At 36.8% G+C, this 72,089-nt stretch overlaps 1 protein-coding gene and 1 long non-coding RNA gene across 5 annotated transcripts; both read right to left on the reverse strand.

Annotated features, from left to right (window-relative positions):
- Positions 1-3,165: 3,165 nt before the first annotated feature.
- On the reverse strand, positions 3,166-7,793 carry LOC148871581 (uncharacterized). Its single transcript, XR_016106907.1, has 4 exons — positions 7,716-7,793; positions 5,760-5,827; positions 5,394-5,461; positions 3,166-4,077 (listed from the first exon to the last, which is right to left on the reverse strand). It is a non-coding gene; the product is annotated as an uncharacterized LOC148871581 (long non-coding RNA).
- An 18,526-nt stretch (positions 7,794-26,319) lies between these two features.
- On the reverse strand, positions 26,320-52,355 carry ZIGA4 (ARF GAP-like zinc finger-containing protein ZIGA4). 4 transcript variants are annotated; one of them, XR_016107366.1, is made up of 15 exons: positions 51,813-52,355; positions 51,461-51,522; positions 36,678-36,765; positions 36,349-36,410; positions 36,163-36,259; positions 35,610-36,041; positions 35,233-35,359; positions 34,637-35,145; positions 34,386-34,526; positions 34,185-34,304; positions 33,975-34,061; positions 27,830-27,959; positions 27,686-27,734; positions 27,282-27,372; positions 26,320-26,652 (listed from the first exon to the last, which is right to left on the reverse strand). XR_016107366.1 is itself a non-coding variant. In XM_088970496.1 (15 exons), the coding sequence occupies exons 1-14, from the start codon at positions 51,918-51,920 to the stop codon at positions 27,333-27,335; spliced, it is 2,052 nt and encodes a 683-aa protein (XP_088826622.1). In that variant the 5' UTR covers positions 51,921-52,355; the 3' UTR covers positions 26,320-26,652; positions 27,285-27,332. The 4 variants fall into 4 exon arrangements, 3 of the variants coding, with proteins under 3 accessions (XP_088826622.1, XP_088826621.1, XP_088826623.1); XM_088970496.1 differs by having other exon boundaries at positions 27,285-27,372; XM_088970495.1 differs by lacking the exon at positions 27,282-27,372.
- Between the last annotated feature and the right edge of the window lie 19,734 nt (positions 52,356-72,089).

A 72,089-nucleotide genomic window follows, 5' to 3' on the forward strand; every position in this document is an offset into this window, starting at 1 on the left:
TGGGGAGTATAGATGGGAACAGTGCGTGAATGTGTCTGACTGAAGATGTTAAACTTTGCGCTGGTTGGGAGGCAACCCATCATAAATTTTTTAGTTAATTTTAGGATTAGAGTTTTTTTTTCTTGATTCAATACCAGGTGGCATATCTTGAACCCCTCAAGAAAACCCTACTCATTGTTCCCTTTGGCCCAAATCTTCTTTGCATCATTCTAGTCATGCCATTAGGAACAATGGCATTTAAGTTGGGGGTGAGGAAAGAGAGAGAAATTTTGAAAAAAATTGTGAAGCTAAGCCTTTAAAGATGGAGAATTAAAAATTCACTGAAATTTTTAAAATTTTCCATTAAAAGAGATTCCCAAACAAAAAAAGTTAAGAAAAACTGATAAAAGAATATTGAATTCTGTAGAAATTTGTAGCAAGTGGTAGGAGTTAAAAATTGGTCTTGTTTGAATATTGTTGAAACCGTTTAGAAATTAGAAAATACTCCCAAGTTTGCCCCTGTCAAGATAGGAAGAGTAAAGACTGAGAAATTAGAAAACATTCTTTAAATTGTTAAGAGACAGTGGACTACCTTGAACAGTGTTGCAAAAAAAAGAGAGAATAAAAGGTCAATGGACACCCTAGACTTAGTAACCGGGTCTCTTCACCTAAGTCAAGTGTCGAGATTCGCGTCAAACGGAAAAGGGAATGCCGAAGACACTCACCTAACACTTAGTAACCGGGTCACTTCACCTAAGTCAAGTGTCGAGATTTGCATAAAACGATGAAAGGTAACAATAAAAATAAGTTTAAGGGTAGAAATCCGCTGTCAGAAAAAATAAGAATACATGTTTGATTTTAAAATCAAACTGTCTCATGTTACGAAGACAGTTTGCAAATGGAAGGGTAAATAAGATTTGTAAGCCATGTTTTCAGTAATATTCAAAATAAGACAGTTTTACCCCTAAAACCCAATACTGATCTATACAGAGTTTGAGAATGCTGGAATCAGGATGCTTGATTAATTCTGTTAGGGATGACCTTGTAATGGGAAAGATCTATATACTCAAAGTAATTTTAAGGCTGCATTGCTAAGGGACTAGCAATTTTTAAGTTGGGAGGTGTGATAACCTTGCATTTTGATGCCTTAAGGGCATCAATTTAGGGGTATTTTCGGCCTTAGAATAGTCAATATGAACATTTTTCCCAGTTAAAATCAATTATGTGACATCTAAGGGTCTCTATGCAAATTATGTAGAAAACTATGAAGTTTTTTAGGCTGAAGTGCAGTTTTTGAGAAGCTGGTGTGAAGACCAGTTGAGAGAGGGGGTGTTTCTGTAAAGAACTGAGAACAGGAGGGCGCCTCCTATGTGCTAAACCCAATTGGCGCCCATCCTATTGTATTACCATGCTCCCCTCTCCTTAGAAAACCCTTGGGAGCCTTTCTAACCTAATCTTTTCACTCTTAGCAAACCTTTGCCGCCCCTAGGTGTTTAATCTCCACCCTCCACCTCTTTTAATCTCAACCACTCATTTTAGGGCTCTCCTTTATAGCTTTTAAACCCTAGGGCACCACCTATTCTACTAATCCTCACCATTCAGTTCCTCACCTCCAAATCTCAACCACTCCCTCCATCTTATATCCCAACCATTCAATATAGGGTACCACCTATTCTTTTAATCTTAACCCTTCAACCCTATATGTTCTAGTCTACACCATCCATTTCTGGGCGCCCAAATCTCAGCCCTACATAATATTGGGGGACCTCTCCTTTTATTTCAGCCATAGGATCATTCCAAAACCATCTTAGCCATCCATTAGAAACACTAGGTGTCCCTAACTTTGCTAAATCCTAGCAGCTGGCCCCCATCTTTCTCCCTATTTTTGGTTGTCTCGATCCTTCTCTATAAAAAGGGTCCCAATGGCCCTGTAGATGGGGTTGGTCAATTCTCCCAGTTAACAAGGCTAAGGTTTCTTGAGGAGTTCAAGGGTTGTAGATGGGGAGAACAACCAGATCTTGTCAGGAGGGGTTCCTGCAAGATGTTCAACCATTCTACAACTACTGCCACTAGATCTGATCAACCATTCTTTTCTTTTCTTTATTTTCTTTTTTGTTATTTTTATTTCAGCAATCTTTTAGATTTAATTCTTGTTCTTTTCTCTATTTTGCAGATCTGAATTCATTCGGTTCAAGGCTAAGGTGTCTCGAGGGGTTCGAGGGTTGTAGAAAGGACAGATGCCCGATTCTTGTCAGGAGGGGTTTTTACAAGCTGTCTGGTTGATTTGTAGCTACTGCCATCGGATCTGGATTTTGGATCAATTTTTTTATTTATTTCTTTTATTTCCTTTGTTGATTCCCATACTTTATTAAATTCTGATTTTTATTTATTATCTTGTTTAAATTTGAAACATTTAATTTCAGCAATAATATATTTTATTTTTGTATTTTTTGACATTCCCAATTGCACTCTCTTGTCCGGATTTAAGTATATATTAATTTTTCATTTGCTTCCCTGTGGATACGACCCGTTCTCACCCATTTACTAGGTTAGTAGTTGTTTGAGAAATGGTAAAATTCATAAATGTTTAAACTGGTGTTCCGGAGTGTTTAACGACGTACTTCCGAACACACCAGGGAGCATGCTAATACAGTAGGAGAGGCACCAAACTGGGTTTAGCAGTTAGAAGGCGCCCTCCTGCTTTTAGTTTTTTCACAAAAACACCCCCTCTCTTAGCTAGACTTCACACCAGCTTCCCAAAATCTGCATTTCAGCCAAGAAAACTTCCCAATTTTCACCAGAATTTGCACAGAGACCCTTAGAGGCCACAACATTGCATTTAACTGGGAAAATAGCACATCTTGACTATTCTAAGGCCGAAAATACCCTTAAATTGATGCCCTTAAGGCATCGAAATGCAAAGTTATCAATAAACAAAAGTGTACTGCACATTGCATTTCTAAACATCTTTAGTATGGTGTTTTTTCTCCTTCATCTTATTCCTTTCTTTCCCCTTTTTCTTCTAACCCTATACCCAAGTCTATATCATAAGCTCTCTCTATTTTAGAATGGAGGAATGATGCTATGAGAACCGAGATAGAGGCTCTACACAAGATTGACACATGGGAAGTGGTTGATTTTCATGAAGAGAAGGAGTTAGTGGGCTGTAAATGGGTGTACACCATCAAATATCATGTTGATGGCTCTATTGAGAGATACAAAGCTCGATTGATTGCAAAGGGCTACACACAGACTTATGGGATTGACTACCTAGAGACTTTTGCTCCTATTGCAAAGACGACCTCTGTGAGGGTCCTACTATCTTTGGCAGCTCATTCAAACTGGCCCCTCTATCAGCTAGATGTGAAAAATGCCTTTTTGAATGGAGAATTACAGAGAATGTTTATATGTCTCTCCCACTAGGGATGTATGGCACAGAAAGAGTGGCTTCTAGAGAAATTTGTTTACATTTCATTGCATTTTAGGAACAGTTAGCTTACATTCTTACCAAAGGAGTCTCCAAGGCCAAGCTATGACATGATACAAGCAAGATAGGCATGATTGACACCTATGCTCAGTTTGAGGGAGAGTGTGTAGAAGATGGTTCTAATGGCCCATAACCCACAGTTTTTATTTCTTCTTTATTCTTTTGTTTTGTTTTGTTAATGGGCCTTCTCCTATGGGCCTGTTAACATTAGTTTTATTTTGTTTAATTAGTTGGCCGCCCAATTAAGGGCTTACTTGTAATTTCAAAAAATTAGTGATTAATTTTTGAGTGAAATGATTAGGGAAAGGAGGGATTGTTCGAACAACTCTTCTTCTCTCCTCTTCTTCTTATTCTTGCTGTTGTCATCTCCTTTCTTTTCCCCTTTCCTTTAATCAGTTTTCTTATTCTTTTGGGACTATTTTTATTCTTGATCCATTGAAACCACTCCTATAAAAAGTAGCCTACCATACAAAGCAATGAGTTATTTAGTTGAGCTACCTCTAGATAAGCTATTTATCTCACTCCCATTGAGAAACTAAGTGCAGAAAGTATATAATTGGAATTAGGTAATGAGCTGGAGCCTTATTTTTTTTGCTATTCACCATTATAACCTGCAAAAACATGTACATGTGTCAATTCAATAGCAATTTGTCATAATGGCAACAATGGGCCATTGATGAATGATGTTCCTCATAAGAACATCCTAAGAAGATCGAATAGAAATAAAATTAAGCATGAAAAAAAATATAATTGTAAAGTTTATGTTAGAGAAATGGAGACATTTTAAACGAAAATTTCTTGCATCCTTAACGAAAATGAAGAAATAAATAAATGAATGGGTCAGAAACCTATATATCATCATTGTTAGCAGAAGTTCAAGTACAACTTAAAAATAAGGAAATGAATTTAAACATTTGATCATATTGCTAATAACTTGAGAGAATTTAAACATTTGAATGTTATAATTAAGAAAATCAATCAAGTCACAATGACCAAAAAATGAGGTATATGAAAAGTAGCAATGATCAAAGCACAACCATTTGTGGGAAAGTTCAAAGGCAAACTACTTGAGGAAAAAATATTTAGTAGGTAAACATTCAATTCCATATTAAATGCTAAAATATAAAAATAAAAAGTAAAAGGTGTGTGAATACAGATAGATATTCCAAAAGGTGAAACACCTTGCAAACAACCTAATTTTGAAACTACAAATTACATCATTAAATCATTTGAATGACAACTTAAAGTTGATTTAAAAAATAAAAAATTCCTTCCCCACATCAAAGAGTACCATAGTCCACAGAGGGGGTTGAAGGGTTTAGAAAATGAAAAAAAAATAAATAAAGCATTTGACGGTCATTTATGCTAAAATATAAAAGAAGTATTAACCAAGGTTTAAAGTATCCATACGTATTGGCTGATATGTATCATGCCAGTGGCTTCCCGATACACCCCTACAAGGGTTGTATCGGGTCAGATTATGGTTCGGAGGGTAGCTGGGACTTAAACCAACCCCTCTGAACCGATTTTGAAAAATAAAAATAAAAAAAGCATAAAAAAAGCACCATACCGGCCAAGTTGATACCTTGAACCTTGGTATTAACAATAAAAAATCTTTGATTTTTGTTGGGTGTAAGCCAAAATAAGTAAAATATGGAATGTTTTCTCATGCATTTTAGCAGGAAAAAGAAGAGAACCCAAGTCCCCATTGAAGTGAGGATGACCCAAACCAAAACCTATGCAAAATAATAAACCAAAACAAAAAATATTTCTCAGCCCAGAACAAATGAAAGGAACAAAAAATCCAACTAAAGAGAAGAAGAACGCCACGCAAATATTAAGAGCTCTAGAAAATCACAAAGGGAAAAAGAAAATAAGAAAAGCCCCATTCAAAAGTGGATAGAGGAGAGGAGGGAGAAATACATACCTTCAATTTCCTACTCCCCACCGTAAAACCCCAAATGACTTCCACTATTCAACCATCAATGATTGCTCCTGAAAAAAGATAAAGAAACAGATGAGAGGATGACCCACACCTAAACTTTTATGGAACAGTAGCAAAAAAAAAAAAAAAAAAGTTTCTCTGCCCAAAACAAATGAAAATAATGAAAACCCAACCGGAGAGTAGAAAAATGCCAAGTGAATTAGAAGAGTTCTAGTTGAAAAGTGAAAAAAAAAAAAAATAAACCTGCAAACAATAAATGAACACCAAAATAGGAATTCATAAAAGGAAAAAGAAAATAAGAAAACCCCACTGAAAAGAGGACGAAGGAGAAGGGGGAGAAATGCATACCTTCGATTTCTTATTCCCCACTTCAAAACCCAAAATGCCTTCCACTGTTCGACCATCAATGGTTGCTACTGAAAAAAGAAAGAGAAACATGAGTTACATGTTTCAATGAGAGAGAGGGAGAGAGAGAAATGAAAGAGTGGAAGGGTTTGAATTAGAGAAAGTTAGAGAGAAACATTTGGTGGTGTTTTGCAGGTTTGGTTGTAGGAAGAGAGAGAGATCATTCTAGAGTATAGGCTTCTTGGAAAATGAAAGAGAAGGAGACATTTTTGGAAGTCCTGCCTTTCATTGTTTTTTTTTTTTTTTTTTTTGCAAATTACGTGAAATAAAAAAAAATAGAAAATTAGGAAGGGGCTTTATAGGGAGTCTAGATCTTCTCCTCACAGAGCACACCTCACACTGACTTCACAGCATGTTCTAGCCGCACCTTAAGAACACTTCCCGCACTTGTATTTATTATTCAAAGGAGATGTTCCCAATATAGGGTCGGATGTGGCTGTGAGGTCGGTATGAGGTGGGCTTTGTGAGGAACACAGAGAGAGATCATTCTAGACTATAGGCTTCTTGGAAAATGAAAGAGAAGGAGACATTTTTGGAAGTCCTGCCTTTCATTGTTTTTTTTTTTTTTTTTGCAAATTACGTGAAATAAAAAAAATAGAAAATTAGGAAGGGGCTTTATAGGGAGTCTAGATCTTCTCCTCATAGAGCACACTTCACACCGACTTCACAGCATGTTCTATCTGCACCTTAAGAACACTTCCCGTACTTGTATTTATTATTCAAAGAAGATGTTCCCAATATAGGGTGGGATGTGGCTGTGAGGTCGGTATGAGGTGGGCTTTGTGAGGAATAGATCCCAATTCATTAGGAGAAAAGACGTACTAACATGGCACATCCTATTTTATTATATATAATATAGAGATTTATTTTGTCATGTCCTTTTTAAGGTTCTAAATATCGATACGCCCGATAAGCCGAAAGGGGCTCTTACTTTCTACACTCCATATTCCACCGACTTCTCAAGGATAGAAGGCTGACGTGTGGCTCATTGTGACACTAGCAAGTGCACTAGCCGTTCAAGTAGTAAAGTAGTGAATAGAGTATCGTTCCCACGAGGATTTAGGTAACAAGTATCATATTGAATTGAGTACTTCTTATCTGATTAACAAATAAATCAAAACTTTAATGAAAGCTAAAAATCCTAAACTAAAATCTGTCTAAATCATTGGCTCAATTGCCTTCAAATCAGGTTAGAAGAGTAAGCAGTAAATGACAATTTTAGAATTCAGCAATCTATCAATTTGGATCATTCGAATAAATCATGATTGAACCTTGGTTTGGTGAAACCCCAAGGTCATGAACAGCCTCTCTCAAGCGCATGTTCATCCTATGCATGAGTGACGATTCTTCTATCTCTAGCAAGAATTTAATCCCCATGCATGCATTTCTTCAAACACTTCTAAGGCATCAATTTAAATCTGAATTGATCACCAACTGAATTGTCCAAGTTATCTCTAACCTTGCACTCAATTCAGTTCTTGAATAGTAGATCTGAATTTCTAGAGTCTCTCTCAAGCACTCTAGGAATTCCAAGCTTTAAATCCATTCGGCCAATCTGAAATTTGCAAATCTGAATTCTCTTTCAAGTAATTCAGATCTTGCAATCTTAGATCTGAGATTCAGATCTGAGTTTTGAAGGTTAATTGGCCAAACTAATATACAATTTAACCCCCATTCAAGAAACTTCAAGTACAATTCATAACCATTCGAATAAATCAAAAAGAATTTGATTGTTGAACTAAAATTTTACAAGCTGAAATACATCAAGAAAGAATGGAATAAGGAGAAAGATGAAAGAAAATATAACAAAGAAACTGAATTCAAATTAAAGGAGAATGAAACTACAATTGAGTTATTACAAAAGATCTCCAAATCATAAATCCCTAATTTCGAACTCACCTTCTTCTTCTTGTTTGCTTGACTTTAACTTCCTTCAGCCCTTCTTCCTCTTCTTCCTTGCGCCTAGCCTTCTTTTCTTCTCTTTTTTCAAGGTGGTCGAACCTCTAAGAGTGGGAGAGCCTTCCTCTCAAGCAATTGAACACCTCTCCCCCCTCCTAGAGGCCTCCTTATATAGATTTTCAAGGGGGCTCTTGCCCCTTCTTGAAGCCTCTAGAATGGGGTGTATTACACCCCTTTCTTGAACTTTCTAGAGCTCTCTTGAAAGCCTCTTAAGGGCTACTATTTGGGCTGCACTTAGGCTCTCTCTTAGCACATGATAACTATACTTTGAGTTGCTCTTTTGGGCTGAGAATGGGCCTTCTTTGTTGGGTCGAATTCTACTCTTAACTAGGCTTTCTTTTCTTGGGTTTTCTCAAGGAATCCACTTACTCTTTTTGGGCCGAAGTACTCTTTCTTGCTTCCACAACCGGGCTAGGCTGAATTTGGTCTTTTTGAATCTTCTTTTCTTGCCTTTTTCCTTCCTTTTCTTGGATTAATTATCCCTGAAACTTATTCTTAGCATTAAGCTAAATTAAGGGAAATTTTAATAAAACTGACATAAAAATCCATGCTAAAATCCTCAAAAATTATAGATAAGTTGTAGGTTCATCAAAGGCAAAAGATTGGAACTGCCATCTACACGAACAAAATAGCCAGACAAACTACGAGAATAAGCTAGATAACCCTTGAGAGACCTAGGTTCAAAACCCCCATAGCTTGGAACCAGATGCCCTAGACCAACATACCCTTTGTCTAACATTTTAAAACAATAGGCTCCCGGATACCCTGAAGATCCTTACCCAAACCCTTCCCGCATTGGCACCAAAGAGACCTCAGGGATATTTGGAAGCGTGGTCGTTTTTCTGAAAAATGGTGCCACGTTGGATCCGCGTAGGCGATTCCACAAACGCCCACATACATGATTGTTTGGTTCAAGCATTTTTTGAAAAAATGTTGAAAAATGGGCATGCCTCATAAATCGGGACCCAACCATTGCATGAAACATCAAATTTCATGCTTCTATGAAGCCCCCAACAGTTGACTGATTGGCGATTACGTGCATCCTATGTGGTGCTTACCTATCAGCACATACATGAAAAGCGTATGGTAATGAAAATCACCTTACCAAACAGCATAGTGTTGCTCATTACCTACATGGCAGAAACACTCACAAACATATCAAGGCAGTTTTTTTTGTGGAAAATGGGTCTAGCAAGCATGGGTGTTATTTTTTTTTTCTTTTTCAAAATCAGTCCCAAAAAATGCCCACACTTCCAAACACCATCCTCATAAGCCAAACCAGCCTAGTCGGAAACAAACTTACTTCCTTGGCTACTAGCCTATAATGGCCTCTTCCCTTAACTCTTCAGTAATGAACATTTCAAGCAAGAGAGAATATGGAAAACAGAAATACGGTGTGCGTGCACACTTACCAGACCTCTGTGAAACACAAAGAATGATGCTTAGAGAAAGAATGATTGACAGAAAAGAAAAGACTGGGTTGAGTGCACTAGTGTGTATTTCTGGGTCGACCAACACTCCTTTTATAGAGTGTTCTCAGTCACCCGAATGGACACATAAGTGTCCTTATAGAGAGAAGTCTCTTCAGAACAGTGCACCTGTTTGAAGAGACACAAAGAAGAAGAGATACAAAACAGAAAAAAAAACATTTAAAAAATAAATTTGAAACTCGAAAGTCAAACTGTTTAATCCAGTCAAAACCAAAATGATTCGGTGTAGCATGCATATACACATACATGTACATGCGCCCTCACCTTCGCCCTCACCCTCACCCTAGCCCTGTCCCGACCCGGCTTGGCTCGGCTCGATGCGCACATGTGAAAAGTACCCCTAACCCCTTCTCACATGCATGTGAATATCTATAGTGCTTTCCTCTTATGGCTCCCTACCCATAGAAAGAGCAAATCTATAGATATACTCCAACTCAACTCATTTCCCAAGCAATGTAGGACAAGGAGTCTTCCCATGTTTTCAAAGAAGGGAAGAGGAAAAGACAAAACTCAAAGAGTACAAGGGAGGGAGGAGAGATTCTTGAAATTTTGAATCTCCCTCCAACAATCCCCTACAAGATTCAAAATTACAAGAAGATCGAACAATCTGAGCATCGTAATGAGAAAAAATAGTCATAGTGATGTATTTTGAACTTCAATCAACACTTAGGTATGACATGCTATGTTATATAGTACGAGTGGAGTTAGACTCCTTCAACCTTTCTTCTTTGTCATAACTAGCTAACCTGCCAACCAACTCAACTCACCAACTCTTTAGTGGTTCTTTTGTTTTGGAACATTTTGGCCTTGTTCCCCTCTTAGAATCATGAGTGTTTTAGAGAGTCAGCCCTATATCTCTTTTAGAAGCGGCCATACTTCATAATCACTTAGGTCAATTATTTAGCGTGCACTACACACGCTATTCTTAACTGATTAAGAGCCTTATGCTCAACCTCCTCAAACTGTAGTGAGCACTATCTTACTTCGGCATCTGAAATGGGACAAGAAATGATAGTGTTTTCCCAAGTCATCTAGCGACTCATTTTTATTCATTCAACCTAATTCCAGAAATCTCCTTTCACATAGGTTGGATGTCCATCTCTAATGACTTATGTAACAAGCTCCAGCCCCATTCCTACTAATGCCTCATAAACCACTTTAGAAGTTTGTGGTTTGGTTAAAGAATCTGCAAGGTTCTTCTCAAACCTCACAAAATATAGAGCGGTTGTACTTTCGCTGAGGTATTGTCTTACTAGGTTATGCCTTAAGTGGATATGCTTTCTTTTACCATTGTAAGTTTTGTTCTTGGCTCTAGCTATAGCTACTTGGCTATTACAATTGAGAGATATAGACAGAACCGGTCATGGCCAAAGTGGTATATCTGTCAATAAGTTCCTTAGCCACTCTGCCTCGGACCCTGCCAATACTAATGCAATGAATTCAGCCTCTATTGTTGAATTGGTATTACATGATTGCTTTACCGATTTCCATGATACGACTCCTCCACCTAGGGTAAAAACATATCCACTAGTGGAAGTACTACCTTTTGAATTTGAAATCTAATTTGCATTAGTAAACCCTTTTAAAACAGGAGGAAAACTAGAGTAGTGTAAACCAAAATTCATAGTTCCTTTTAAATATTTTAATAACCTTACTAGAACTTCCCAATGTTCATTTTCTGGGATTATGAGTAGGTTGACTGTAGGTACATGAAGGTCACTCAGACCATCAGGACAGAGAAGGTGCCAAACCAATAGTACGTGAATGCCCGTGATGAGTCCATAACTCATCGCACACCTGAGATAAGTCCATAACACATCGCACACCTGCGATGAACTTAAAGACATCACACAACCATAGAAATAAATGAAAGAAGCATGCATGTCATTAATAACGTGCATGATGGGACACCGTGTGGGCCTAACAAGGACGTGTGAGCTAAGTAGTAATGTCGCCCATGCCACGTCGGTTTAAAAGGGTCATGAAAGGAAGTAGCACGCGTGTATTATGAGAATCCTCAGATGAAAGGCGCTCATCGCAAGATAGAAATAAATGAAAGAAGCATGTGCGTCATTAATAACGCGTGTGACAAGATGTCCTGTGGGCCTAACGAGGATGTGCGAACTAAGTAGTAATGTTATCCATGCCACATTGGTTTAAAAGGGTCATAAAAGGAAGTAACACATGTGTATTATGAGAATCCATAGGCTAAAGGAAAGTTCATCCTTGAGATATCTCATCAGACACCTGGCGAAACCCTAGCAGTGTTCCTTGAAAACAGACACAGAATCTAAGATTCCCTTTCCTAATGAGAATCAAATACTTTTGGCTCCTTCTTTTCGGGACCTCGGGATATCTCTCTATAAATGGGGGTCTGACTCATAATGAGAGAATCATTCTATCACCCCATTTTCCATAGCCTTTAGCCTACCTCTTAGTCTCGGCTTTCCTTTGTCCTTCAAGGAGACGCCCGTATGTAGCCTAACCACCCTACCCACATCAGAATCTCTGGTTCTTCCTTGATCACAGAGGATGGCCACTCGCTGGATTAACCTTTCTACCATTCCTAAAGAATCCATCAACGACCCGGAGAACGTCAACCTAGAGATTGGAGATCAGGTTGGCATGGAGTTAGCCGAATAGGGAGACATTGAGATATTGTCAAATAAGGTCTATGAGTTTGAGTCCCATTTTGACCGAATAGAACAGATGCATAACGAGATGCAGGCCACCCAGCAACTCCTTCTCCAGTGGTCAACTGGGATTGAGCGATCACCCTTCACCCCATCCACTCCCTCAGCATCCATCCCATCCAGCCACCAATCTACCAAGTAAAACTCCATTACTCATGAACAACCTACCAGAGTTAGCCCTACACCTATGCAAATTAACCAATACACCGTTAAGTAACCTCGAACAACCCCTCAGGCCAACCCAGTGATGAAAGCACCATTCAACCGCGACAAGTTGTATGAATGTGTTCAGGGGCTTATGGTGGAAAACCAAAACCGAGCCCAAGCCTTTCTTGTCCTGCAGAAACCCTACTCTAACCAAATCCTCTACAAACCTTACCCCACCAGTTACGTCCCTCCCCAATAGTGGCCATAGTACGACGTGCAAAAAGGAAGCCCACAGGAGAATGTGAATAAGTTCGATGATGTTTTGGGATCTTTTTCCCTTGATAGAGATTTAAAAGTCAGAGAGTTTTCTAAATCTTTGACCGGACCAGCTTATACCTAGTTCATCAACCTAACTACGGGCAGCATAGACTCGTGGGTAGAATTAGCAAAGATATTTCTGTCCAAATGGTTTAGCCTGGGGCAGAGATTGACAATGGCAGACCTGTGCATCACAGAGCAGCGCACAAGCAAAGACCTCTTAGCCTATTTGATGAGGTTTCAAAAACTAACCCACTCGGTCTTCAACGAACATGTCACAAAGAAAAGCTTCATCGAACAATGTGTACTAGTTGAGAAGAACTACTCCCACATGGAGCAGCAGTGTTTGGCATTAGTATTCACGACACAGAAGTTCAAACATTACATCCTAGGCCAAAAGGTGAAGCTAATCGCAAGGAGCGATCCCATTAAGAACTTCGTAGATAGATCTTTACTATTTGGAAGATTAGCCACCTTTCCCACCAATGACAGTTTCTCCATCTTTGAAGAAGTAACTGGAGAATTGCCCATCATCTCAGTAGTGGAAGATGGGCAGTTGACCTTGACCTTTGAAGGGAGCAGTACCAGAACCTCAGCTGGAGCCGTAGTCATACTGATTTCGCCTGCCAGAGACACCTCAACCTATTCCTTCAAATTATAGTTCCCATATTCACATAACATAGATAAATACGAGGCATTAGTATTGGGACTGACGGTAGTCAGGGACCTTGGAGCCAAGAAGGTTAAAGTAATAGGGGATTCCAAATTGGTGATTGGGCAGATGGATGGTAGGACTACAGTTAAGGAACTTACAATCTTTCCGTATAGGACACTGATCTAGAGGTTATCCAAGGACCTGGAGGTAACCCACAAGCACCAGAACAAAGTCAAAAATAGATACACTGATGCACTAGCCACATTGGGATAAAAAATACAACCGAGTGAAAACCCAATCAACATCACCATTCAAATGCACTGTGAACCATCAACAGAAAGATTAGGACACTAAGTAGAAAAGAGGGATGACACAACAATAGACGATTAGAGATACGACTTCATACAGAATTTGAACAACCCAACAAAGGTGATGTAAGATGGAAAGACACTATTAAGGTTCCAACTGGTGAACGGGGTACTAATACCATAGATTGGAATATGGAGTTAGGACAAGATTCTTAGGGCTCAAAGAGGTAGAAATGGTCTCGAATGAAACCCACATAGCCTACTATGAAGATATAACTAGCACGGTACAGCCAAGATCCAGAATGACTGTGAGAAGTAAATCCCAAAAGAAGATAAAAATAAATGCCTCACAGTGGGAGGAGCAGATTGGAGAACCATTTACATAGAATATATTGAGAACAACACCACACCTGCCAACCCAATTATAAAGAGGAAACTCTTAGACAAAGCCAAAAGATTCTACCTTCACGACGGAGTGCTATATAAAAAATCTTACACTGGAAAACCTCTATGATGCCAAGCCGGAGAGGAAATAGAAGAAGTCTTAGATGCAGCCCACAGCTCTGAACCAGCCCCACACTAGGGACAACTAACCTTACATAACCACATCTTAAACTTAGGCTTCTACTGACCTACAATGCTAGAAGACACCCAAAAGCATGTACGAAGGTGCCATAAATGCCAAGTATATGCCGAAAGGATAAACCGACCAGCCAATGACCTCCACCCCATCATTACACCATGGCCTTTCCACACCTGGGGGTAGATCTAATAGGAAAAATACACCCACCTTCCCGGAGATACTGTTGTATCATAGTAGCCACAGACTACACTAGATGGGTAGAGGTCATACCCCTAAGAAGAATTTGTGCAGAAAACATCGCAAACTTCCTTAGGCAGCACATAGTCCACTGATTCGGGGTCTTCATAAAGATTTTGACAGATAATGGGTTATCCATAAAGAATCGGGAAGTTCGAGACCTATTGGAACAATATAGGGCAAGACTAGGCACATCTACAACCTATTACCCACAAGGGAATGGGCAAGCAAAGGCAACCAATAAGACCTTGTTGAAGATGTTGAGTAAGATGGTAGTAGAAAATAAAAAAGACTGATAAAAAAAGTTGTCTAAAACACTTTGGACTTATCACACAACAATTAGAAAAAGCACATAGGCAACACCCTACTAATTGGTATACGGCCAGGAAGTTGTTCTACCAATAGAGATATAAACAGTGTCCGCCTGAGTAGCCTACGTAATGGGAAAGTAGTTTCGAATAGAGGAGATGAACCATTTGCTTAGTGACAAGTTAGAATGCATAGAAGAGGGAAGAGAGAAGTCATTGTAGAAACAAATAAACTACAAAAAAATCATGGCTTCTAACTTCAACAAGCTAGTGAAGCCCAAAAAATCCAAAGAAGGCAACAAGGTAGTTAAAACAACACTCCACGTCAGGTAGGGTAAATCCGTCGGAAATTTGCACCTAACTGGTTTGGACCATACATAATCCAAGAAGCTCACCCAATTGGATACTATGTACTGAAAACTATAGACACAAATGAACAAGATGAGACTGTGAATGGCCATTGGTTGAAACCAATATAATGATTAGTGGTGTAAATTGTAACCTGAAAACTTGAAGAAAAGCATGTCATATGTCTTTTGTACTTATCATTAGAAAAGTATGTTGTACTCAAAACAAAGCATGTTATGAATTCTTTGTACACATTCTTAATCTTGAATTAAAGCAAGTTACATTCTATACACATTATTGCTCTCAGATGGCATGAAACTCTTTTCTAACTGTGTCTACTATACATATATATTACATACCCTAGCAACCCCAAGAAGGCCCTAACAACCCCAGGTGCGAGCTCACATACCCTGGCAACCCTAGGTGTGATCTTACATACCTCGGCAAACCTAGGAAGGCACTGGCAACTCCAAGTGTGATATTGCATGCCCTGGCAACCCCACGAAGGCCCTAGCAACCCCAGGCACGATCTTACATACCCTGACAACCCCAGGAAGGTCCTGGCAACCCTAGGTGAAGGCCTTAGCAATCCCAGGCATGAGCTCACATACCCTAGCAACCCCAGGCACGATCTTACATACCTTGGCAACCCTAGGAGCAATGGAAAAACAAAGCAGGTAGCATTCTAAAATGCGATAAGTTACCCTGGCAGCCCTAGGGGAGCATGGAAAATATAAGGTACGATGACAAACCGTCATTAAATTAGCTCTCTGAATATGTATAATCACCCTAGCAACCCTAGGAAGGCTTTGACATCATTGGGCACGATGAAACATCTTGGCACTTAGACCTTTGTAGGACAGAAATAAATGAAAGAAGCATGTGCATCATTAATAACACATGTGATGGGATGTCGTGTGGGCCTAACAAGGATGCGCGAGCTAAGTAGTAACGTCACTCGTGCCACGTCAGTTTAAAAGGGTCACAAAAGGAAGTAGCACACATGTATTATGAAAATCCTCAAACAAAAGGAAAGTTCATCCTTGAGATATCTCATAAGACATGTGGTGAAACCCTAACAGTGTTCCCTGACAACTGACACCGAATCCAATATTCCCTTTCCTAATGGGAATCAAACACTTTTGGCTCCATCCTTTCAGGACCTCAGGATCTCTCCCTATAAATGGGGGTTTAACTCATAACAATAGAAACATTCTATCACCCCATGTGCCCTATCCTTTAGCCTACCTCCTGCTCTCGGCTTTCCTTTGTCCTCAAGGAGTCCCCCGTATGCAGTCTAACTACCTTACTCACATTAGAATCTTTGGTTCTTCCTTGATTACAAAGGATGGCCACTCGTTGGGTTAACCTTTCTCCCATTCTTGAAGAATCCATCAATGACCAGGAGAACGTCAACCTGGAGACTGGAGATCAGGTTGGCATGGAGTCAACCAAAATGGTTAACATTGAGATATTGTCAAATAAATTCTATGAATTTGAGTCTTGTTTTGACCGAATAGAATAGATGCAGAATGAGATGCAGGCCACCCTACAACTCCTTCTCTAGCGGTCAATCAGGACCAAGCAATCACCCTTCACCCTAGTCTTTCCCTTAGCATCCATCTCTGCCAGCCACCAGTCTGCCAACTAGAACTTTGCTACTCCCAAACAGCCTACTGGAGTTAGCCCTACACCCTTGCAAACTAACCAATCCACCATTGAACAGCCTCAAACAACCCCTCAGACCAACCCAGTAACAAAAGCACCACTTAGCCATGACGAGTTAATGGAATATGTTCAAGGTTGGTGGTGGAAAACCAAAATCGAGCCCAAGCCTCTCTTGTCCAAAAGAAACCCTACTCTAACTGAATCCTCTACAAACCTTATACTACCGGTTACATCCCTCCCCAATAGTGGTCGCATTATGATGGGCAAAAAGGAAGCCCATAGGAGCATGTGAATAAGTTTGAGGACATTCTGGGATCTTTTGCCCTCAATGGAGATGTGAAAGTCAGAGATTTTTCTAAATCTTTGACCGGACCAACTTACACCTGGTTTGTCAACCTGACTGTGGACAGCATAGACTCGTGGGTAGAATTAGCGAAGATATTTCTATCCAAATGGTTCACCCTAGAGTAGAGATTGACAATGGCAGACATGTGGAACACAGAGCAGCATGCAAGTGAGGACCTCTTAGCCTACGTGAAACTGACCCACTCGGTCTTTGATGAACATGTCACAAGAAATGCATCATCCAACAATGTGTACAAGGTATGCAACCCAACTATAGGATAGGCATAGAAAATGTGGAAGTTGAAACTTTTAGTCAATTGTGGAACTACGCAAAAAGGACAGTGCACACTATCAAGAGCATCGCATCCTAGTCTACGTTGACTTCAGGACAGTATGGAAAAAATGAGGCTTATACTATCGATAGGAAGCCTCACAACACCAGAGGGCCTAGGTAGAGGCCCTACTATCACCGCGGCAACCAAGGCAGAAGAAACGGTGTGCAACCACCAATTCCACCTCCTTTCGCTTGCACCAAAGAGGAGGTGACTATGATAATGAACAAACTTGTGGAAGACCATGTCATCAACCTGCCGCCTCCACCGGCAGTAATTGACCTAGAAAAAGAAAGGCGCAAAGGGAGGTGGTGTAATTATCACCAATCGCTGCACGATGACCTAATGGACTGTTTCTCACTCTGACAATTGTTCATAAAGAAAGTAAAGCTCGACGATTTCATCAAAAAGAAGTTGGCTCAGGTAGACACAAATCCCCTCCCCACCCAAACCCAAGGAGGAAGTATCGATGTAGTCAGAGTGACGGGTTAGGATCACCCAGATATGTTGATACAGAGGTTCGAGTGGAGTCCGGAGAGCCCCACCATCAAGGCGTCGGCGGAAACATTCAAAAGGCCATTAGAGCCCCACCGATCTGATAGGTTGCTCAAAGAGTTCACCCAGAACGACATGCTGGCCACCAACCCCCACCGCAACAGGCCTTTTTACATCACGGCAAAGATAGGGGATACAAGATGAGGCGATCGGTGGTCGACCCAGGCAGTTCTGTGAACCTGATATCGGTCCACACCTTGAAGCTGATGAACATCCAGAAAGACACAGTCAAGGGGTTACCCATGGAAGTAACAAACTTTAACGGTAACGCATCCATCACGGAAGGATCCATTGAGTTACCGATTGTGATAGGGACGTTCACTATCACTCAAGAAATCAAGGTGATCTCAGGGAGAACAGTATACAATGCCCTGTTAGGGAGCCCAATGATACACGATTTGGCCCTAGTCACATCAATGTATCATCAATGCATCAAGGCAAAACACAAGGGATGTGTGGTAAGGATCCCAACAACTCGTGTCCCTTCTGACAAAATAGTGGCTCATCTACCGGATTCAATCTACTATACTGAGCTAGCTGATGAAGGAGAAACGAGTATGGCCAAGGTAGAAGGTGTGCACCTTCCAAACCCCGAGAACGAACCCCTTGCCGCACTGGAGAGGAAGAAGATAACAAGGTGTGTCCAAGTTATAAGCAATGATGGTAGAAGCTACTACACCATCGTGGAGGAATACGAGGACAATGGTCCACCATCTTCTAAGAAAGCCATTCCCAAAGTATGATTTTGATATTTGATATATGTATATCATCGAATACTTGATTTAGGCTATACTACTATCACCAGGGCCAAAGCAACCACTATACATACATCTTTTGCTGAAATCAAATTTTCCATACACTTATTGCTTGAACCAAATTATCACAGTGCATATATAATACTCATATATATCCATCTACTGCCTAAATGTGAATGGCACTCTCTAATATGTATATATCTCCATGAATGCACTCATTTTGAATGATGTTTCAACTAGAACTATTTCACCATGTCGTCTTCGAAAACAGACATCATGATGATCTCATCGCAAAAAGACAATGAACAATCCAAATAGAATCCATCAAAATCGAATGTACGACCTACCAAATAAATACATACAATTAATAACAAAACCAAAGATACTAACATCTACCTGAAATAACAGGGACAGAAAGAGGAAACCGTAGAGTACTACGATGACATCCATGCGCCTCCCAAACATATTTAATATTCCATTGATATCGTGGAAGAGCCACGAGAAGAAATAAACATGACCGCATAAGGAGCAGAGAAGATGCCATTATATATCTCAGCCAAACTAGGATCTAATGAGAAATAGAAATTACTCGACCTACTGAAAGGTACAGAAACCCTTCCTCATCGCAGACATTAGGCTTTCATTAGAAACAAAACTGATATGTGCTTTCTCTCACAGGGTTCCAAGATTCCTTTGCTTGGTCATACGACTAGATGTGGGGATTGGACTTGTTGCTTGTCAAGCATTCTTTATGCATAGATCCGAAATTCAAACTAGTGAAATAATCACAGAGGACCTTCAGGAGGAGGAGGTCAAATGACTTCTAAAAGTAGGTTTCATCAAACACATTGCACATCCACAATGGTTAGCTAATGTGGTTCTAGTTAAGAAGAATTGACAACTCAAGTTAGTATTCAAACTCTAAAACACTAGCTTTCAATTATTAGAATTGGCGAAGAGGTGTTTTAACACTTTTGGCTCCATTCCAAATGCTATGGCTATATCTGATCTTGTGCAATTCATTAAGACACAAATTGTACATGTTTCCTAAAGTGAATACTACAATCAAGAGGTGTTTTAACAGGTTTATAGTCATAGTGTCCAAATTTTCTAAGAATACTCTCTGCATGGTGTGATTGGGAGAGAATAAAATTTCCTTGTTATTTATGGATTTTAATCCCTAAGATTACATCAGCCTCACCCAAGTCCTTGGTATCAAATTTGGACATTAGAAATGTTAGACAGTGTATGCCCTTAGCTCCAATTAGAATGATGAACATTATGACATTTTATGTAAATGAATAAAGTACATATTTGATTCATGTTATCATGGTGTGTTTCTATGTAATACCCTTAAACTGGACACATATGAGACTCGTGTTTGTTTAGAATCTTCACAGTTGTTGGATAGATCTAGGGAGATTTATCCTGCCAAGGCTGACACTGATGTGCCACAAGTTGATTGGGGTGGCTTGTCTTAGCTACCAGGGTGAGACCTGAGGTACATGCAGTGTGGGTTTTCTTGAAACCCTGAACCGGACTATAATTCCAGTATTGCCCTGGACCTTGGAGATAGATGGGTAAAATTGGAATGTTATACTTGACCTGTAGACTCGATTATGATACTACACTAAGTGTCGGATTGGGCTGTCTTTGATATGCCAATCAGTGAGATCCTTAGAGGGGTCAAAACCTGGGTATGTTGGGACAGTCCGAGAATTCATCTAAGTGGGTGATCATAGTGACAGGATCAGCCCCTTTGTTAGACAAAGTGAATGATCGGAGATGCACTCTCTCTGATGGAAACCAAAACTACCGGTAATCGATTTCAACCATTGAAATTTGTTTTGAAAAATATATTTATATAGAGATATACATATATATATTATGGTTTCAAAATGTTTGCAAAAGGTTTTAATTCCTAGGATCCATGTGAGTAGAGAGTGCAGCACTGTACCTTGCAGCGTAGGGAGAGGTCATCTCTTGTTGGGCAGTGTTTGATCATTATGGGCTGAGAGGTTAAGTGTAAGACCATTGAGAGTAATACCTGATGGGTTAATCTTGCATCTGCCCAATAGACATTGGGTTTTTATAAGGTGGCTTGACCCAAGGACCATTTAGTGTAAATGTTGGGCCCATTAAGAGCCCATGGTGATGGACTCAGGGGTCCATTGTTTCCTACAGTGAATTCGGTCAGGACTTGTAACAGAGGCTAGGCTGAACCCATGTGGTTGATGTGTAGATTAATGTTTGGTTCCCACGCCATACAAGGATAGCTAACTAGGCAGCATTTAGGAGGTTAAGTGAGCATATAGACTTAATAAGCCGCACTATTTTGTGCATATCCAATGAACACACAGTCACGAGTTTTTTGTCTCAATTTCTTTCCTTTAGGTTGAGGTATTCTAACCTTTGCCAAACAACCCCAAACTTTTAGGTAGTTCAAATTAGATTTCCTGTTATGCCACAGTTCAAAGGGTATTTATCATTTCTTCTTGGGTGGTATTCTATTATATAAGTGACAAACCATTATGATTGGTTCCCTCCACAAGTTCAGAGGTGCACCTAAACTAATTAGCATAGCATTCATCATTTCTTTTAATGTTCTATTAAGTATTTCTGCAACTCTATTAGATTCAGGTTTATAAGGGGTTGTGGTTTCATTTATAATTTTATTTTTCTTCAAAGAATTTTCTGATGGTTTCTCCATCATATTCAGCCCCTCTATTTCTTCTAAGTCACTTTATTTTCTTTCCTAATCGATTTTCAACTTCAGTCTTGTAATTTATAAAAGCTTGTTCAGCCTCATCTTTTCATCTAAGTAAGACTACTTTTGCATATTTAGAAAAGTCATCTTTGAAAATTATATAATATCTTTTTTCTCCTCTAGCTTCATGATACTTAAGGCCTCCAAGATCATTGTGTATAAGTTGCAATAATTCAGTTTCTCTTTCTACACATACTTGGCACTTTTCATTTGTAAAATCAATAGGAACATTCAAAATTCCTAATTTACATAATCATTTTAAATAAGGAGCACTACGATGTCCTATTCTAGCATGCCAAATATCAAATGATTCAACAATATAAGTAAAAGAATAAGTATTCTTATTCATAATAATATTAGTAATGTTCAGTACAAATAGTCCACTAGGAGTATATCCTTTTCCAATAAATACATTATTTTTAGTCAATACAGCCTTGTCTGCTTCAAATGTGAGTTCTAGTCCTACTTTGTTGAGGAGTGCTCTTGACACCAAATTTCATCTGGTCTATGGCACATGCAGCACATCATTCAACATTAGGATTTTTCTTGAAATCAATTTCAAGAGCACCTTTCCTTTGTCGATGACGTTCGAAGTTTGTGAGTTTCCCATGAAGGCTTGCTCTCCCTCAGATTGAATTGTGTACTCATAGAAGGAGCCACAGTCCCCACATATGTGCTTAATAGCACAAGTGTCCAATACCCACTCCTTCGGTTTATCAACCTAGTTTGTCTCAGTTACCATTGTTGCATTAGCATCCTCAGTCAAATTGACCATTGGTTTTATAGAGTTTTTCTTCTTTCGGTATTGACATTCTTTCTTGTAATGCCCGGGTTTGCCACATACATATCATTTTCCTTTCTTTTGTTGCTTTTTGAAATTTTGATCATTTTTCACATTCAAATTCTTTTTTTTTTTTTATTTTGTAGTCATTTCCTCAACCAAATTGGTTTTAGAAATCTAATTTCTCTTTTCCTCATCTTTCTTTCTATTATTTTATTCTATTTTAATTCGGACCACTAATTGATCCAAAATAGTATCCTTCCTCTTATGCTTCATACTTGTTTTAAAATCATTCCATGTATGTGGAAATTTCTCTATGAGAGAACCAGCAATAAGTTCATCTGGCAGTATCATGCCTTCCTTTGCTAATTCCCCCACAAGCACCTGAAACTCATCTATTTGAACAAACATGTCCATGTTTTCTTTCATGGTAAAATGCAGAAAATTGGCAATCACATATTTTTTATTCCCAACATTTTTTAGAGCATACTTGTTGTCCAACGCATTCCAAATTTCATAGGCAAAATTATAAGAATAGTAGACATTGTACAATTCATTGGATGAGCAATTGAGCATATGGTTTATGCAAAGGTGGTTAGTCGTAGTCTAGTGTTTTGCAACAACAGAACGGGTTGGTTCCTCCTTGTTTAGTGGATTCGGTTCAGTCAAAGCAAAGGCTACCCCTAACTATTCTAAGGCAAACAGAAGGCATTGTCTCCAATGCTTGTAATTAGTTCCATTGAAATGTTCAATCTTGGAGACAGGTGCACTGTTTTGACTTTTGAAATTCAAAAGTCAAACTATTTAATCTGGTCAAAACCAAAACGATTCGGAGCATGTGTATACACATACGCACTCACCCTCACCCATGCCCACGCCCCGTCTTGGCTCGACATGCATGTGAAAAACACCTCCAACATGCATGTGAATATCTAGTGTTTTCCTCCTATGAATCCTTACCCATAAAGAAAACAAGATATACTCCAACTCAACTCTTTCCCCAAACAATATGGGACAAGGAGTTTTCTCAGTCATTCAAAGAAGGGAAGAGAAAAAGACAAAACTCAAAGAATACAAGAGATGGAGGTGAAATTCTTAAAATTTTAAATCTCCCTCTAACAAACTACGATAAAACCAAGAAAAAGCATAACGAACCAAGAGAAAGCATAGGGAATAAGCTCACTTGATTAAAGACAACCACCATGGATAATCCCCACAAAAACATAGAGAACAAGAAATTACAAATACCATTAAGTACGACAAAGCATGCCCCTTCAAGATGACACATAGTAGGCATCTACGAGAATGGAATTAAAGAAAAATTGCTCCATGAATCGCAGCCCAATGCATGCCACCGCATCAACAGCCCAAAGATTCAAACATGTAACTACTAGCGAACATTCTAGAATTTTTGATAAATGCATGTGAAACCAACTCTCCCTTCGCCTATAAATAGGAGGGTCCTTGAGGTGATAAAGGGGGAGATAGATCCATCTATATCAGTGCTCCGGTCATTCTCTAAAAGCCTTGATTTCATACTTCTCCGATTCTAAAAGTTACCTTTCCCAGCTCTCTTTCCAATTATTCTTCCCCTACATCCCATTCACTACCACCAGAAATAAGACCAACTGTAATCATTACAGTTCCCACCTTACAAAGGGAAATCTATTGATTACATTCATGATAACATGTGAGCGTCCGTTTGGTTCGTGGTTCGAATTGGAATTGAAATTTTTTGAAATTGGAATCGGAATGGTCTATTCCCCTACCTGTTTGGTTTAGATAGGAATCAGAACCAGTTCCGATTGATGTTGTTTGGTTCATGAAGAGGCTGGAATCGGAATCAACTATGATTTTTAATTTTGTCCCTAATAAAAATAAAAATAAAAATAGAAAATGCATAAAAATACCAAAAAAATATAGAAATTTTGCAAAAAGATACAGAAATTATAATAATTTAATAAAGAATTCAAAAAATATGCATAAAAATATGCAAAATTTGTAGAAATTACAAAAAAAATGTAAAAATTACAACAATTTCTATATCTCTATTTTTTCTAATATTTTAAAAGTGGGTGAAATGAGCAGAATAGAGACCCACTTTATTATTACCTCTGTATTTTCTAATGTTTTAAAAGTGGGTGAAACGAGCAGAACAAAGGCCCACTTTGTGGGGAAGCTCGGGATGCATGTATAAGACTAGACATAGGGATTTGGGTGGGGCAATCAAGAAAGGGCAGGTGGATACTGAAGTAAGAGACGCTATCACGTACGAACGAAAAACCCAGAAGACTAGAATAGCCTTCTTGGAAGAGCAGAGAGTATTCTTCTTAGAAGAGTGAGCTTTTCCTGTACACACATTGACACAGGGGCTTAAAATGAGTTTGTTTGGAGGTTAGAAATGGTTATATTTTTTGTCAAAGGGGCTTAATGCATGCAATGGAGAAATGAGGGTATTTTTGATTAATTAAAAAAGCGAAACTCCATATTCCTCCTGGATTAAGAATTTTCATGTGGAGAGCCATTTAGGGACTTTATTAGTGCTAATTCAATTATGAGAAATGAGGGTGTTTTTTGGTTAATATGATGCATTCTGTGGAAAATCTGTTAATATGATGCATTCCCAAAGCAGCGTGACTTGGGGTACCTTTAGGTGTGAGAATTAGGGGTTGTTCTTTTTTTGGATTTGGAGAGGAGGAAAAGTTGGTCAATGGAAAGAATCCCATGGTTTTTTTGTTTTTCAATTTTATGTGGGAATTAGGGAATGTTTATTTTTCTGGGTATCACTTTCATAGGAAATTGCTACCCATCTCTTAAGTGGGTAAATAAATTTCCCACATAGGGGGAAAGTTGCCCAACACTTGAATGGGACAAAATACCCTTTTTAATAATGGATTTCTATGGCTAAAATGGTCATTGCCTTATTTACCTAAAAAAATAAAAGAACATAGGTAAATGCATTTATCTAGGTAACTGTTTCCTAGGCAAGGTTCAAAATATCGATATGCTCGATATGTCGGTTCAACATTTTTATTGCGTTAATTTTTTTTTTTTTTCGCAACCGGTTCAAGGGGGGTCGGTTGAAAAAATCTCAGTAAAACGACCCAACCCGACCCATGAACAGCCCTAATTTTGGGTTTCTCAATCATCCTACGGCATTTAACTAAGTTAAACTCACTTTTGAAGGAGTATAAATACAAATCTGTAAAATGCAAAAGCTTATATTTTATATTATTTTATATATATTTGTACTCATCTATGCACATTTGTATTTGTATTCCTTTCAAATTGAGCATTATGTTAATGTTATTCTGGCTGCTCATCTTTGATTATGGAATGAATATAACTCCTTTATTAGCATTAATTTTTTGAATGGTTTTTTGTCTTCTTTGCCTTGGGAGGGTCATTGTACATTAAAGGCATGAATCAAATTTATTTAGAATATGAAAATTGGGATCAAAATAGAGATGCTCGTGACCTCGTGTTGTTGAACAGAAAGTGAGGCTTTTTTTGCCTTAGGATTGGATGGATGGGTAGACCTCTCTTGTTGGATTGTATTTAGACTGTTCTTTTAATAGTCAATAAATTTCTATTTTTATCTATAAAAAAAGGTAAATTATTAAAACCACCATTGAAGTTTGGTAGATGCAATCACCTCCCCTGAAGTTTCTAACATAGTTCTATATAATATTAAAATCTTCTAAAAGAAGGCATGAAAATATCCAAAATACCCATATAATTACTTTTGACCAAAATGTTTATTTTTCCAAAATTTTTCTTCATATGAACCGGTAGCTCAAACCCTTCTAATCTCTTTTCTGAAATTAATTTATTTTCCAAATTTTCCCTTCATATCAATTGTTCAAATGTAAAGATACAACTTTATATTCTCTATTTTTTTTTGTTTATGAACTTTAGAATATTTTTTCTATAAAAAACAGCCACAGTAATAGTTACATAGGTATTTTAGACATTTTTGCATCTCTTTTTAAAAGATTATAGCAGAAGGGTCTACTTGAAACTGTCAGAAAGTTCAGGGGAGATGATTGCAATCACCAAATTTCAGGAGACTTTAGCAATGATATTAAAAATTTCAGGGGAGGTTTCAGCAATTTACCCAAAAATAAAGATAATCAGACATTTTAATAATGATGGCATCTCAATGATTAAATTTCCACCATAAGACACCAAGGAAAATACGAACTAGTAAGAATCACTGTACAAGAAAAATGATGAAATTTAGGATAACAGTTATTTTGGAATGAGACAGTTAATTTGACAAATACTATTATGTTCCTGGGATATAATATTTCTACGGTCTTCCTTAAGTTAATACACTGACAAGAAAAAGATGCAAAAAAGCACATTAAATTAAACGTCTGAAGGAGTAGTGGGGATTTTTACAACACTAATGTTTTATTGCACAGAGAATACAAATAAAAATGCAACCTTGCCTCAATTCTAATCGACCGACCACAGACAGTTCTCAGCCACAAGTGATATACGATGATAAAGATTAAACTCGCCCATACTTAAGCAAAAGGATTCCCACCAAGAGATGCAACAGGTCCTTGTGAAGGAATATTCCTGTCAAATAAGAACACTAAATGTTTAGCAAGATTAGAATATAAACCAATTTACCCTATACGTTAGTCTGGAAACGGCACTAAGGCCAAAAGCATGGCACATTTATTGAAGGACAGCAACCATTTGATGGACCTCATTTAGGAAGCAAGGCTAAAACGCCACTCGCACCACATTTATAGGACTTATATTATTTTTATTATGTTTAATTATTTTATGATGCTTTATTTGTATAAATTAATTTTGAAGTTTGTTTTGATTACTTGTAAAATGTGTCTCATATAACATACACATTGAAACATGATCAATGGTATTAGTATCAATTTATGTTATATGTGTCACGTTAATATATTCTATTCAGAATACACCAAAATGCAGAACATATCATTTGTTGTGTCTCATCCCATATAACACACACTACAGCCTTCAGAATGCATGAACCACTATGCTGGTGTGGTGTGTTCTGAGATGAGCCACACCTTTTCCAACCACAGAATACGAGGAAAAAGAAAAATTACCATGGGGTGTTTGCCAATCAATATGCATTTGTTTAAAGAAACAAAACCATTCATATTGCCAAACACCCTCTAAAGAGAAAAACAGGAAAAGTAAATTGGATAAATATAATCAACAACCACATCAGTGAGTACACATCTGCTGTGACCAGTCATAGCACTTCCTTGCTATCCTCCTCCCCAATCAAACAGACATGCTGGCGGCCCCCTGAAAATTCAATAAATCAATTGCTTTTTTTGTTTCCATCGCTGGTATGTCCTTTAGGCTGAGCTTGGAAGGAGTACAAATGCAAATATGAAAAGCGCAAAACCTTATATTTTGTATTATTTTGTATGTATTTACGCTGTACATATTTGCATTTGTACTCTTTCCAAGCTGAGCCTTAATTTGGGGGTTGCTAACAAGTGCTGGACCAAGTGAAATCTAGGTTGGTGCACTGCCAGCATAACTAAGCATCCATAAGGCATAACAATTTACCAATCAGGTAATATAATACCATGAAAGAAGAAAAGCAACTTACGGCAACTGAGAGCTTGGTGCTTGACCAGCCATGTAAGAAGCTAAGCCTCCTTGAGAATGTAACATAAGGTTAGATAATATAGCATAAAGATGAATGAACCAATAAGGGACTTCTATCGGAACCAATGAAGTGACTGAAACTTACCTTGTGGAGTAGTCGGAATATAAGATGTGACTGGATTCTGAGGAAACCAAGGTTCAGGTAGGCCACTGAGGAAGGCAGGTGGCAACTGGGGATTTGGTAGTGCTGTCTGCAAAGAGCTCATATCCAAGAACTGCACGCAAAAAATGAATCAGCGGGAAGCAAGACAATTGGAAATTATATTGTAAAAAACCAAAACAAAAAAATGCACTAATTTAATTGAATATTCTACTCCAGAAAAAGAAAACCACATGTGCTTCTAAACATCTATATGATTAACAACTAAAGTATAGAAGTTAATCTGCTATTGTCAGGTTTTTAACCTTATATCCATTATCTGTATAGAACGTTGACCTCACAATCTGAGTAAGTTAATGAAACACAATCTGCAAGAGAGAGACTTAGGGTTTGTTTGGTTTCCAGAAATACGTGCCTGGAATCAGAATGGAATGGCCCATTCTGATTCCGATTCCTACTGTTTGTTAGGGAGGAATGGGATTCCCCATATGGGGGGAATGGCCATTCCAGCCCCACCCACCCCTACCCCACCCAAAGGATTGGGATTCCTATTCCATAGTCTGTCAAGAAGTAAAAAACTCATGACAAAAAACCCCCCAAACCCTAATATTAATAAAATAATAAATATACACTAAATTAATATTAAGATAATAATAAGATATGAATAATAAAAAAAATAAAAAACAAATATATTATAAAATATTCATAAATTAATGATATACAAAGATATTAATTATTAAGTACTACTAAAATAATAATACAAAGTAGTAATAAAATAATTATTATATATTCATAAAAATTTAATAAAGTAATAGTAAACAAAATAATTATTAATAAAATATAATAGAATATTAATAAATTAATTTTAACATAATAGAATATTAATAAACTAATAAGAAAATAATCATAAAATAATAAACTATTAATAAAATATAATAATATTATTATTATTAATGTAAGAATAAAATAATAATATCTTCATAAAATATTAATAAAGTAATAATAAACAAAATAAAAAATTTTCAGTTGATTCCAATTCCAATTGCAGATGAACCAAACAGCAACAATCCGAATCCAATTCCGATTCAGATCCTGTCCGCAAATGAAACAGACCCTTGAAAGAATGAGAAATCATATATAAATCTTTTTAGAGAGCTTCCCTAGACAAATCAATTCTAACTTGCCTTGTAGAGAGATGATGTGGGCATGTGGCTGATCTGAACCATCCTTACCGCAGAGTATTCTTTGTTCCTCGATCTGAACATCTTTCCATTCCATTCTCCAACTTACATTCACCGCACCATCCAAAAAACTTTGGAACCAAAATGCCGCCTCTCCCCTACTAACGTAATTGTACCTTTCCCGCCTTCTTGAATTTTAACTATAAACTCTTATTATGAAGCAGCTCGTCCATTAGAAATTTCTCCCTTTCCACCTTGAGAAATCTCTACCGGCTCCTAACTGGCGAAAAGTTACCATCCATGTTCTCAGACGAAGACGAAGATAGACCCACATTTAGGTCTATCAACTACCTTACCTCTTTTTTCCTTTCCCTCATTTTTCTTTTTTTTTCTCAAAAAAAAAAAGGTTTTAAATCATTAGGGTTCTTTAATTTGCACCCAAGCCTCGCCACAAAATCAGCCACCAAATCTTCCTTAACACTCTCTTCCCCATCCCCACTCAAATCTTTCTCCTTTCCCTCTTCTTGGGTTCCCACCCTTTCTGAGCTTTTTACTGTTGAGGCCTCCCCCGGTACCTTGCCTCTAATTCCTTCTTCCTTCTCTAACTCTTTCCTTTTTAATTCTTCAAAGAATTCCTCTATCAACTCCCAAATCCTCCCCCCCCCCCCCATTCCTCATCCCCTTCCATCTGCTTCCACCCCACCATTCCCCCAACTTCAGTGGTTTGGGCAAACGGCTTAATAGCAACCTAGAGGACAGGCATCAAAAACAGAGCAACATATTAGTACAAAAAACCAAATTCACAAACTGACCTTGATTAGCCTGAGGGGAAACCTTAGAAGAAGCAATAGGAGTTTTGGATAGGAATCCTTGCTGAGTTGTTTGGGGCTCACTAGCCTAACCCTACAGGAAGGTTGGGCAAATTTTCAAAAATTTTCTCTCCCCTCATCTAGGAATAGCATTCCCTGTTCTAGAAAATCTGCATTTTCAAAAATCAATCTTGAACCCTAAATCGAACCAAATTTGAAAACAGAAGCAAGAGAGGGATATACCTGATACGGAAAAACAGTATCTCCCAACGAAAGTTTTCATGCCCAAAGAAAAGACTCCAAAAACTGCTCCCACTGAAGATGACACAGTGAATGTTGGAGCAGAATCAACAGTGTTCGTCCAACGAACCGAACCCTTCGCAAAAATTCGCTGGAGGCTATGAGCACAACTTCAAATCAGCCTTTCCCCAAAGGCAGATATCAAGATCTGATCTTGATCACTCCTGCTTGAGGAGGAGATCGAACTAGCAGTTATGGCGGCGGCAAGGAGGAGGTGGCAAAGAGAAAATAGCGCACTCACTGGATGCTATGTTCTCTCTCTAAAATTGAGAAAGTGATCTTCTAATAGGTTGCACCCCCTCCTCCTTTTATAACCTTAAAGGGATCAGCTCCTAATCCCATTAGGAGTTGCTGATCCAAATTATATTTGGATCTGAATTCCCTTTAAGTGATAAGGATAGACCCTTATCTAATCTGCAGATTAGATCAGCCCTCTCCTAATCTTATTAGGAGGTTTCCAGATCTAGACTCTCTGAGTGGATAGGCTTAAGACCCTATCCTATATGCTAATCTAATCTCAGATCCGCCCCTTAATTTAACTGATCAAATCAGTCTAATTCGAAATGGGCTTTAGGCCCATGAAGTCTTAGTGCTCAGTGTTCTTCCAAACTACTACCCAGTTGGGCTACTTTGTATGGCATGGGACTCAAACATTGATTTACACATCAGCCACATGGGTTCAGCCCAGCCTTTGTTACAAGGCCTGGCCGAATACACTGTTATGGACAGTGCACCTCCTAAGCCCATCACATGGACTCCTAATGGGCTCAACACTTACACTAAGTGGTCCCTGCGCCAAGCCACCTTATAAAAACCAAAGGACTGTGAGCATATGCAAGATTAGCCCATCAAGAATTACCCTCAATGGTCTTACACTTAACCTCTCAGCCCATAATGATCATGCACTGCTTGACAAGAGAAGACCTCTCCCTCGACTGCAAGGAACAGTGTTGCACTCTCTATTCACATGGATCCCGAGAATTAAAACATTTTTGCAAACATTTTGAAACCATAATATATATATATATATATATATATTGCAAAAACAAATTTCAACGATTGAAATCGGCTGCCGACAGTCTTGGTTTCCATCAGAGAGAGTGCATCCTCGATCATTACCTTTGTCCGACAAAGGGGTTGATCCTGCCACTATGATCACTCACTCAGATAAATTCTCAGACTGTCCCAACATACCCAAGTTTTGACCCCTATTAAGGATCTCACTGATTGACATATCAAAGACAGCCCAATCCGACACCTAATGCAATATTATAATCGAGTCTAGGGGTCAGGTGTAACTTTCCAGTTTTGCCCACTAATCACCAAGGTCCAATGTAATACTGGAAATCTAGTCCGATTTAGGGTTTCAAGTAAACCTACACTGCATGTACCTCGGGTCTCACCCTGGCAGCTAAGACAGGCCACCCCAACACTTGGCGACACACCAGTGTTAGCCTTAGCAGGATAAATCTCCCCAGACTTATCCAATGGCTGTGAACATTCTAAACTAACACGAGTCTCATTAAGTGTCCAGTTTAAGGGTATTACACAGAAACACACCACAATAACATGAATCAAATATGTACTTTATTCATTTACAATAAATGTCATAATGTACAATCAGTCTGATTGGAGCTAAGGGCATACAACTATCTAACACTGCTTCCTCCCCACCATTCCCCCAACTTCAGTGGTTTGGGCAAACGGCTTAATGGCAACCTGGAGGACAGGCATCAAAAACAGAGCAACATATTAGTACAGAAAACCAAATTCACACACTGACCTTGATTAGCCTAGGGGGAAACCTTAGAAGCAATAGGAGTTTTGGATAGGAATCCTTGTTGAGTTGTTTGGGGCTCACTAGCCATCCTAGAGAAGAGGATCAGCCCAAATACTTTCAGATAATAGGTAATAGGTGCTAAAGCCCATCGAAGCTGTTCCTACTTGCTACATTATCAGATAGAACATTCTTTAATGAATTTCTTAAGATGATTTTCATACCTCTCCAGTAAAAAAATGGTTTGAACCTATGCATGGTCATGAGAAATCCTTCTTGATTGGAATTGTGAAGTTGACTAAAAATATTAGAGATCAAGCTGGAGGTGTCTAGTATGTAAAGGTGTTTTTTTAAGTAGAGAATATCGCCTTTGTAGTCCCATGGGCCCACTGCCTCATCATCCTTACATAGTTGTATCACCCGCTATATTTATGCGCTCCCTTCTCACCCATTGTTCTTTTTCTTTATATAAATCTCTTCTCGGCCATTGTCTTCATACTTGTATTAGGACTTGTGAAAAGGAAAAGGTGACCCTAAGAGCTCACCATGTTTAATATCATGGCCTAAAAGATTGAAATAGGAAGTAGTGAATCCAATAAAAATATCTTACAAGAAAGGTTTGATATTTTAAAAGGTGTGGAAGGCGTACACCTAGAGGCATGCCTCAAGGCGAGGTGCCCCCAAAACACCCTGAGGCATATGCTAGAGGACTTGAAACCTCTGAGGCATACACCCCATAAAGCATTTTTCATGAGCCTTGTAGAGGCATACGCCTCATGCACCTCATACAAGAACACAGAAAAAAAAAAAAAAAAAAAAAAAGAGAAAAGAAAGAAAAGGGAAGGGAAGGAAAGAGAAGGGAAAAGAAAGTGGGTTAGGGACTTTTCCCCCCAACCCCTTTTCAATAGAGCTGTAATGTGGGTTGGGCCGGTGGCAGGCCAGCACGGCCCAGAGGCATGGAATGGCACAGCACACAGGCTTTAATTGCCATTGGAGGGTACCAACAGCTATAATTGCTTTTTTGTTTTGGTATTTTAACTAAAATTCCCCCAAACAGCTATAAACCGCCACTAGAGGTATTTAAGTATTTTGGATCATGGGAAGCAAAAAATGACTTAAATGTCACCCTAACAGCTATATCATTTGCAATATTTTCCAATAATCTAATCCCATTGTAATTTTTATCTTCAATTTATCATTTTATTAATTTAACTCCATTGTATTATTTTTTTCAATGTATTTTGTTATTTTTTTGTACACATTAAATTTGAAAGAAATAAAATTTGTACAATTTTTTCCAAAGTCTATTATTCATGTTAATTTTCTGCTAGTATATATTACTTTTTATTTTTTCTAATTTTTCTTAGTTTAGGAAAATGGGAAAGGAAAAATACAAAAAATAGGCTAAGCCTGGGCCCGGCCCGGCTAGGAACCGGGCCATGGGCCGTGCTAGGCCTGACCTAGGAGGGGGACCATGCTGCCTAGGCACAACCCACCAAGGCCCAAGGCATGGCATGACATGGAACGGATGGTGTCTGGTCTGCCTTCAATCTCTGTCATAATGACACGGTACAGCCCACATTACAAGACATGGAACAGACCGTGCTGCCTAGGCACAGCCCACCAAGGCCCAAGGCATGGCATGACATGGAACGGATGGTATCTGGTCTGCCTCCAATCCGTGTCATAATGGCACGGTACAGCCCACATTACAGGTTTACCTTTCTTTTCTTTACAGGTCTATTTATGTTAAGTTTAAATGGCTGAGTAAGGATATGGTGGTTCATTACAACTGGGTGAAGAGGACTGCTAATTCCTTTGCTGATGGGTTAGCAAAGCAAGGGGTGAATGGGGATTCGATTTTTTGAGCTAATTTTTTATTTTTTCCTTGTACTCTTTGATGGGGAGTTAAGTCTTTTTACCTCCCCTTTGTACCTACGCTTCACATAGTTTCATATCTTTAATAAAGTTTCTTGTTATTGATCAAAAAAATAAATAAATAAAAAGTTGATAGCATAACAATTCTATCAATAAGATGAATAAGATGAGTAGTTGCAGCTTACCATATTGCTAGGTTCCAGATTAGAATCATACGAAAGATCAAATGGATTTGAAGATTTCCTATCAGTAGCATGTGATGATAATCCTCCCTATGAAAGCCAAATCAATTTGTTATTCAGACAGAAACTATATATATATATATATATATATATATATATATATATATATTACAATTTATAGAAGAATACAAGCAAGTCAGAACAAGCACAAACCACAAGAGGAATCACTGGTTGAGAAAATGATGATCCAGTGATATATCTGTTATGTGGTATACTTGGTACAGGGAGTCTATCTTCTGCACCAACTCTTAGAAACCCATCTTTTCCCAAGTCCTGTAAAGCCCAAATGCATAAGAACCAATAGAAAAAAAACATGCATTATGATTCATAATTATCAAGCAGAGATTAGACTACCTCGGAAATTTTAGAGCTCAAATATTGATCACTGGTTAAATGAGGCTGCTGTGCTGGCACTTGTGGTTCACTCTTCTGTGGTAAATTCCCAAAGGAAATTTCAGGATGGCTTCCAATGTTATCTTCAAAGGCATTCCATGACTGCTAAGCAACACCAATTAAATCATTAAGCTAAATACAGATAGAAAAACTTGACCTAAATGCTAGATAGAATTTCTTGAGCATCTCAATAATATTGTAAGATACATCACCTGTGTACTTATTGCAGCAGTGGAGACTTGATCATCATGATGCCCCTCATTCCATTGGTAAGACGTCGAGGATAAAGATCCTTGAACTGCGTAATTTTCAAATTGTGGCCACTTTATGCCAGTACTTACAGATGAAGCATCATCAAATTTTCCCACAGGTATTCCATCACCAGAAGCGACATCGGCATGAGTCACATTCTTTGTTTCTTGGGCAGAAGAGAGATGCTGAGGCATGTCAAATGTTGCCCATCCTTCACCTTCTTGAAAAGAGAATTCCTGTGGTTTTTGCTCCCATAAGGTTGCAGCTGATTGATGGAAATTGATGTCAGCAAACAGATCAATAGATGGAGCTGAAGAGGTTGGTGGTGGTTGAGGTAAATCAAGAGAGGAAGCTGAAGAAGTTGCAGGTAGCTGAAATAAATCTACAGATAGAGCTGAAGAAGTTGCAAGTGGTTGAGCTGAAGTAGATGCTGGCTGCTGAAAGAAATGTACTGATGAAACTGAAGAAGCTGCAGATGGCACATTGAAAAAGCCTTTATTTATAGAATCAACAAAGAAAAAAGAACATTGTGGAAAAGAGGGAAAAGAAGACATACCATCCTGCAGGGTCCCACCAGATGGCTCAGCCTCTGAGAAAATATCAAATAAATTACCTGAATTAACTGATTTCAGGGATACAGAGTTGCTATCAAAAGATCCAAAGCTTCCTAAAGATGCACTTCTCTGAAGAAAGAAGTAATTGAAATTTGGTTTAAAGAGGTGAAGCAAAAATGAGAAGAAAACAGAACAAATTACATAAATAATAAAGGCATCAAGAGTACCCATTAAGCATGCTTTATATATGCAGAACAAGAAAGAATGCACATGAAAGTGGAAACATCCACTGTATAGGTCCCACTTCGGATCTCTCTAGACAAACATGTTTTAGGCCATCTCCAAAATGTAATTTCAATAAAGTTAAAGGTGGGTTAACCTGTGAATGTGGAATAACATCTGCATCTCTTTTCAAATTTGCATCAGACAATGTACGTAATGTTTGGCGCCGTCCATCTTCACTTAAGAAATCCTTCACAGGATGAACAGGACTGCTAAAACCAATGTCCTTCTGAAAATTAGGTGACTGGGTATCAGATCTGAATGCATCGCATCCACTAGATACAGAGCAGTCTGAAACTCTAGGAGCAGAACCCTCATTTGCAAATCTATCCTCGTACCGACCTGGACTATAAACAAAGCTAGATATTTTCCCTTCATAGTGGACTCGATCTGAACCAGGTTTTCTAGAAAGCACACCAACTTGTTTTCCATAATGTCGATCTTCATACTGATATTCATAAGGTGGACTCTGAGAATAGGAGTGATACGAACTGGCCCGTCTGGTTTGATTTTCATAGTTCCTAAGGCTCTGTCAAACTCAAAATAAAGAGGAGAGTTAAAGTCATACTTCTGCCTCTAAGTTGAAGCCAATTTGAAATTGAAAATATATCAACAGCCATGATCATCAAATGAAACAAGAAATGGATTGCCTGCATGTCTCTTGGAGGCTTGTCAGAGGTCTTCCCACCAGCGTATTTCTTTTCGATGTAAACATTCTTTATGAACTCCCGGACTTTATCAACATTGCTACAGAAGAACACTTTGTAAGAAATAAACCAAGATCTACAATCTACGGAATCAATGATGCTTTGAGCATCAAGAAGCATATCCCTCACCTGCTATCGGGCAATCTCTGACGCTGTAGGTCCCATTCCCTCAAGAATATTTCTCTTGCACGCTGTAAAAAAAAAAAAAAAAAGAAAAAAAAAAGGAAAACCAAATAACTATGGAGAAATAAGCATGTAATGGGCAAGGAAAAATTATTACTTACTATTTTTTGTATTGAGGGGGAAGAGAGGGCCAATTATTGGCTAACATTCTTTTCCAAATCTTTCTTCTTTCCTCTCTTCTTCTTCTCTTTCATGTTTTAGACTTCAAGTATAAACACAAGAATAACCAACCCATCTGGCTAAGGGGAGGAAGCAAGTCAAGCTGCTAACTATACCTGATTACCACTCATTTGAAGAGCCTCAACTTCTTGAGAAGTGAATTTAGCCATGGATACAGACTTTACTCGGTGAGTAAATTCACGACTGCATAGTTTAATGAAGAAGGATGCATCAAATACACTGAAATAATAACTAAACAGGTGAAAAAAAATGTAATTTAATCAAGAAAGAATCTGAATGATACAAATGCAACAAGGATTTTAAATTTTAAACAGCTAATAATCTTGCACCACTACTTGTAAGGCATTAAATGTAATCTTGCTCTATAAAATACAAAGTTCATTGAAACTTCAGATGTATTTGAAAATCCAACTCCATTGCTGTGCTAAGACTAAGTAGGCAACCACTGTTTCAGCATAGGATCTATGGAAGCAACAAAACATAACTAAAAGAATGACTTGGTCTTTCCTGCTGCAGGTGCCACTTTCAGAGATTCCAGCTCCATCATTAATCTCCCAGGTGAGTTGAAGTATCTCTCTGTTATGTCATTGACCCACTTTTCTCCCCACTGCATTCTCACGGCCTTTGTTCATTAAAGAATTCTGCTCATTCGCCATTAAAAGTTTCTTCCTCTAGACCCTTGAAGGAAACACCAAGGAATTCCCAAAAAGATGAAACAAACAACCTAGATTGTTTCAGGCACTAAGTCTAAAAATGGAGGCCCATGCTGACTTTATTAAATTGCTCAGGCTCCTCAACAAAGCTTACTAGCCTGCTGGAGGAGGATCACATGAAAACAGGGTTTAGGGGCCTGGCTCCATGGCCAAAGGAGAGACTTCAATGCATTCTTTTTTTTGGATAGGTAAATGAATTTTATTAAAATTGAAAGATCAGCAATACAAACATCCCAGGGAAAAGTGTGAGATTCACCTCATCCAACAGCATAAACAGAAACAGAAAACCAAATTACCAAGTAACAGTCTCCGAATTTTGTAGCCAGACCACTACTATCTTGGAGTCTCCTTCCACAATTAATCTGTTCAAACTTAAATCTCTTGCTATCTGTAATCCTTGGACAACTGCTAACAAATCAGCCCTAACTGAGTCACCCATACCTACTGGTCCAGAAAAAAGAGCTACAACCTGTCCATCTTTGTTCCTAAAAAACCCTCCAACCCTGGAAAAGTGTGAGATTCACCTCATCCAACAGCATAAACAGAAACAGAAAACCAAATTACCAAGTAACAGTCTCCGAATTTTGTAGCCAGACCACTACTATCTTGGAGTCTCCTTCCACAATTAATCTGTTCAAACTTAAATCCCTTGCTATCTGTAATCCTTGGACAACTGCTAACAAATCAGCCCTAACTGAGTCACCCATACCTACTAGTCCAGAAAAAAGAGCTACAACCTGTCCATCTTTGTTCCTAAAAAACCCTCCAACCCTGGAAGGGCCTGGATTCTTAAAAGCCCCACCAATCCCAAAAGGGATTGTTGGGATATAATTAAACAGGACATTCATAAGGTCTTTGTTGAATTTTTTGAGAGAGGTGTGAGTAACCTGGGGCTGAGCTCCACTTTTTTAGCTTTGGTTCCAAATTAATCTGTGTAATTCACCTAAAGGAATTCAGACCTATCAGTTTGGTAAACAGTCTTTACAAATTATATGCCAAGGTGCTATTCTGAAGAATTAAAGTTGTGCCACCTCAAATAATTTCCCATAACCGAGGTGCCTTTGTGATGAATAGACAAATAATTGATTAGACTCTAATTGCAAATGGAAGTTTGGAGAACCTGAGAAGAACTGGGAGAAAAAGCTTGGTGCGCAAGCTGGATTTGGAGAAAGCATATGCTTTGGTGATTGGTCTTTCTTAATGCAGGTGTTGGTGACTTTTGGTATTGGGGAGAGATGGTGCAAGTGGATACAAGGTTGTATTGTGACATGTCATTACTCTATCTTGGTTAAGAGGGCAATGGTTGACCGCTTTCCTTTTCACTCTAATTGCAGAAGTTTTGGGTAGATTGATATGAAGAGCAAATTCTAGGAATTTGGTGAGGGGTTGGAGGGTAGGCAGGGATAGGGTCGATCTCTCATCTACAGTTGGCTGGTGATACAATTTTATTCTCTAAGAAAGATGTTATGTGGGTGAGGACTCAGGACTTTGAAATTGGTGATTCAGTTATTTGAGAAAATGTCAAATTTGAAGGTTAATTTTGTCAAAAGTTGTGTGGTGGGAAAAGTTTTAAAAACCAACCCGGAAACGAACCGTTCTACCTACCGATTTCCAGGTCAGCGGTTTGACCGTCCGGGTCGAACGGTTCGGACAGTTTGCATATTAGGGAAAATATTTTATATGAGATTTGAGAAAGGAAAACTGGAGAAGATGTCGGTTGAGAAAGAAAAAAAGAAAGAAGAAAAGAAAGAAAGAAAGAAAGGAGAAAGGAAAAAAAAGAAAAGAAGAGAAAGGAAAGGAAGGAGGGAAGAAGGAGGAGTGAAGGAGGGAAGAAGAAGGAAGAGGAGGAGGATGGTTCAACGCTCACCGGAAACAATAATGGCGACAGCAACGGTGACGCGGCGGCAACAGACACAGATCTGAGTTCTTGGATCTGAGATCTGAGATCTGAGCTCTTGGATCTGAGATCTGAGATCTGAGTTCTCGGATCTCAGATCTGAGATTCTCTGCAACATCTTTGATCTGAGTTCTCTCTCTCTTCTTCTTCCTCAGATCTGAAACACAAACTCAAATCTGAGTTCGTGTTTCTCTCCTGCAACTTTATACTGCGAACCACTGTCCGGGTCAAACAAGTCAACGGTTCGACCACCCGAGTCAGCGGTTTTCTGATGAAATCAACGGTTTTTGACCCAGGAATGAGTTAGGGGTGAAACGGAACCGGTTGCTTGGACGGTTTCCGGGCCGAACGGTCCGACCGTCCAAGTAAACGACGGTTCAAAAACATTGGTGGTGGGGATAAATATGGATAAGAGGGAGATGGTAGAAAAGAGCTGAATTAGGGGTGATCATTTCAGTCCGGCCCGACCTGGCCCGGACAAGCCCGACCCAGAAATTCCAGGCTTGGGCCTGGGTTTTGTGTTCAAGCCCGGACATCAGGCCCGTAAATTTTAGGGCAGGGCTTGGGCTTAATACTTCAAGCCCGGCCCGGCCCATATATATCTAAACGTACACATTTTGTGTATAATGTATACATATGTATACATGTTATTTTACATTATATTATATGTTTTATATATAAATATTATAACATGACATGTATAATTTATATTATTTAATGTTTTATATATGAGTGACATTGGCTTGGAATCAGGCCCGGCCCATGATCACCCCTAGCTGAAATCCTAGGATGTGTGGTGTCTCGTTTGGCCTTAAATGAGTTGGGGCTGCCTTTTGGTGATAACCCAAGAAATATCAATTTTCAGAACCCAGTGGTTGACAGATTCACTAAAAGACTAGCCTCTTAGAAGAAAATTTACCAGTCTTTGGGTCACAAAATCACATTGAAAAAATCAACTTTGACCAATTTGCCTGTGCATTTTGTCATCTTTCAGGACACCAAAGGCAATAAGCAAAATACTAGAAAAATTGATGAGGGATTTCATGTGGGAACCAGGGGAGGGGAGATCATAGGGTTAGCTGCGGGGTGGTTTCTAAATACAAATTTGAGGGTGGATTAGGTACTGGAGACATTCAAAAGAGAAATGTGGCTTTATTAGGAAAACGGTATTGGAGATTAACTAAGGATAGGGATAAGTTGTGGGTTAAGGGAATCTTGTGTATTCATGGGCAAGTGGCTGATAGGTGGGATGCAAGAGCTTTGGTAAGGGCTACACGAACTTCTCCTTGGAGATCCATTCATGCCATACATCCTTCCTTCCTACCTTTTATCAAGTACGATCTTTGTTCTGGAAATTCTATAAATTTTTTGGAACATCTTTGGGTGGGAGATGTGCCATTAAAAGAACAATTTTCGTCCTTGTTTTCCCTATCCTTGTTTAAAAAGGAGCTAGTTACAACCTTGTTGGTCCCATCAAACCCCAATTATGGGTATGATTAGGACTTGGGCTTTAGAAGGGGTCTCAAGGATTCAGAAGTTGAGGATGTGTCGACCTTGATTCATATTTTGAGTAGGCTGATTGTGGATCCTTTGGGGAGGGACAAGAGGATTTGGACCTTAAATTCTACTAGTGTATTTTCTTGTGCTTCCTTTTTCAAAGCCCCAGTGCTTCCCAACCACCACCCTCTCTCCCTAGACCAAATCTCCAAAGCCACTTTCCCACTAGAGCCCTATTAAAGATTCTCACTTTTCTTAGCCCCAATCCCCCCTTCTCTTTCAGTTTACAGACTTTAACCCAATTCACCAAGTGAAATTTCTTCCCCCTCCCTCACCTTCCCATAGGAAGTCCCTCTATATTTTCTCAATTCTCTCTGCCACCTTAGTTGGTATTTTCAACAAATACAAGTAATAGGTTAGTAAGCTTAACAAGACACTTTTAATTAATTCCCCAGTCCCCCCCCCAAATAAATATTTAGCTGTCCACCCATCCAACCTCCTTTCAACCATCTCTATGATTGGTTTCCATATTATGTCAGCATTTGAAGCACCACCTATTGGCATAGGTGGAAGGGAGCTCACCAATTCTGCATTCAAGAGCATCAGCACATTCCACCATAACATCCCTCCCCACCTCTCCAATTTCGATTATTATGCATTTTGAAAGATAAATCTTCATCCATGTTAGCATTTCAAAATTTGTCAATACTACTCTTAAATTCAGCATCTGTTCCACCGTAGAGTCTAGATAAATCAAGGTGTCATCTGCATACTACAGATGGGTAATGCAAGGCCCATCCCTTCCAACCTTAAATCCCCCAATCAAGCACATTTGTCCACTTCTCTCAAGTAAAAGATTCAAAATCTCCATAACCATAACAAATCGAAGAGGAGATATTGGATCTCCTATGCAGAGACTTTTGCACTTGTAGCCAAGATGAACTCCATTAGACTCCTTTCAGTGGCAACTAATTTTGATTGGATCTTCACTAGCTGGATATCAAGAATATTCTCTTGAATGGTGATTTAGAAGAAGAGGTGTATATGGTTCAGCCTACTGGTTTTTGTGCCAAAGGTAGTGAGCCGAAGGTATGCAGATTGAAGCAGTGACTACAGGCCTGGGTAGTTTCCATTTACTTGTACAACAAATGGGGTTTAAACAATGCCAGGCAAACCATACATTATGTGTAAAGAAAGGTAAAGGAAAAATTGCATCCCTAATTGTCTATGTTGATGACATGGTAGTTACTGGTGATTGGACAATAGAAATACAAAAATTGAAGGAGTTCTTAGCCACATAATTCAAGGTGAAAGGTCTGCGTCATTTATGCTATTTTCTTGGAATTGAAGTTGCTCGCTCTCAAAAGGGGATCTTCATTTCTCAAAGGAAATATGTCCTACTTATTGGAGAATACCGAGAAGTTAGGAGTGAAGCCAACTGATTCACCAAATGATCCAAATCACAGATTGGTTGATAGTTAGGGAGAACCTACAAAAGATGTGAGGCAGTTCTAGAGGCTTGTAGGTAAACTTTTATATCTCTCCATAGTTGTCAAGGCGATGCCTAGGCGACTAGGCGCTTTTTAAAGAGAACCTAGTTTCTATAATAAAACCTCACATGTCACGTTTTTGCTGTGAGGAAAGTAAAAACAAACTTAATGAGGGTTTCACTTTGACAAAAGAATCGAACCGAGGAAGGGGAGAGAACAAAATACCTCCATCGTTCCCACACAATCCTCAAATTCAAGGTGAGTCAACCGTCTTCCTTGGTTCTTTGTTTCCTTTTTTTTTTTTGTTGGTTTAAGACAGTTGTTACGCCCCATTGTTCTTCTCTTCCTTTTTTTTCTATCTTTTCCCCAAGCTTTTTTAATCATTTTATTGGACTAAAACAGGGAATCATTTTATTGGACTAAAATAGGGGCTATGCCCCTTCTTTTGTTCTTAAATTTCTTGCATTTTTTCAGCCTTTTCTTCTCATTATTAGTGTCTGAAACAAGGGCATAACAGGAGCTCTGCCTTCTTTTCTTTTTCATATTCTTCTTTTATTTTGTTGTATTCTTTTCACCAGCCTTTTTGGGTCTAGAACAGGGGCTCCACCACCTACTTTTCTTCTTCATTTTCTTCTTTTATTTTAGTATTTGTTCCCTAGGTTTTCTTGATCTAAATAAGGGCTCCACCCCCTTCTTTTGTTCTTAAATTTCTTGCATTTTTTCAGCTTTTTTTTTCTCATCATTTGTTTGAAACAGGGGCTTTTCTTCATAGTTCTTCTTTTATTTTAAACATTTTTCACCAGCTTCTCTGGGTCTAGAGCAGGGGCTCCGCCCCCCTACTTTTCTTCTTCATTTTCTTCTTTTAGTTTAGTATTTGTTCCCTATGTTTTGTTGATCTAAAATAGGGGCTCTACCCCCTTCTTAGGTCTTTTCTTTTCTTGGTCTAAAAATAGGGGCTACAGCCCCCTTCTGCCTCAAACTAGAGACCTCATTGCAACTTTGTCTAGGGGTGGCAATTGGGCAAGTTGGTTGGGTTGGGTTTGGGTTGAGCTTCAACCCAACCAATCTAACCCACTGACCCATCAATGACCCATTTAAGAAAATTTAAATGTGTTGGGTTCAACCCAAAAACACCTTAAACGGCTTAACCCAACCCATTAATCATACATAGATAAATTACATAAAAATATAACAAAAATTATAAAAAAACAATAATTACAACAAAAGATATAAATAAACATAGAAAAATGAATCACAAATAATAATAATTATAGGAAAATATAACAAAGATTATAAACAAACATAGAAAAAAATAAAAAATAACAAGAAAATATTACAAAATTTACAAGCAAACATACAAAACGAAAAAATAAAATAAAAATTGCAAAAGCGTAAAATGGCATAGCTGAAGAAGAGCACGAACAAGAAGTGAATCTAATGTGCATGAGTGACAATGTCAAAGTTGAGGAGAAGTAAGGACTTGGGGGTTTCTGGTAATGGAAAGAAGTGGCTTTGCCCCCCTTGACAAAGCGGCCACCATTGATTAATTTGACACTAGACCTGCTCATGGGTTGTGTATCCCGATGGGCTGGCCCGGCCTAGCCTGTTTTTTTATTGTGATTAGACAAATTTTCAGGACCATGAGCTCGGGCTCGGTCTTACACAAATAAGCCTAGCTTGAGCCCAACTCGATAATATTACATATAATAAAGATATATAAATAATATATATTATTTCATTAAATTATTACCAAATACCAATTTACAATTTAGGAAATAGAAATTAGTTTATTGGTTTATTATATTATTACCAAATTAATATAATATAAGTTTATTGAATTACACCATAGATAAGAGATTTTATGTTCAAAGGCATTTTCTATTAATAAAGAGGCAAAGCCTGGTCGAACCAGCGTAGACCATGAACAGGTCTATTTGACACCAACAAGACTCTTACGACAGAAATCAAGTGAAAAGATTGATCAAAAAAAGTCAAGTGAAAAGTAATAGAAATATAAGAAGAGGAAGAGCAAAAATTTGTCAACCTTCACATGCACCAGTAGACAAAAGTAAGAACAATTGATGTTTTCAATTATTTTTTAATGTTTGGATGGGATGGTTAGTAAGAGAAGAGCTGGTGCTAAACAAAAAAAATGACTTGATTATAGGCTAAAGAGTGTGAGGTAGGTTGCAGAATTAAAATGAGATATGTTTGAAAGAAAGAGAGAGAGAGAGAGAGAGAGAGAGAGAAGGAGAAATTTGACATTTTGAGGTGTTTGACTTCAAAGATTGTTCTAGCAATCCTAGGTTTAGTACAAATCAGTTTAAGAAAAGAAAAAGAAAAAGAAAAAGAAAGAAAAATAGAAGAGAAGAAGAAAAGAAAGAAAGGAGAGAAAGAGAGAGCATAATGAATTGGTTCTGTCGCCCCCCTCATTGGCTTTTATATAACTTAACAAAAAGATGGTACAATGACAAAAATACCCCTACCAACTATGACAGAGAAAAACACAAAACAACAACCTGAAATAATACCAAATAAAGATGGGGAAACAACTAAGTGTCCCTGTCTACATCTCTACACTCCCCCTCAAGTTGGTAATAGATATTGAGCATTCCCAACTTGCATAAATCTATCTTCATCCTGACTTTAGTAACTGCCTTGGTGAAGAGATCAGCAAACTGCATATCAAAGGCAATATATGGCAAGCACACTTCTTGAGAGGCAACTCTCACCCTAATAAAGTGTCAATACACCTCAATATGTTTTGTCCTATTATGTTGTATTGGGTTATGGGCAAATTAATGGTAGCTTGAATGTATGTACAGCATTAAGGGCTTCTCATGCTCAATTCCAAGTTCTTCAAGTAAGGATCTCAACCATAGTACTTTTGCCACTCCATGAGCCAAGATGTATTCTACTTCAACACTTGAACGAGCTACTACATTGTATTTCTTACTTCGCTAGGAAACCAAATTTCCTCCAACAAAGGCACAGTACCCAAAAGTAGATCTCCTGCCATCTACACATCTAACCCAATTCACATCAGTGTAAACCTCAATCTTCATATGACCATTATTCTTAAAGTGTATTCCACGACCTAGACACCTCTTAAGATATGCTAGGATCCTCTCAACAACCAACAAATGAGTGGTTCTCGGATTGTGCATGTACTAACTAACAACACTGACAGCATAAGAAATGTCAGCCGAGTTAGACAAAGATACAGAAGTTTCCCAACCAGTCATTGATACATAGTCTTGTCATCAAGAGGCTCACCCCTTTCAGCACTTATCTTATGGTTTAATTCAATGGGAGTATCTATAGGTTTAACCCCCAATTTTCTTATTTCCTCCAAAAGGTCAAGGACATACTTTCTCTAAGAAATGAAAATTCTATGTTTAGAGGTTGGAGGGTAGAAAGAAATCAAGTTGTAATGACTCATTTGCAGTTTGCAAATGACAATCATTTTTTGTGAGGACTGCTCGGAATCAAGCTTAAGGAATTTGAAGGCCCTAGTTGGTCATTTTCAGAGAGTTTCAAGTTTAAAAGTCAATTGGGAAAAGAGTTGTGTGGCAGGAGTCAACTTGGGAGAGCAAGAGACTTGTTTGTTAGTGAGAATACTAGGCTGTGAAGTAAAATGTTGGCCTCGATTATCTTGGCATGCCTTTGGGGGGAAACCCAAGAGCAGATAACTTTTGGAAACCAATAATAGAAAGATTTACTACGAAGTTAGCCATGAGGAAAAGGAGCTACATCTCTTTGGGGGGAAGAATCACCTTGGTCAGGTCCACTCTAGCCAACTTACCCACCTATTACCCGTTCACCTTTAGAATTCTGGTAAAAATTGCAAGGCAACTGGAAAAAATAATGAGTGATTTCTTATGGGAGCTAGGAGATGAAAAGAAAGATCATCTGATAAAATGGAAGCAGGTGCGTAAAGCTAAGGATCAAGGAGGACTAGGCTTAGGAAATCTGGTTAAAAGGAATACAGCTCTCCTAGGAAAATGGCTTTGGAGAATTCTCCTAGAAGGAGAAAGGTTGTGGCACAAGGTCATTGGAAGCATCCATGGTGTAGTGCACAATGGCTGGGACGCAAAACTAGCACCTCAATGAGTTTGAAATTCCGCTTGGAAAGAAACTTTTGAGGAACTTCTATCTTCTCTTAATTTTATCCATTGTGATGTTGGGGTATGGAAACAAAGTCCTTTTTGGGGAAGACCACTGGCTGGGGGAATTACCCCTTAAACTGCAATTCCCTATATTCTATGCTTTGTTAGATTATAAGGCTGAGCCTGTTGCCAGGTTTGGCCTACCCTCAAAGCTTGGTTTTTTTAAATAGTAAAATGAAAATTTATTAAATATAAAAAGAAAGATACAGTGATTGAATTTCAAGTGCATTCCAGAAATTCTCCCCAAACCTGACCTACTGACTTGATCAAAATCTGGAAGCACTCAGACCCAATCTACTACTAGTTTCCCCACCAAAGAAACCAGAATTTCAGAACGTTTTTATTTGCCTTCAAAAATCTTTTTGTTTCTTTCATTCCACAGAGTCCAACATACGGCAAAGGGAATGCAGCTCCAAACTATCCCTGCTTTCTTGCTTCCCCCAAGTCTTGGCCAAGAAGAGAAATTTTCTTCTGTTAAACTTGACTAAAATATTCTTCGCCCAAAAAGGGAGGAATAGAATTTCCAAATGATGTTTGCACTTTGCAGTCTTACAATAGAAGAATAGGTGGAAGACAGTCTATTCATCCTTGCATCACGTAACACAGATGTTTGCTAAGCAGAACCCTCTACTTTTTAAGTGGTCGACTGTTAGAATACTATCCAAGCCAACCAACCAAGAAAAAGCTTCCACTCTCAGTAGAATGGGATTCCCCCAGACCCCATGTGATCTGAAGCCAGCTGATACTTTGCCAGTGCCAATTAGAAAGATTTCACAGTGAACACCCCATTCTTGCATTCTTTCCACCACATCCCATCCCTCAAAGAGGGTGACACCTTGACTTTCTGTAACTTTTCCAGCAGCTTAATACATTCTTCTTCTATCTCTTGATCCAGAAGATGTCTTCTGAATTTGGGGCACCAAACAATCTCATCTCCCCTTAGCTCAAAACATTGACCAACTTTAATGTGATGCTTAGTCAGCCCGAATTTGGTTTAAACTAAGACTTTGGTTTTAGAAGGGGTTTGAGAAATAATGAATGTGAATCCCTAGTTCTCCTTCTTTCATAATTGGAAAAGGTCTTCTTGGATCAAAATTCCTTGGACAGTAGAGTTTGGCCTCCCTCTCCTGATGGTCTTTCTCTTGTGCTTCCTTCTTCAACATCCTTACCCTCTCAGAACCTATGGGCAAGAATTTCCTAGTGAAAGAAATTTAGTGTAAAACAATCCCCCCCAATGTATATTGCATTTGGGATTACTTCTCACTCTTTGGCTGCAGATGGGATCCCCCGCAAGATGTGGTCAGCTTATTCAATTCCAATTTCTTGCAGCAAGAAAAAAAAGGGCAAAATGCTTATGGAGGGTAACGAGACCAACTGGTTTGGACCATCTGGGAAGAAAGAAATCAAAGGATTTTCAATGAGAAGAGCAGATCTAAGGAGGAAGTATTTCAAACAAAAAAAAAAAAAAAAAATCAGATCTGTGCATTGGATAAAAACTGTTGATATCTTCAAAGATGTCTCAACAAATGAAATAATAAGGAATGGAAGTGGCACAAGTGGAAACGCATAAAGAAATAATTAAGATGGATTGGAACTCCAGAGCCAAATAAGTTGAAGCAGAACCTTGATGGTAGCTCCTTTGGAAACCCTGGGAGGGCAGGAATAGGGGGAGTCTTTAGAAATCATCATGGAAAAGTTGTGGCTTTGTTCTCAGGACCAATTGGGTAAGGAGACTCGATTCAGGCAGAGATAATGGCTCTCTTACAAGGCTTGAAATTAGCAATATAATTAGAAGCTAGAGAGTTGGAAGTTGAAGGGGACTCACTATTGGTCATGGAAAAGTTGTGGCTTTGTTCTCAGGGCCAATTGGGTAAGGAGACTTAATTCAGGCAGAGATAATGGCTCTCTTACAAGCCTTGAAATTAGCAATACAATTAGAAGCTAGAGAGTTGGAAGTGGAAGGGGACTCACTATTATCTCTTGGGCTAAGCAAGTAAACTTAGCACCCTGGAAGTATAGATTTGCATTCAGGGAAATTGACCTTCTCGCTAAGAGTTTTAACTCTACATTTGGGTGAGTTAAAAGGGCAGCAAATACTCTAGCAAAACAAGGAGTTGATAGGCCTTCTCTATTTTGGGCAAAACTGTAGCTCTCTGTATTAAAACAAAGAGATGATGATCCTTGTAATTTGGGACATTTTGTATAATTGCTATACTCTGACTGCATAGTAGCTAAAGTACTTGTAATCTATTATTTAAATTAATAAATAAAATATCCTTTGTTGATCAAAAAAAAAACATCATCCCAAAATAACAAACTGAATTTCATAAGCAAACCATACCTTATGAAGGTGAGGAACTGAAGAAGGATAGTAGCCCGTCGAGATACACCAGCATCCCAGGCATTATTTGAACTATGAATACTATCAATTACCTTATAACATAATCTCTCTCTCTCTCCAATGGCCACCTCCATAACCATTTCCCCAACAAGGCCACATCTTTGCTAGTTAGATTCTTTAATCCAAGTCCACCCTCCTTTTTAGGTCAATAGACAATCTCCCACTTTATCAAGTGATCTTTCTTCTACTCACCCAGTTCCCAAAGGAAACTTCTTATCAACATCTCTAATCTCTTAACTTCCCTATAGAGGATTCTAAAGACAGAGAAAATACGTCAGTACGTTAGCTAGTAGGCCTTTAATCAAGGTAACTCTTCCTCCCAGAGAAATGTAGTTCTTTTTCTACGTTGCCAACTTTTTAAAATTTTTTCAATACCAGAATCCAAAAGTGATTCTCCTTTGGATTTGCACCTAGAGGGAGACCTAGATAAAACAAGGGCCAAGATGCAATTGGACAACCTAAGCACTCTACTATGGATCCAACAAACCGCTCATCCAAATTAATACCCACCACACAGTTTTTCTCCCAATTGACTTTCAGATTAGCATTCTCAAATCGATTGATAAAATCTCTAAGGTTCCTTACCAGTCTTAAGTCATTCCCATTACAAAAGATGATGATGTCATCAGAAAATTGGAGGTGGGTAATAGAGATGCCATTTCTACCTATTGTCCAACCCCTAACAACCTCCTTCCTATCAGTTTTCGAGATTAGGCGACTAAACACATCAGCTATTAGGGTAAAAAGGAAGGGAAAGAGAGGGTCACATTGTCTCAAACCTCACACTGAAAAAAAAAACAAAAAAAGACCTTGACCACACCATTGACCAAAGTTGAGTAATGACAAGAGTTTAAGCACCCCCACATCTAGTCACACCATCTATCCCTAAACCCATAAAACCCAAGTACCTCTAGCTTACACACAAAACCTTGATGGCTAGATCTCCTCATATCCTCCACACACTCATTGGAAATAAGGCTTTGACCATAAATTTGTCTTCCTTGCATAGACGCTATTTGAGTTTGACTAATTAAATTGGGAAGCACCTCTCTAAACTTCAAGGATAGCACCTTAGCCAAAATTTTGTAGATACCAGTCACCAAACTAATGGGCCTAAAATCCTTAGGGTGCAAGGACCTCAAAGCAGTCATCTATAATCACATCCCAACAATTTTTTTTTTAATCTCTTCTTCCTCAAAATTTCTCTCAAGGCATCGAGAACTTTCCTCATCCAGATCTTTCAGGCTTTGCTTAAAGTTCAAAGGTCTTCTTAAAAAAAGACTTGACTTCATTGCACCACTCCTCCACCTTCCTACCAAAATTGACTTGTAAGAGTGGAATATCCTTCAGCTCATAACTATTAATGAACTCATTAAATTTCCTCATGGTCATTGTAATAGAGTGGTTGGAATTGTTTGTTTCGATACAAAATCTAATTATATTGAAGTCTCCAGTCTCCAATCTCCACCTAGGCACCAAGGCCCATCCCATAAACCTTGTAAACCATACAACTCCTCCCACATCTCACTCCTCTCTAAGTGTTAGGCCCATACATATTGGTTAACACCCAAACAGTGTTTTAAAAGTGCAAAGCACAAGGGCCAATTTGCACTTGAGGCCAAGGCACAAGGCAAGGTGCGCGCGTTTTTAAGAAAGGCACAAAATTACAAAAAAAAAGCTAAAATCAAAAAAAAAGTCAAAAAAATCCAAAAAATGCCAAAAATTTTAAAAAATGCAAAAAAAAATATTAAACATAATGTTAATAAAAATACAAACTTAAATTTTAAAATAAATTATTTAAAAAACCTATTATCTAAAATTAAAATACATAAACATAACATGTAAAGTGTATTCCAAGGAAAATTTAAAAATAAAAGCAAACATATAAAACATATTGCACTCTTGATTCTATGAGTCACCTTTGTAGCACACCCCTCGAGGCAAGCCCAAACAAGTCTATGTTAGGGTCTGAAATTCTTATTTCTCACATAAAAAATAATGATTTTACAACTTTCATTGCCTTTTAAGAAGATATTTTATTGCAATGAATGAATGAACAACATAAGCAAATAGGGGGTTCTCGGAGTGCAAAAAGCGCAAAATTTTAAAAAGGCGCACGCCTGGGCTGAGGTGCAAGGCACATCAGGCGCACCAGGCACGCACCTATTGAAAGAGGTACGCCTAGGATCTGAGCGAGGCGCATACCCCAAAATAGGTGTGGCGCGCCTTTTAAATCACTGCACCCAAATGAATTTATCATCCACATTTTTAAATTTTATGGACACAGAGAAGTTGCCTAACACTTCTTCTAGAGGTTCCACTACACATCTACCCTCCGCATTGTAACCAACCCTCCTGAGCCCCCCCTGGACATTTAAGAGACCCAATTTACCCCATTGACTTCCACATACTCCTGATCCATCTTCTATCTAGTTCTGGTAATTTCAGTTATAGTGGTCCAGACATTCTACAAATTATCTTGTTTAGGTAAACAAAGTCTAATAAATCATAAAAGTGCACAGTTCCAATATGACACTATTATAATTTGAATGAAGCATCAGCTCTAATTTGAAAACAGTAGCCTAAAACTAAATGTAACCCAATGACTCTTCGTGAATCTAACTTCAATGAAATTTTCAAAAATAATCAGAAGGGATAAAGCAAAATTAAAACAAAATCAGCAAATATCAAAATAGAAACAAAGAAATTACTGTATTCCGCTGCAAGTTACACAAACGAAAGTCCAAAAGTTTGTACAGACATACTGAGGACCCTGCACCCAAAAGAAAGGAAAAACGAATGACAATGACTTTTTCCATACGACATAGTATGCCAGAAAATTTAAACACAGAAAAATCAACAAGACCGAATCCCATGGTAATGCTACCCTTCAAAATATAAGTGCAAAACAACTTCAAATAGTTTTCTCATCCCCAAAAAAATTAAAAAAAACAAAAAAAACAACAACAACAACACTACCATCTCCAAACCCTAGAAACCCAAACTCTCCGCAATTCTCGAAAAACCGTCAAGAAAAACAAAACAAACACAGCAAAAATTTACCAGACTATTACAGTTGATGCATCTTCGATTGGGAGGAAGCTTCATGAGACCTCGAATAATCTTCTCATTCCGCTCCTCTTCCTTTCTACTACTCATTTTCTCTGCCATGACAAGAAAACCAGAATCAGAACAGCAACCAAGTTCAACCTCCGAACCCTAAAAGCATGAAACCCAGTCCTGGATTTTGGAGGCGGCACGAACGAGAGGGTGGCCGCCTGGTGGAATTGGAGCACCGAACACGGCTAAGCTCGATTTGGTGGAGACGTTTAACGCTTTCTGTTTTTATTAATTCGTTTTTTTTCTAACCCTTTTATGTCTCTTTCACTCTCCATCCATCGAATCGACTGGAGTCGGAGTTTTGCTTTGTCTATGCATAACGGACAGTGGAACCCTGAGCAGGCAGTAGGCAATAACAATGTAAAGTCACCGGATTTTGCCGGTGGATGCATTTAGTGATAGGGGGTTGAGTGACCGGATGTTTGAAGGATTTCAAATATTAGCAGTCCAACTTGGTGTACGGAGTGAGAAACGAGAGTCAGTTCTGAAACCCGGGGACACACGGTCCGTAATCACAGATTGGACTGGCCCACATAAAATGATATCTTTTCATCTACCGTTGGATTGATCCTGATGGTAGATCAACTGGACCAAACGTAGAAAAAATGGAGAATGAGGGTCAGCCGAGGGTCAGAAATTTTAGGCTCATAGGTGTCGTTGATGTCAATTCACTGCCGGGCATTGATTTATAAAGTTAGGAATGGCAACGGGTTGGGTTTGGGGCAGAGCACCCCGGGACGGATTTGGGGTGGGGCATTCACTCCCTGTCGGGGATGAGTAATCCCTGAATTTTTTCTGTTCCAATGCAACTTTTAAAAATTATTTATTTTGTGAACAATTTAGAAATTTGGGGGTATTTTAGGAATTGAATTAATATTTTGGGGGAACTTTAAAAATGGAATTAAGAGATTATAGGATTTTAAGAATTTATGAAAACTTAGAGATATTTTACTAATTTTACCTTCGTGTTCAGGGCAGATTCGGGGAATTATATACAAATCATGTACTGTTCAGGGAACAAATATTTTCCCCATCCCCGCCCTATCCCCATTTAGGGTCGGGGAAAATTGCCATCCCTATATAGAGTGGGGGTATTTGACAATTTGAATGTTTATAGGTCTATAGTGGAATTCAGAAATCTGCATTGGGACTACCCGTACTTTTTTGTGAAAAAAAATGAGTTTTTTATAAATAAAATAACTACCATATAAGACCCGTGCGGCAAGGGATATTTGATCCATACGCAAATAAATTAAGAAAACCTCGACAACCCAATATGTGCAAGAAAGGAAAGATTATGGCTTGCTATATATTTCTAATGGAAGAAATCTCAACATACTACTATGTTTTCTTTTGGCCTGGTTTGCTTTTTAGAAAATTACTTATCTAGTTAAGTGCATTTATTCATGTTCTTTTATTTTCTATGCAAATAAGATAATGATCATTTTGGTCAGGAAAGCCATTATTGAAAAGGGCAATTTTGTTCCATCCAATTGTTTCCCCATGTGTAAAAGTTAATTACCCACTTGGGAGATGGCTATCACTTACCCAAGAAAAATAAATTTGTCATGGTTCCCACATAAATCTGAGAAAAGAATATAGGTATCTTGGTCAATGAGAACCAAAATCCCATTAACCAACTTTCCCCCTCTCAAAATCCAAAAAAATGAATAGGCCCTTAAAGAAAATATAAACAAAAAGAACCTTCAAATTAAATTTTTAGATCAAACAAGAAAGTAGTAAAATAAACTCATATATCCCTCCCTAACTGTTCTTAGAGTGAGTTAGTCTACTAGACATTAACTGATAAAAAAGACAACCATACATACATACAATATATATATATATATATATATATGAATAATTATGTAGAAATCCAATTAGATAAATGGATAGGTTTTCATTTAAGATATCAGAAATCTTTGTTGAATTATAATATATGGATAAAATAAATCATAGGAATAAACTACTTAAGCAGAGAAGATCTTAAAGGAGAATATAAAATCCTTACCTCACAGTATTCCAGCATTAAAAATTGCAACCAATGTGTTGTAGCATGATTACCATTCATCATTTTTTTATCAACATGACAACACCAAGCTTCAATGAGGAAACAACCATGGAAACTTGTTAAAGAGTCTTAAGGGTTTCAATTAGCTTCTACAGAGCCCAAGTTCTACTTTAGGAAAGAAATCAAATGTGAGGAGAGAAACCTCAATGCAGCTAAAAGATATTGGAAGAGCAAACTAGAAACATAACAAGGCAGGAAAAGATGAACTAACCCATGCATGTCACAAGAAATTCTAACAAGGTCTCCATCTTTTCTAGTGATTGCCTAAAGTATTTGCATTTTCTTGTTTGGTGCCCTCTCTGAATTTTCTATGCAAGAAGCTACAACCATATTGATCCTTTGCTATGAGATAAATTCTACCAATGACCCCATTTAAAAAATTTTATTTTTGATATGGTGATTTTGGATTATTATATCTAAGGTATATAGTAAAAGAAGGACAACATCCTAAACTTGTTAACGAGGTTGGCTTCTGGCCATGAGCAAATGGAGAGATCCCAACCCTCTCACAAAACCCATGATCATAATAACAGTAGAGGCCACTACTCATAAGTGTTAGATCTGACAAATTAAATCTCCTTGGCATTGTAGCATTGTTTCAAAATGGGCCTCGACTAGCTTTTTAGTTGGTGGGAGATGGGTATCTCAAAATATGGTTGCCTTAGGCTGCAAGCTACTAAGCCAATGGTAGCATTAGCACTTCTTTGAGCTACTTAAGAAAAAATTTCATACTTGATTCCATTGGTGGTTTGGATATTTTCAAAAGATGTAGTCCTTTTAGCATGATTCAATGGCAACCATGGAATCTTTAACCTTCACCTGGATTTGCTTGGACAATTTACGAATTGTGCTACTTTTCTTTCATTGACTCCAATGTCTACTATTTTCATCCCAAACAAAATATTTTGGAAAATCCTTATAGAGATGCTTTCGTGCCTCTTCATCTCTTTGGTTCATTTGAAAATATTCAGTCAACATGGTTCTTGAAGATCTTTCTGTTGGAAGGGTTAGAGACAGATTTGACATGCCCGAACCAAATCTAGCTGTTAGCCGAACTTATAAATTTTTTCTAAACCAACTCGGTGTAAGTACATGTAGTTCTTCATCACCCAATTACATTACAGATATTAAAATAAGGCCATGAGTGCAAATTTAGCAACACGTGGAATCTCTCAAAACTTATGATAAGCTTAGTAAACCATCGCAGATTTATGATGAGCTTAACAACCATCGCAATCTTGTGATGAGCTTAATATCCATCACAAAAATTGTGATGAGCTTAAAAACTACATGAGATCTACAATAAGCACAGAAGGCCATTCAAGACTTGCGATGAGCATAAAACATCTCTTGGGACCCACGATGAACAATGAGCGTTGACTTGCGATAACATTGCCAGTCAAATCTTGTCCTTTAACACATTGCCACTAGGGAACCCATAAGGGGACATAGCTTATACGCACTACATGAAAATCCTTAAGATAAATGAAACTTTGTCTTTAGAAGATCTCTCTAGACACGTGGCAAAACACCAATGGTGCTCCTTTAATAGATGATATAAAGATCCCCTTTCCTAATTAGAGATATTTCATTTTAGATCATTCTATTTATAGCCTTGGGGTCCTATATATAAATAGGGGAATAACTCTCCCCCATAGTATATAATATTATATAACCTTGACCTAGGGTTTCTTAGAAGAAGACTCTCCCTTCTCTCCTCTCTTCCCCACGTTCTCTCTCTCTCTCTCTCCTATCACCTTCTTTGGACCTTTGGAGACTTGACTAGCCTCCATTGCCTTACCATCACACCAACAATAGAATCTCTAGTTAGATCTCTGATATTTGGAGAAAGTGGTGGGATAAAGAGTTGTTCTATCATCCAAGGCTGAAAAAAAAAAAAACTCTCGTGGAAAGGGTTTTAAGGTGGTCTGATTTCATAAGCAATATTTTTGCCGTTGATGTCCATGGAGTTCTTCGCTCCTACATTCGGTTTAGAATTCTTCTACTATAATTTGGGGAGACTTTAACAATCACACTTTGTACACATAAGTTGTGCCTTCTAAACCGAGATGGGATCCAAAACTGTGATTTCACATTGCGGGCTTCTGGGAATGATGAATGAACAAGTTTCTAGTCGCAGAAATAAGGAGCATCTGAAACTGTGATTTCACACTGCGGGCTTCTGGGAGTGATGAATGAACAAGTTTCTAGCCATAGATATAAGGAGCATCCGTGGAATGGATCAAAAACCTGAAATTGATTTCCAGCGGTAGCCTAAATTTGGGGGAAGCACAGCATGAGCACGAGGGGAGATGGTGGAATTTTTGTTTCGGAAATTGCAATGACTAGGCTCTGTACAAGGATTGAAAGCCAATTGCATTACCCTATTCCAGATTTATTTTTCTTCCCTTTGATCAATTTCCCTTTTGAACATCATTAAGGAATTTTGGATGTTCCATTACCTTTTTGCTAATTGTTTTGTTTCCTTGCAGATCCGCTATGTCCAAAGTCACCTTATAGGGTTTTCTGGTTGGACTGATCCCAGTCAAATTACAACAATTCAACTTCGGCAATGACCTGGCAACATAATGGCGAACCACTATCAATCCCTTAGGTCATGCAATTTTCATCATCATATGCGATTGGAATGTGTACTAAGCATTATCGTTTTGTTTCTTTGTCTGTTCTTCATGCCAACCTCTGTTTCAATGGTGGAAATTTCCAACCGGATGCATGACCAGCTGCTTGTGGACGTGACAATCCATTAGTAGTTTGTTGCCACAATTTAGACGACAGGCCAGTGTGGTCTGCATTGCTGGCGCTTTCCACGATCAGTTCCAGGTTCGTCTCCTTAATCCTGGCTAGAAGAAAATGGGTGATTTGACCTTCTTGTAGTTTCTTAATTATTGTAGTTGATGACCGAGAATGATATTCAAGCCTAAGCCGAATAGAATCGTCTTTGCTTAATTGTTTTAGTTGATTGTCTATGTTATGCTGAATTCCAGTTTAAGGATCGTTGTAAACTGTCGTAGATTTTAATCAGTGATATTGTTATCAATTAATAAGATTCACCCCTTGAAGTGCATGTAGTTTACCATGTGGATCTCAGAGGAGCACCTTTGTTTCTACAGTCAACATGCCATAAACTTTAGAATTACGGGAATTTGGTATTCCAGATGTGGGCAATCATCGGATAGAATGTTTCCACCCACACCGTGGGGATAACAGACTTGGGTAGCTTGTGGGGCATAAGTGAAAAAGAAAATTTAAAACAATAATCTTATCACTAATAGAAAGTTCATGAAAAATATTGAATTTATCAAACTAAGGATGTACAGCAGGTTTTTGGCAAGCTCAAGACTTAAAATGTACCCACATATTGTTGTACTAATAGTAGCAGAAAGTTGTTTTGCATAAGCAATGGCCGTCTCATGAATAATGGTATGAGGTTCTTCCTATTCTTCCAATAATTAAGGTTTTAAGCATGCTCTAGTCATTTGGATTTTGAGGCAATTCTAAATTGATATGTTTGACTTGCTTCATGTTTTGTGTAACTCTTGGAACAAAAGTGTTTCCAAATGATTCTTCTTCACCTTGGATTTTATGCCATCTTATTCGATAGTAAATTTATGGTCACATGGTCATTTTCCTTCTATTCTCTCTCCATTTTCAAATTCAAATAGCCAAATATGTCACTGTTGGAGGATAGAATTTGTTTGGGTTATGGTTGAGCTGGCCATGGGTGCCATGTGTCACTTCCGCAACCGCTTAATCACTTCGGTCATGCCGGCACCATGTCACGTGGATGAGCGTGACCAAGACAAGAGAGCATCATGAAGGGATGAGATATCCATCGTATGGACGTCCGAATCTTGCGGAATAGAATGGGCGAATTTCAAAAATTTCTCTCCATCCTACTAAGATTCGTATTTCCTGTTTTAAAAAAATCATATTTTTCAAAGATCAATCTTGAACCAACAACCAAACCAGATCTGAACAAAAGCAGTAGGAGAAGGATATACCTGATACGGAGAAACAGTATTTCCCAATGGAAGTGTTCATGCCCAAGGAAGAAACCAAAAACTGCTCCCATTGAAAATGACACAGTGCAGGATGGAGCAGAGTCAGTAGTGTTCTTCCAAAAAACCTGATCCTTCGCAAAAACTGACAGAATGACACATGAGCACAACTTCCTATCAGTCCCTTCACAAGAAACTGATATCAAAATCCAATCTTGATTTCTCCCACCTAACTGGAGATTGAACTGGCTGGTGAGGCGGTGGAAGGAAAGAGGCGACAAGAAAGATTCCGCAGGATTGCTGATTTCTTCCTTCTATGATTTCAGCTCTGAAGAGGATGTGAATGTGTATCTTCTAAAGGCTGCCGCCCCCTCCTCCTTTTATAACTTTAAATGGATCAGCTCCTAATCCCATTAGGAGTTGCTGATCCAAGTCATATTTGGATCAGAATTCTCTTTAAGTGATAAGGGTAAACCCTTATCTTATCTGCATATTAGATTAGCATTCTCCTAATCTCATTAGGAGGTTTCCAGATTTGAATCACATTTAGATCTAAACTCTCTGAGTGGAAAGGGTTAAGACCCTATCCTATCTTTTAATCCAATCCCAGAATTTGCCCCTTATTTAACTGATCAAATCAGCCCAGTTCGAAATGGGCTTTAGACCCAATAAGGTTATGTGCTCACATAGCCTTCCAAACTGTTGCCTAGTTGGGCTTCCTTGTATGGCGTGGGACCCAAACATTGATCTACACATCAGCCACATGGGTTTAATCCAGCCTTTGTTACAAGGCCTGGCCGAATACACTGTTATGGACAGTGCACATCCTGAAACTCATCACATGGGTTCTATGGGCCCAACATTTACCCTAAGTGGTCCCTGGGCCAAGCCACCTTGTAACACCCAGGGACTGTGGGCAAATGCAAGATTAGCCCATCAGGTATTACCCTCAATGGTCTTACACTTAACCTCTCAGCCCTTAATGATCAACCACTGCCCGACAAGAGAAGACCTCTCTCTCGGCTGCAAGGAATAGTGCTACACTCTCTACTCACATGGATCCCGGGAATTAAAACCTTTTCCAAACGTTTGGAAACCATAAAAGTATATATATATATATATATATATATATATATATATATATATATATATATATATATATATATATACTTTTATATCTCATATAAAATATATTTTGCAAAACAAATCTCAACAATTGAAATCGGCAGCCAACAGTCTTGGTTTCCATAAGAGAGAGTGCATTCCCGATCATTACCTTTGTCCGACAAAGGGGCTGATCCTGTCATTATGATCACCCACTCATATGAATTCTCTGACTGTCCCAACATACTCAGGTTTTGACCCCCACTAAGAATCTCACTGTTTGGCATATCAAAGACAGCACAACCCGACACTTAGTGTAGTATCATAATTGAGTCTAGGGGTCAGGTGTAACTTTCCAGTTTTGCCCATTATTCTCCAAGGTCCAGGGCAATACTGGAAATCTAGTCCGATTCAAAGATTCAATTAATCCTACACTGCATGTGCCTTGGGTCTCACCCTGGTGGCTGAGACAGGCCACCCCAACATTTGGTAGCACACCAGTGTCAGCCTGGATAGGATATATCTCCCCAGACTTATACAATGGCTGTGAACATTCTAGATTAACATGAGTTTCATAAGTGTCCATTTTAAGGGTATTACACAAAAACACACCACAGGAACATGATTCAAATATGTACTTTAGTCATTTATAATAAATTCATAATGTACATCATTCTAATTGGAGCTAAGGGCATACAACTGTCTTATAGCTCCCACTTGCACTTAGGTCTAATTTGGTACAAGCCGGAGTCCCATACTTTCCACGTGTTTCTCAAACACTTACTATGTCAGTGGCTTAGTCAATGGGTCTGCCACATGCTCCACTGATGCTACCTCTTATCATCAACCTCCCGTAGGTCCAGTGTTATCACACAATAGTGGAATGGGTGATGTGCTGAATTCCAAATTTAGGAATGAACACGTTCATTCCAATCAAAGATATCAACACATTGCCACATCAAAACCATCGGAGCAAAACAGAGCTGAAATCATTCTAGAAAACCCAAGAATATCTAGACCAACTTACCTATCAAGACAAAGATAAATCAAACTCAACAATACTGTAACTAGATGCTAATAATTTTAGAGTACTCACTTTCAACGAAACCTCCCTAGAGATACAAATGAATCCAACCCAGCATAGCTTAACAAATCCGGTACACATCTGATATATCTATGGTTAATTTAGGGCAATCTTCCAAATCCCATGAAATTGAGTCTAGCCAAAACCAAGACAGAACCAACTACACCATATCCAAAACATCCAATCGACCACCAGTCAAATTCTGAATCACAAGCCGAGCATAAAAAAACACTAAACCCTCTATTCTAATTTAAACGAAACTAGCATGGCTTTATAAATTAGGAAATCAACTCAACTCCTTCAAAAGATGGAATTATACCTATTCAAAGTAAAATAAAACCAATAACCCTGGATTATTCCAAACAATCCAGCATATATAACCTAAAACAAATCAAAGCAAATACAAGAGATTAATCAATTTAACCAACAAGAACCAAGTTTATTTCTATTCTAAACTCACAAACTTAAACAAACCCAGCATATTTAGATAAAGTAGAAAATAAACTCAAATCCTTTATAAGATTAAAACAGACCTATTAAACGAACCATATTTTGATAAACTAAATCCACTCACTCAAAATTATAAGTTCCACAAAAACATATACAAATACATTCAAACTAATCCCCACTGGCCGCAAAAACGTCCTTATATCAAACGAACTCTCCTTGTCTTCTAACAAGCATAAAAAGAGGTTTCATTATTCAAATCCATAATTATTCAAACAACTTAATATAATCACTCAAACCGAAGCGTTATTAACAACCAAAGGATATTATCAAATTATCAGCTGCAACATAGAAACTAATGCAAACCGAATCTATTACAACAGAGCCCAAACTAATCCAAACATGGCCAATGCAAAATAGAACTTATACAACCACACAATGCAGGCCCAATCTGTCATTCATTAACCAATCCAATCAAAGACACCGAGACATTGCCAAATCAAAACCATTGAAGCAAAAATCAAATCAAACAACCCTAGATTATCCAAACCGACCTACCTATCAAAACAAGGATAAGTCAAACTCAACAAAATTGTAACTAAATGCTAACAACTTTATAATACTCACTTTCAACGAAACCTCTCAATAAAGCTTAACCAATCTGGTACACGTCTGATATAGCTATTGTTTAATTAAAGGCATTCTTTCAAATCCTATGAAACTGAGTCTAGCCAATCCTAAGTAGACCAACTACACAATATCCAAAACAATCCAAGCCCTAGCATCCAATCAACCTCCAATCAAATCCCTAACCACCGACCAAGCAAATATATCACTAAACCTTCTATTCAAATTCAAGCGAAACTAGCATGCCAAGATAAACTAGGAAATCAACTCAACTATTTTAAAAAATGAAGTTAGGCATACTCAAAGTAAAATAAAACCATCAAACCTGGATCAATCCGAAAAATCCTACTTATATAAACCTCAAACAAATAAAAGCAAAAACAACACATAATCACTTTAAATAACAAGAACCAAGCATATTACTACGCTAAACTGACTGACTTAGCAAATTTAGAGAAAGTAGAAAAAGAACTGAACTCCTTTAGAAGATTAAAACATAGATATTAAAAAAAATAAAAGCATATAAACTAGGATCAATCCAAACAATTCCGTTAAACAAATGAAAGCAAAAACTTTATACAATTCATTCCACCAGTAAGAGAGAAGCATATTACAAATCTAAACTAACTATTCTAAGTTGAAACAACCCATTTTATCAAGATAAACTAAGTCAACTCACTCAGAATTTATAAGCGGCAATAAAAGCCATACAAACAGATTCAAACTAATTCCCACTAGCCGCATAAAATTGCTCATTTCAAACAAACCCTCTTTGTCTTCTAACAACAATATAAAGCAATTTCATTATTCAAATCCATAATTATTTAAACCACTTACAATAATTCAAAGCCAAGGGTTCTCCAAAACCAATGTTATCAAATTATCAGCTGCAACCTATAAATTATAATGATTCCTAAAATCTTAAAAGAACAATCCCAATTGAATCCAACACAAGAGAGACCAAACGAAACCAAACATGGCCAGTAGTACAAATTAGAAGCAAAAAATTGACACACTGTCATCCCAATCAAGGATATCAACACATTGCCACATCAAAACCATTGAAGCAAAACATAGCTGAAATCATTCCAGAAAACCCAAGATTATCTAGACCGACGTACCTATCAAGACAAAGATAAATCAAACTCAACCATACTGTAACTAGATGCTAATAATTTGAGAGTACTCACTTTCAATGAAACCTCCCCACAATTACAAATGAATCCAACCAAGCATATCTTAACGAATCCGGTACACATCTGATATATCTACGGTTAATTTAGGGCAATGATCCAAATCATATGAAATTGAGTCTAGCCAAACCAAGATAGAACCAACTATACACCATATCCAAAACTATCCAAACCATCTAATCGACCACCAATCAAATCCTCAATCACAAGCCGAGCATGAAAGAACACTAAACCCTCTATTCTAATTTAAACGAAAATAGCATGGTTTGATAAACTAGGATCATTCAAAACTAATAAACCTGGATCATTCAAAACAATCCAGCCTATATAACCTAAAACAACTCAAAGCAAATACAAGAAATTAATCAATTTAACCAACAAGAACCAAGCTTATTTCTACTATAAACTCACAAATTTAAACAAGCCCAGCATATTTAGATAAAGTAGAAAATAAACATAAATCCTTTATAAGATTAAAACAGACCTATTAAACGAACCATATTTTGATAAACTAAATCCACTCATTCAAAATTATAACTTCCACAAAAACCCATACATATACTTTCAAACTAATCCCCACTGGCCACATAAACGTCCTTATATCAAACGAATTCGCCTTGTCTTCTAATAAGCATATAAAGAGGTTTCAATATTCAAATCCATAATTATTCAAACAACTTATAATCACTCAAACCGAAGGGTTATTAACAACCAAAAGATATTATCAAATTATCAGCTGCAACATAGAAACAAGTCCAAACCGAATCCATTACAATAGAGCCCAAACGAATCCAAGCATGGCCAATGCAAAGTAGAACCTATCCAACCACAAAATGCCGACCCAATCTATCATTCATTAACCAATCCATCAAAGACACCGAGACATTGCCAAATCAAAACCATCGAAATAAAACGTAGCAAAAATCAATCCAAACAACCCAAGATTATCCAAACCGACCTACATATCAAGACAAAGATAAATCAAACTCAACAAAATTGTAACTAAATGCTAACAATTTTATGGTACTCACTTTCAACGAAACCTCTCAATAAAGCTTAACCAATCTGGTACACATCTAATATAGCTACGGTTTAATTAAAGGCATTTTTTCAAATCCCATAAAACTGAGTCTAGCCAATCATAGGTAGACCAACTACACAATATCCAACACAAACCAAACCCTAGCATCCAATCAACCTCCAATCAAATCCATTACCTCCGACTAAGCTAATAGAACACTAAACCCTCTATTCAAATTCAAGCGAAACTAGCATGCCTAGATAAACTAGGAAATCAACTCAACTACTATAAAAAATGAAGTTAGGCCTACTCAAAGTAAAATAAAACCATCAAACCTGGATCATTCTGAACAATCCTACCTATATAACCTCAAACAAATCAAAGCCAAAACAACATATAATCACTTTAAATAACAAGAACCAAGCATATTACTACGCTAAACTGACTGACTAGCTTATTTAGAGAAAGTAGAAAATGAACTCAACTCCTTTAGAAGATTAAAACCTAGCTATTAAAATAAAAAATAAAAGCAAATAAACTAGGATCAATCCAAACAATTTCGTTAAACAAATTAAACAAATGAAAGCAAAAACTTTATATAGTTCTTTCAACCAGTAAGAGAAAAGCATATTACAAATCTAAACTTACTATTCTAACTTGAAACAACCTATTATATCAAGATAAACTAAATCAACTCACTCAGAATTTATAAGTGGCAATACAAGCCATACAAGCAGGTTCAAACTAATCCCCACTGGCCGCATAAAATTCCTCCTTTCAAACAAACCCTCCTTGTCTTCTAACAACAATGCTAAGCGGTTTCATTATTTAAATCCATAATTATATAAACCACTTACAATCACTCAAAGCCAAGGGTTCTCCAAAATCAATGTTATCAAATTATCAGCTGCAACTTATAAACTATAATGATTCCCAAAATCTAAAAAGAAACATCCCAATCGAATCCAACACAAGAGAGGCCAAACGAAACCAAACAAGGCCAGTAGTACAAATTAGAACAAAAAAAATGATACACTATCAGCCCAATCAAGGATATCAACACATTGCCACATCAAAACCTTCGAAGCAAAACATAGCTGAAATCATTCCAAAAAACCCATGATTATCTAGATCGACTTACCTATCAAGACAAAGATAAATCAAACTCAACAATACTGTAACTAGATGCTAATAATTTTAGAGTACTCACTTTCAACGAAACCTCCCCAGAGATAGAAATGAATCCAACCCAGCATAGCTTAACGAATCCGGTACACATCTGATATATATTCTCTCTTATTTTCTTGCCTAATTATTTATATACTTATTTTAAAAAGTTAAAAGACTTTGTTGATTTAATTTACTAGATTATTTAATTATTTCCCTCTTTTATTACCGCTCTGTGTCCAACATTTAAAGGTTGTCAATGGGTGGGGTTTGTCCTACGTAGCTTGGATATTTTATTTATTTTATTAAATTAAATTATTCATTTATATATTTTACAAATATATGTAAATTATTATCCATAGATTTCTATTTATTTAATTTACTAGTTTATTTTATTAATTAATAATTTATGAAGAGTTTAGGGTCTGAGTTGGGATTAAACCTATTCACAGGTAGTTTCATGTTCGGGAAGGGCTTTGTCTTTATATCAATAGAATATATTGAAGCCCAACTTTAAGCCCAATCCAACCATCAGGTCTATCTCTTCCCAGCGAGGAAATTGTTATTCTTTAGTACTCTCTCATTTCCTCACCAATTAATTTATATATTTAATTTAATAAGTTATAAATTTTATTTATTGAATTTTATCAACATATCATTTCCCTCTATCTCCCCCTCCCTCTCCCTGAGTCCAATATTTTGGGTTGGTTTTAGATAGTTTGGATATTTACTTACTTATTTGTTTATTTATTATTTTACTATATGAATTAAATCTTTATCTACAGATTTTATTATTTAGCTTAATAAATTATATAATTAATGAATAAATTATATTATTAACAAATTATTTCTCTCTCTCTCTCTCTCTCTGGATCCTTATTTTTTGGGCTATCAACGAGTTAGGTCTAGAGTGGGATATGTACCTATCCTATTCCAATAATAAATGACATTTTATTTATTTATTTTACTAAACCAAATTATTCATTTATAACTTTTAATACATTAGATAAACTATTATGTATAAAATTTTATTTATTTGATTCAACCCAACACCCAATAATAAATAAATATTTAGTTATTTTATTAAATTAAATCATTGATTTTCTTATTTTACAAAATTAAGTAAAATATTATCCATAGGTTTCTATTTTTTAATTTACTAAATTATTCAAGTAGTTAATAATTTATTTAAAAATTAAGTTATTTCAATCTCTCTCCCCGATCCTAATATTTAGGGCTAATTAGTAGGTTAGGTCTCATTTGAGATTAAAAATTATTAATGGGTTGGGCTAGGTTTGGATTGGGAATTGCGTTTATATCAATAGAGTATATTTAAGCCCAAGTCTGAGTTTGGGTCGGCCTTCGGGCCTAGATCTTGGGCATGAGCTCGACGTTCATATAATGGTGAGAAAATTCTTTGTTTCTCTCTCATTTTCTTACCCAATTATTTATATAGTTATGTTATTAATTTAAAAAAGTTATTTATTGAATTTTACTAAATTGTTTACTCTATAAACAAGTTATTTCTCTCTTTCTCCCTCTCCGAGTTAAATATTTAGGGTTGTAATAACCAATTACATGGATGTCATAGATACCATGGATATTTCTTTATTTTTTATTTTACTAAATTAACTAAATTACTATCTACAGATTTTATTCATTTAGTTTAATAAATTATTCAATTAATTAATAATTTAGTTTACTAACAAATTATTTTGGGCTATCAACAAGTTAGGTCTAGAGTGGGATGGCATGTACCTGTCCCATCCCAATAATAAATGAAAACTTATTTATTTATTTATTTTACTAAAATAATTTATTCATTTATATATTTAAGTAGATTAGATAAAATATTATGTATAAATTTTTATTTATTTGATTCAACCCGACTACAATAATAAATGAGTATTTAGTTATTTTATTAAATTAAACTGTTGATTTGTTTATTTTACAAAATTAAGTAAAAATATTATCCATAGATTTCTATTTTTAATTTACTAAATTATTCAAGTAATTAATAATTTATTTAACTATTTAGTTATTTCAATCTCTCTCCCAAAGCCTAATATTTAGGGCTATTAGAAGGTTAGGTCTCAGCTTGGATTAAAATTATGAACGAAATCAATAGAACATATTTATGCGCAAGTCTGAGTCTAGGTTGAACTTCGGGCCTACATCTTGAGCATGAGCCTAAAGTTCATATAGAGCCCGAATCATGGGGAGGAAATTCTTTGTTCCTCTCATTTTCTCACCTAATTACTTATATAGTTATGCTTTTAAGTTAAAAAATATTTACTGAACTTACTAAGTTAATTTAGTTTATAAACAAATTATTTCTCTCTCTCTCTCTCTCTCTCTCTCTCTCTCTCTCTCTCTCTCTCCCTCTTGAGTTACATATTTAGGGTTGTCAATGGATTGGGTTTAGATCTTGATAGTTTGGATATTTATTTATTTTTCCAAAAGTTAGGAAATTATTATCCATAGGTTTTATTTATTTACGTAACTAAATTGTTCATCTATTTAATGATTTAATTTATGAACAATAGATTAGTTCTGGTGTCAAATAGGCTGTACATGACTTGTCCCAATAATAAATACAAATTTATTTATTTATTTTACTAAATTAAATTATTCATTTATTCGTTTTAATATATTAAATAAATTATTCTCCATAAAGTTTTATTTATTTAATTCAACCTGTGACCAATATTTATGGTTGTCAATGGTGCAAGTTTGGTTGGGGATAGCTTGGACTAGTCTAACACCAATCACAAGTGAATATTTATTTATATTTTTTGTTAAAGTTAATTATTGATTTATCTATTTTATAAAATTAAGTAAATTATTATCCATAGATTTATATTTACTTAATTTATTGAATTCTTTAATTAACTAATTAATTAATTATTTTCCTTACAACTTATTCTCTCTCTCTCTCTCTCTCTCTCTCTCTCTCTCCCAGAGACTATTTTTAGGGTAACTAATATGTTTAGTGAGGTGTGGGATAGGATGTACCTGTCCCGTCCCAGTAATAAATGTAATTTTATTTAATTATTTTACTAAACCAAATTAATCATTAGTTATTTTACAAAATTAACTAAATTGGTATCCATAGGTTCCTATTTATTTAATTTATTAAATTATTCAAATAGTTAATAATCCATAGATTCCCCGCCAACCCGAGCAAAATATTAAGGTTTATAAATTGGATAGGTATCAATTGGGGTTAAACCTTTTCATTGATTGGGCCACGTCTGGTTTGGGCTTTGCCTTTATATCAACAGAACTTATTAAGGCCCAAGTCTAAGCCTAGGCCAACCATCAAGCCTAGATTTTGAGCCTATGCCAACCATCATATAAAGCTTGGATTTTTTATTGCCTAATTATTTATATACTTATTTTAAAAAGTTAAAAGATTTTATTGATTTAATTTACTAGATTATTTAATTATATCCCTCTCTATCTTACTGCTCGGTGTCCAATATTTAATGGTTGTCAACAGGTGGGGATTGGTGTAGGTAGCTTGGATATTTATTTATTTTATTAAATTAATCTATTCAATTATATATTTTACAAAATTAAGAAAGTTATTATCCATAGATTTCTATTTATTTAATTAACTAATTGACTTCATTAATTAATAATTTATTAACAAGTTAAGGAGGTTGGGATTAAACTTGTTCACAAGCAGTGCGAAGTTTAGGTTGGACTTTGTCTTTATTCAATAGAATATATTAAAGCCCAACTTTAAGCTCAACCCAACCATTAGACCTATCTCTTGAGTCGAGTTGGCGAGGAAAGTGTTATTGTTTATTACTCTCTTATTTCCTTACCAATTTATTTATATATTTAATCTAGTAAGTTAAAAACTTTTATTTATTTAATTTGCTAAACGGTTTAATTTTATCCAAAATTTTTTTCACTATATCTCTCCCTCCCCGAGTCTAATATTTTGGGTTATCAATGGGCCGGGCTTGGTTTTAGATAGATTAGATATTTATTAATTATTTTACTAAATGAATTGAGTCAATATATATAGATTTTATTATTTAGTTTAATAAATTAGTTAATAATTTATTTTTCTCTTTCTCTGGATCCTTATTTTTTGGGTTATCAAGGAGTTAGGTCTAGTTTGGTATAGCATGTACCTGTCCCATCCCAATAATTAATGAAATTTTATTTATTTATTTATTTTACTAAACTAAATTATTCGTTTATATATTTAAATACATTAGATAAACTATTATGTATCAATTTTTATTTATTTGATTCAACCCAACACTCAATAATAAATTAGTATTTAGTTATTTTATTAAATTAAATTGTTGATTTGTTTATTTTACAAAATTAAGTAAAATATTATCCATAGATTTCTATTTTTTAATTTACTAAATTATTCAAGTAATTAATAATTTATTAAACAATTTAGTTATTTCAATCTCTCTCCCAAAGCCTAATATTTAGGGCTATTAGAAGGTTAGGTCTCAACTTGGATTAAAATTATTAACGGGATCAATAGAACATATTTATGCGCAAGTCTGAGTCCAGGTTGAACTTTGGGCCTACATTTTGAGCATGAGCCTAAAGTTCAAATAGAGCCCGAATCATGGTGAGGAAATTCTTTGTTCCTCTCATTTTCTCACCTAATTACTTATATAGTTATGCTATTAAGTTAAAAAATATTTACTGAACTTACTAAGTTATTTTAGTTTATAAACAAATTATTTCTCTCTCTCTCTCTCTCTCTCTCTCTCTCTCTTCTCTCTCTCTCTTCCTCTTGAGTTACATATTTAGGGTTGTCAATGGATTGGGTTTAGATCTAGATAGTTTGGACATTTATTTATTTTTCCAAAAGTTAGTAAGTTATTATCCGTAGATTTTATTTATTTATGTAACTAAATTATTCATCTAATTAATGATTTAATTTATGAACAACGGATTAGTTCTGGTCTCGAATAGGTTGTACATGTATTTTCCCAATAATAACTAAAATTTTATTTATTTATTTTACCAAATTAAATTATTCATTTATTTGTTTTAATATATTAAATAAATTATTCTCCATAAAGTTTTATTTATTTAATTCAACCTGTGACCAATATTTACGGTTGTCAATGATGTAAATTTGGTTGGGGATAGCTTGGACTAGTCTTGCAACAATCACAAGTGAATATTTATTTATATTTTTTGTTAAAGTTAATTATTGATTTATCTATTTTATAAAATTAAGTAAATTATTATCCATTGATTTCTATTTACTTAATTTATTGAATTCCTTACTTAACTAATTAATTAAATATTTTTCTAACAAATTATTTCTCTTTCTCTCTCTCTCTCTCTCTCTCCCGGAGAATATTTTTAGGGTAATTAATATGTTTAGTGAGGTGTGGGATAGGATGTACCTGTCTTGTCCCAATGTAACTACTTACAATGATGCCATTAATAAAGAGCTAACTACTCTCTCTTTTTCTTGCCTAATTATTTATATACTTATTTTAAAAAGTTAAAAGATTTTATTGATTTAATTTACTAGATTATTTAAGTATATCCCTCTCTATCTTTCTGCTCGGTGTCCAATATTTAAGGGTTGTCAACAAGTGGGGATTGGTCGAGGTAGCTTGGATATTTATTTATTTTATTAAATTAAATTATTCAATTATATATTTTACAAAAATAAGAAAATTATTATCCATAGATTTTTATTTATTTAATTAACTAATTGACTTCATTAATAAATCATTTATTAACAAGTTAAGGATGTTGGGATTAAACTTGTTCACACGCAGTGCCAAGTTTGGGTTAGACTTTTTCTTTATTCAATAGAATATATTGAAGCCCAGCTTTAAGCCCGACCCAACCATTAGACCTATCTATTGAGTTGAGCCCAACGAGGAAAGTGTTATTGTTTATTACTCTCTTATTTCCTCACCAATTTATTTATATATTTGATTTAGTAAGTTAAAAATTTTTATTTATTTAATTTTCTAAACGATTTAATTTTATCAAAAAATTATTTCACTATATGTTCTAGAAATCTCTCTTCCATATTTGTTGCTAACATGTAACTATTTACAATGATGCCATTAATAAAGAGCTAACTACTCTCTCTTTTTCTTGCCTAATTATTTATATACTTATTTTAAAAAGGTAAAATATTTTATTAATTTAATTTACAAAATTATTTAATTATATCCCTCTCTATCTTACTGCTTGGTGTCCAATATTTAAGGGTTGTCAATAGGTGAAATTAAGAAAATTATTATCCATAGATTTCTATTTATTTAATTAACTAAATGACTTCATTAATTAATCATTTATTAACAAGTTAAGGAAGTTGGGATTAAACTTGTTCACAGGCAGTGCCAAGTTTGGGTTGGACTTTGTCTTTATTCAATAGAATATATTGAAGCCCAGCTTTAAGCCCGACGAGGAAAGTGTTATTGTTTATTTCTCCCTTATTTCCTCACCAATTTATTTATATATTTAATTTAGTAAGTTAAAATTTTTTATTTATTTAATTTGCTAAATGATTTAATTTTATCAAAAAATTATTTCACTATATCTCTCCCTCCCCGAGTCTAATATTTTGGGTTATCAATGGGCCGAGCTTGGTTTTAGATAGATTGGATATTTATTTATTATTTTACTAAATGAATTGAGTCATTATATATAGATTTTATTATTTAGTTTAATAAATTAGTTAATAATTTTTTTTCTCTTTCTTTGAATCCTTATTTTATGGGGTATCAACGAGTTAGGTCTAGTGTGGTATAGCATGTACCTGTCCCGTCCCAATAATTAATGAAATTTTATTTATTTATTTATTTTACTAAACTAAATTATTTGTTTATATATTTAAATACTTTAGATAAACTATTATGTATAAAATTTTATTTATTTGATTCAACCCGACACCCAATAATAAATGAGTATTTAGTTATTTATTAAATTAAATTGTTGATTTGTTTATTTTACAAAATTAAGTAAAATATTATCCATAGATTTCTATTTTTTAATTTACTAAATTATTCAAGTAATTAATAATTTATTAAACTATTTAGTTATTTCAATCTCTCTCCCAAAGCCTACTATTTAGGGCTATTAGTAGGTTAGGTCTCAACTTGGATTAAAATTATTAACGGGATCAATAGAACATATTTATGCGTAAGTCTGAGTCTAGGTTGAATTTTGGGCCTACATCTTGAGCATGAGCCTGATGTTCAAATAGAGCCCGAATTATGTTGAGGAAATTCTTTGTTCCTCTCATTTTCTCACCTAATTACTTATATAGTTTTGCTATTAAGTTAAAAAATATTTATTGAACTTACTAAGTTATTTTAGTTTATAAACAAATTATTTCTCTCTCTCTCTCTCCCCCTCTTGAGTTACATATTTAGGGTTGTCAATGGATTGGGTTTAGATCTAGATACTTTGGATATTTATTTATTTTTCCAAAAGTTAGTAAGTTATTATCTGTAGATTTTATC

The sequence above is a fragment of the Nelumbo lutea genome, chromosome 2, assembly GCF_056320005.1.
Source record: "Nelumbo lutea isolate HS-2025 chromosome 2, American lotus-T2T, whole genome shotgun sequence".
Classification (NCBI taxonomy): domain Eukaryota; kingdom Viridiplantae; phylum Streptophyta; class Magnoliopsida; order Proteales; family Nelumbonaceae; genus Nelumbo; species Nelumbo lutea.

Coding starts and splice junctions, on each gene's coding strand:
- ZIGA4 (XM_088970495.1), bottom strand. CDS start 51,920: ATGGCAGAGAAAATGAGTAGTAGAAAGGAAGAGGAGCGGAATGAGAAG. Junction 34,527..34,636: donor CTGCTGCAATAAGTACACAG/GTGATGTATCTT, acceptor GTTGCTTAGCAG/TCATGGAATGCCTTTGAAGA. Junction 26,653..27,685: donor GCACCAAGCTCTCAGTTGCC/GTAAGTTGCTTT, acceptor CTTATTTGACAG/GAATATTCCTTCACAAGGAC.